This window comes from Prosopis cineraria, unplaced genomic scaffold (assembly GCF_029017545.1).
Source record: "Prosopis cineraria cultivar Desert tree isolate PC_DT_omini unplaced genomic scaffold, ASM2901754v1 PC301, whole genome shotgun sequence".
Lineage (NCBI taxonomy): Eukaryota > Viridiplantae > Streptophyta > Magnoliopsida > Fabales > Fabaceae > Prosopis > Prosopis cineraria.
The window spans coordinates 1-56,322 of NW_026555628.1; the positions used below are offsets into that span (position 1 = coordinate 1).

General features: G+C 32.1%; 4 protein-coding genes, 1 non-coding gene and 1 pseudogene across 9 annotated transcripts; 2 read left to right on the forward strand and 4 right to left on the reverse strand.

Annotated features, from left to right (window-relative positions):
* Positions 1-2,893: 2,893 nt before the first annotated feature.
* Positions 2,894-5,783, reverse strand: LOC129296302 (wall-associated receptor kinase-like 22). Its single transcript, XM_054934887.1, has 2 exons — positions 4,910-5,783; positions 2,894-4,332 (listed from the first exon to the last, which is right to left on the reverse strand). The coding sequence occupies exons 1-2, from the start codon at positions 5,757-5,759 to the stop codon at positions 3,134-3,136; spliced, it is 2,049 nt and encodes a 682-aa protein (XP_054790862.1). The 5' UTR covers positions 5,760-5,783; the 3' UTR covers positions 2,894-3,133.
* A 4,165-nt stretch (positions 5,784-9,948) lies between these two features.
* Positions 9,949-12,441, reverse strand: LOC129296303 (putative wall-associated receptor kinase-like 16; annotated as a pseudogene).
* A 2,239-nt stretch (positions 12,442-14,680) lies between these two features.
* Positions 14,681-14,752, forward strand: TRNAE-UUC (transfer RNA glutamic acid (anticodon UUC)). The gene has a single exon. It is a non-coding gene; the product is annotated as a tRNA-Glu (tRNA).
* Positions 14,753-16,555: 1,803 nt separating this feature from the next.
* LOC129296305 (uncharacterized) lies at positions 16,556-19,437 on the reverse strand. 2 transcript variants are annotated; one of them, XM_054934890.1, is made up of 3 exons: positions 18,997-19,437; positions 17,835-18,278; positions 16,556-17,410 (listed from the first exon to the last, which is right to left on the reverse strand). In XM_054934890.1, exons 1-3 carry the CDS (start codon positions 19,102-19,104, stop codon positions 16,727-16,729), a joined length of 1,236 nt encoding a protein of 411 aa, XP_054790865.1. In that variant the 5' UTR covers positions 19,105-19,437; the 3' UTR covers positions 16,556-16,726. The 2 variants fall into 2 exon arrangements, with proteins under 2 accessions (XP_054790865.1, XP_054790866.1); XM_054934891.1 differs by having other exon boundaries at positions 17,835-18,302.
* Positions 19,438-24,389: 4,952 nt separating this feature from the next.
* On the reverse strand, positions 24,390-28,729 carry LOC129296306 (BTB/POZ domain-containing protein At3g22104-like). 3 transcript variants are annotated; one of them, XM_054934894.1, is made up of 3 exons: positions 28,476-28,729; positions 26,730-27,763; positions 24,390-25,759 (listed from the first exon to the last, which is right to left on the reverse strand). In XM_054934894.1, the coding sequence occupies exons 2-3, from the start codon at positions 27,708-27,710 to the stop codon at positions 25,523-25,525; spliced, it is 1,218 nt and encodes a 405-aa protein (XP_054790869.1). In that variant the 5' UTR covers positions 27,711-27,763; positions 28,476-28,729; the 3' UTR covers positions 24,390-25,522. The 3 variants fall into 3 exon arrangements, with proteins under 3 accessions (XP_054790869.1, XP_054790867.1, XP_054790868.1); XM_054934892.1 differs by having other exon boundaries at positions 26,730-27,860; XM_054934893.1 differs by lacking the exon at positions 28,476-28,729 and adding an exon at positions 28,237-28,460 and having other exon boundaries at positions 26,730-27,860.
* A 16,612-nt stretch (positions 28,730-45,341) lies between these two features.
* Positions 45,342-51,267, forward strand: LOC129296304 (uncharacterized). Of its 2 annotated transcripts, none has more exons than XM_054934888.1 (3): positions 45,342-45,695; positions 47,297-47,459; positions 47,602-51,267. In XM_054934888.1, exons 1-3 carry the CDS (start codon positions 45,582-45,584, stop codon positions 51,042-51,044), a joined length of 3,720 nt encoding a protein of 1,239 aa, XP_054790863.1. In that variant the 5' UTR covers positions 45,342-45,581; the 3' UTR covers positions 51,045-51,267. The 2 variants fall into 2 exon arrangements, with proteins under 2 accessions (XP_054790863.1, XP_054790864.1); XM_054934889.1 differs by having other exon boundaries at positions 47,308-47,459.
* The last annotated feature ends 5,055 nt before the right edge of the window (positions 51,268-56,322 follow it).

The following is a 56,322-nucleotide window of genomic DNA, read 5'->3' on the forward strand; positions in this document are numbered from 1 at the left end:
AATAAAAAGGTAGAGTTGAAAGTGATACAGAAATTATCTTCGGGATAGTTATCCTCAAATAAATCCAATAGTGCTTAAATATGATACAATCAGATAGTCATACAAAAAAATTGAATTAATAGAAGAAATTCCTAGCAAATGAACTCAAGTAATGTCGGAAGAGTTTGGATATCATGTCAGTGTCTTCCTTGAAAAACACTTAACGTTTCACATTACACGACAACCATAGCCTAATATTTTTCTCCAAATTAAAGCCATGCTCATATAATTAGTCATAGAGCCGTCTCGATCACTTTGAAATAAGAAATACAATTTCTTGTGACTCAACCGAAATATCAATAGCAATTTTGTCATGCCATATATGTCTTCCAAAGAGATAGGATTGTATAAAGGATTGAACGAGACTGAACTTTTGTCTAATCTTAAGTCTTGTCTTTTCAAAAAAGGAGCAGATTAGGCAACTTATAGTTCTATCTGATCCAATGGTAACTCAAAAATTAACAGCACCAGACTTGATTCATAAGACTGGAAAACTAATCCTATTAGTTTAGTATTCACTTAGCTTTTTCTTTTTCCCTTTTCGTCTATGAAAAGCAATAATCTATTTTAATGTAATAAACTTAATTAAAATAATAAAGAAAACTTATAATCATAATAAATTCATAATAATTTTCAACAACAAAAAAAATATTTCAGTTACAGTTCAAGTGGTCTAAATTATTAAATTATTAGTCTGAGCATACTATCGTACAAGAAATTAGACTTATTAAATTATCAACTCTAACTTGGTTGGTTTAGAAAGGGAGAGGAAGGAAAATAAATTACCCAACTATAATACTTACTATTGTAATTAATTTTTATTGTTAAGATAACATTTCATTTCTATAATCACAAAATAACATATTTATTAGTAAAAAATTCTTGAAATGATATCACGTGCTAACAAAAAAGAATCAAAGATTTAAATATAGAGTTTCTTATTGAAAATGAAAAACATATTACATCATTGCATAGAATACAAGTAATATCTATTCAAAGCTTGCAACTTATCTAAAAAACCTTGATAAATCACATTCATAAAATTTTAGAGAAAGAAAGAGTAAATAGAATATAAAAAAAGTAAGAGTAGAATCTGATTGGAATGAAGGATTGAGCTAATAGCATGAACTGAGATCTCACACAATACTGATAATAAATTTTATAGTCAATCCCAATAGCTATAGCTAAGACAATTCTTATGAGATTTTCATTTTTCTTATGAGATTGTGTGATAGTAATTTAGTGAGAGCTTTTGTCACTTTTTTTTTATAAATTATTTTACGATCAAAGTTGAAATAACAAATTTTATAAAATTTATATAATTATATAACCTCTCCTTCAAATTTTCCCACTTTTAAAGTGGAAGGGAAAAGAAAGGAAAGGAAAAATTTATTAAAATTGCCCCTCCCCTCCCCCACTAAATCCCTTCAATTAAACTATATGCTTACCTTATTTTTTTTATTCATAAGATAAAATTTAGAGTAGATAAAAATCAAAAAACTTATTTTTAACATAAAAATACAAATTAATTAAAAAACAAATAAAATAATATTTAAAAATTTAAATATTTGAACTAGCTTGAATCCTGAAATATTTGAACCGCCCTTGGCTATATCATTTTTTTTTTTTTAATAATTTAATGTATAAGAGAAATTTAACGGAATGTACTCAAGTAAATAGAGCAAGGGAAATATTAAAAATTAACAAAAACAAACAAGGGATTAGATGCCACGCAAGCACGCCACATCCTCACATGGTCCCAGGCGGTAAAGCCCTGACGCAGCAGATGACTTCGAACGAGGCAGGTGGGAGGTGCGGCGGAGGCGAATGGGCGACGAGGCTTCAACGTGAGTGACGCCGTTGAACGACACAGAGGTTAGGTGCTATTTGATTTCGTTATCAGCCCGTTGGTGAAGAAGTTACTGACGTTGATCTCCAAAAAAAAAAAAAAAACCATCTTTCAAAAGTACCAAATGACCCCAGGTTAGGGTATTACGATTCCTTCTAAATACTCAATTGGTTGAAATCCTAGCCTCTTAGCTATTTCTGTGAGATTGTCGACTTGTGTCATATCCACCTGTCAAGCGAATCTATGATGAAAGTGGACGGTAGACCATTGATAAACTCGTGCATGATTTCTTGCTGGTTCGATTGGGGTTTTCCATTAGCGAGCACTGGAAAAAACTTGCCTAAATCATTGTGTATTCTAATTCATATTTAGTAGTTGGTTTTTTATTTTTTTATGTATAATATATAGACAACTAGATTCATAGTTTCATGCAGCTTTCCTTTTGGAGAGATGAAATTTGGTATACAGATGCTGCACCTTACTAGATTGACATTGTATTTGTCATGATAGTAATTAATACCATCTCAGCAAGTACTTTGCCTATTTTATGTTTCCCTTAACGCCACCATGTGGAGGAGTCAGGGATGAATTATTATAGTTTCTTAAATAATAGAGACTAACTAGCCAACTGGAGATAATTATAGAGACTAAATTATATGGTTTTGAATTATAAGGACCTGTTCCATAAAAGTTATACATTACACGGACCTATTAACTGATTTTCCCAGCTTATGTCATTAGGATGTCTTAATGCTTAACCACAATTTATAGTAACCATAGTTATGACAATGATCTAACCATGATTAACATGATTGTTGTTAGGACTCCGGGTAGGAGTTTTTTTCGTATAGTTGATGTAAAAGGGAAAATGAACCTTCCATTATGAATGCCAAATCACAAATTGGTCAAGAATAATGGAAGCAAATATTTGATCCACTAGTTAGTGAGATTGTTAGGAGATTTTTTTTCTTTTAGCTTACACACTGTTGAGTTTGTTAAGGGATGTTGGTGGTCAAGCATTGCAAAGCTAGAATTAGTTGAGACTGTTTACTAAATATCTGAGCATGTCTACATGAAAGCAATGAAATACAATCTTGCTTTTCACTCATCTCCTTTCAAAAAAAACAAAGAAAAGAAAACTTTCCTGTTTCTTCTTTCTTGCTGCACTTTCTTGAAGTTTGTCGGTGGCATGATCTACATGGAATGCTCAAGAAACTAAAACAAAGAGTGCTGTGGGAGTCTGCATCACTTTTGGATGGATGTTGACATTGTTGAGTCTGTTTCGAAAAACAACGGCATGCTTTCTTCTGTGGATTCTTGGTCAGACTCAGGAGTGGCATGCTTAGCCAATTTTCTATCGTGTGGAAACTCAAGAGAACATTCAGTGATCTTTAAGGTATTTTGTGTCTTCCTCAGTGCTTCTAGCTCTGTTGAAACCTCTCTCATTGTGGGTCTCTTCTTCCTATTGAGTTTCAAGCATCTCAATGCAAGATTTGCAATCCCAAGAAGATCTTCTTTCTTTCCTTCACGAACAACTCTAGCATCTAAAATCTCAAAAACTTGATCCTTCTTCATCAAAGAAATGAATTCTGCAACAAGGTTTTGACCCTGATTTTCTTCTGAGAAGGTAATGGGTTTCCTTCCGGTAATGAGCTCCACAAGCACAACCCCAAAGCTATATACATCGCTTTTATCTGTGAATTGACTAGATTGGAAGTATTCAGGATCAATGTACCCAAAAGTGCCTTGTACTACTGTGGTTAAGTGAGTTTGATCATTCGGGACTGATCTGGAAGTGCCAAAATCAGACACTTTCGCATTGAAATTATGATCTAGGAGTATGTTAGAAGTTTTGATGTCTCTATGGAAGATGGGAATAGAAGCTGCAGAATGCATATAGGCCACTGCCCCAGCAACCTCACAAGCAATTCTAAGGCGGGCTGCCCATGAAAGATATTTTTCAAGTTCATGGTTATGGATATGATGAGAAAGGGTTCTGTTCGGGATAAATTCATAAACTAATAGTGGGGCTTCAGTCTCCAGGCAGCAACCTAAAAGTTTGACGATGTTCCTATGGTTTATTTGGGATAAAATCACCACTTCATTAATGAAAGTCTCAATCTGGTTTCTCACAATTTCTTTTGATTTCTTAACTGCAACAATGCTACCATCTAGTAACATTCCTTTATAGACAGTTCCAAACCCACCTTGACCAAGAAACCTACTTTGATTGTAGTTATCTGTTGCTTTTTCCAGCTCTTCTGCGGTGAAATGTTTTTCTTTCTCTCTTCTTCCGTAACTTGATATCTTTTCCTGTAGTAAGAGACCACCATTTTGCCTGAACAGTTTTTCCTTTCGAACTCTTTCTCGCTTCTGTTTCAGCCATTGATGTAACTTGTAACCCAAAATAAATAGGGTTAAAAAACCAGCACCAGCACCAAGACCTGGAAGCATGTGTAAAGTGTTATGGACTAACTAGGTATTTCCCCACTTATATACTTGGGGATAAAATTCTTCAACCATGCACACAAATCAAGTGAAATATGAAATGTCCAATGCACCATGTTTCAAATATGTGCCCGCGTGCGTGCGTGTGTATTTGCAGACAATAGATATCATTAGCATAAATGGAGTTGTGCATTTGGTGATCTGCCCATAGTATCATCGACCATGGTTGAAAACAAAAGTTCATGAATTCTATTGCTCTGATCTGCTATTCGAACAAATAGGAGAGAACGTTGTATTGGAGAAACAAAAATTATTTTGGACAATTATGTACTTGGAACATGGTCTTAGTGGGAGTGTTGGATGCTTGGGATAATTACTGAAAGGTGATTTCTCATAAGCACGTACAACAACAAATTTCTTGGCGGGCTAGCCCGCTAGGTTGACCCCAAAAAAAAAAATTGCAGGATGAAAAATAACCATTAGGAGAATGTGATCTGTACAGTAACAAATATTTTTGTATGACAGTCATAACTATGCTGTCTAAGAACATACTGAGCTAGGGAGGATGATTACCTACGGAAGCAACCAATTTTACGGGGAAACGATGGGCATCATTTTGAAGATAATCACAATCAGGAGTGTTGAAACTTTCTGGACGGTATCTCTGGTAGAATGAACAAGTGCAGTAGAATAAATGTGGATTGAGTTTGCAAGCAGTGGGTTTGAGGGGAACTAAAATAGGGGTGAAGGCATAGATAGTGGCATTTGAAGGCAACTCATTAGCAGCTAGCAGACTCTGTTGATTCACACCATAGCCCTCTGCGACTGACTGTATTGTATCCCCATGTTCAAGGGTGTGAACTAGCAAGTGGGAGACCCCATCAGAGATTTGTTCATCAGTGGGACAAGCACATAACACTGGAATTGTAATCTGGGCACCCACAGCAAGATTTTCTGGGGTGTAATAATTTTGACGTAGTAACATCTGGCAACTAGCAAGGCCTTGAAAAGTGCTTCTGACCAAGTTACTGAAGGTGTCATTTGGTTGTATGGTGTAACTAGTGGCATCCTGGTAGATATTGCCTGAACATTGAGAACTTATAGGAACAATCACGGCTTGATTGGAAGGAATAATGTCGTGGGTACTGCTTGAGATGTTGTTGATGGATACTATGGAAAGTTCATCGGTGCCAAGAAGATTGGCAATGCTTAGAGGGGTGTTGTAAGGAGATCTTGATCTGAATGTTGCGAACGAGGCGCAAGAACTTCGTCGGCCGCCGCATTCATATCCGGCATTTTGTGTGAAGTTGGAAGATCTGCAGTCATAGATGGTGTTGTTAAGGTATTCTTGTTGGCAGCAACAATGGAGTAATTGAGAAAGCAGAGACGAGAGCAGAATGTAAAAGGAATAAGGATGCTTCATGTCTTCAGTTGAGAGATGAGCTTCTTTGGTATTTAATTCTGTTGTGTGCGTGTGTGTGGGCTGTTGGATGCTGTTGTTAAGGTATTTAATTCTGTTGATAGATGAGTTTCAAATTCAATGTTACAGGAATAAAATAAAAGGATTTAAATGTCAATGGCTTTGCAAATAAGACGGGTTAACCGATTTTATTGACAACTCAACTGACAGACCGGAGAGAAGTCACGTTGTGATGATAATTTCATTACGTCTGTCATTCCTTTGACTTTGTGGCTGCTTCAGTGTTTGTGGATTTTGTATTTTTCCGTGTCTGTTTGACTGGTCAATGTTGACCAGTTGCTGGTTAACAGCTGCTGGCCACCTGTCAATGCGGGCTGATCATTGATCAGTCAGTCAAAGCCATGCGGTTCGTATTAAATTATAAAACGTTTTAATAAAAATAAGAAATAATTAATAATATTTTTTTAATATTATTCTTGTCATTATATTTTTTTTTATGATATTCTTTTATAAATAGAGTATTAAATAAAGAATATTTTTAAAAATTTATTTTTTATTTTAAAAAATGGATGTAAAGTGTATTAGTGAGTTTTATTAATATGTGATTTTGATTAATATTATCTTATAAATAGGATGAAATAGTATTTGGATTTTTTTTTGACAAGAAAAGATAATTACAACCAAATCTTATGAAATTATAGAGTATTTTTTTTACAATCACGAGCTTTATTTATAAATAAATTTTTTGAAATTAAATGTAGTTTTTTCTTTATATTTTCCAGTATCTGTTTGTAATTTTCCTACGTATTTTCCACGATTTAGCAGCGGTGAAACTTATCATTAATATTATTATTACTTTCAGAGTGTGTAATTATTTGTAGGAGTTCATTTCATCACACTAGCAAGTCATTCTATATTGATTGTTGAAAAATTATCAATGTTAATTTTTTTAGTCACGAAAAAAATTAAGATATATGCTTCTTAAAATTGTTTCTCATTATATTTATACAACTTACAAATGAATTGTTACTTTAATAATATAATTTACAAGTTATTTTTGATTTTTTCTTAAAAGGTTAATGATAATTATGGATCCTAAATTATTACCCGAATAGAATTATGACCTTGAACTTTTAAAATGAACAAAAACTCTTCTCAATTTATAAATTCCAAGCAAATAAATTACCATCCATCATTTATCTGTACACGTTGATCATTATGCAGCCCAGTTGGCATGCTACATGTAAAGAGGGATTAGTGCCACATCAGTCTTAGATTGAGCCCCCAAAGTCAAAAGTAATGCAGTTATATGTAAATTAAAAGTAGGGGTAATTTGCTTAAAATTTACAAATTTAAAAATGTTTTTGCTCACTTTAAGAGTTTATAATTCAAGATACTATTCAAATAATACTTTAGGATTCAAGATGTTCATTAATGATTCTTAAAAAGATTTATGAGTATTTGTATATGTTTTTTAAAGCATATATGTTTTTACTGTTATAAAGCATCACTGTTATAATTTATGAGTATTTGTATATATTTTTACTACTAGAAGCTGAAATGTCATGGAAAAAGATTCTCCTTTACCCAAAAGAAATTGCAGGTAAGTTTATGATGGATCATGTGGACAACTTTATACAAAAAGAAATTGCAAGTAAGCTTTTGGAATGCCCTTTGATATTGATATTAATGTATATTGAACTATTTATATAATTTTTATTCAACATATTAAACTTTATATTTTTATCCTTATTATTTAACGCATAAAATTTTATGTTATTTAAATTGTTATCACATTCATTTTTTTAAACATTTCAAACATATTTAGGAGAGATATTCTTAATCAGGCTTGATTAGTCATATTATAAAAAGAATCAAAAGTAATTGAAGAAATTTCATACAAAATGAACGCATGTAATGTTGGAAGAATTTGGATTTCAAGCTAGTGTCTTCAAAACACTTGAAGTTTCACATGACACAGCAACAATAGCCAAGTAATTTTTTTCCCCCAAGTCATGCCATCTTATAGTTATAGAGCCGCCTTATTTTAAAAGGTAAGGATGATTCTATGCAACTACCTTAAATTTTAAAGGAGTTTTATATATGTTTAGCTAAAACAAAAGAGAAAACAATAATCCTGTGCGGCCGATGTAGGATGCACTTTTAATTACTGCCTCTTTCATATTCCCAATTAGGGAGTAGTATTCATGAGACTGATATGTGTTACTAACATGAAGTTAGTAACGATAAGGATTATAGAAATGATTGTTTCACTGCCTTATATTTTAGGTTTTTATTTTTAACATAAGAGATTTTCACAACTAATTCCCCCTAAGCCTTTGGGAATATATTAATTTGATTTGTACCTTGTGGACGACATGAAACTTTGCAAGCTCAATTAATATCTTCTTATTAGAATTGTTACAGTTCAAAAGCAAGCCAAATACAACCCCCCCCCCAAAAAAAATATTTCAGCTTTTTTTTTTTTCTAAACACAAGGCCACGATATAGCCATACAAAAGAGATAAAATCAAATCATGTTTAAAACCATAAGGTTTCTATAATCAGGCAGAGAATTATCAAGAATCCTAATGTCTAAGTTGTTCCAAGAAGATTGACGGTCCAGTAAATTGGCACATCTGTTAGCTTCTCTATAAACATGATCAAAAGTGATCACCCAATCCTTCATGATGATATTTCTAATATTCTTGATGATGTCAGAAAATGGGTGTCCTTAAAAAAAGTTGTGCTCAATTAGTGATATGGCTTTCATAGAAACCGAATAGACACTGACTTGTGAAGTTTAGCGTTCCAACAAAAATTGAGACCTTCAAGAATCCGCTTGAGTTCAATTGTCGTGTTAGGATAAAAACCCAAGTATTTGGAGAATCCCTTAATTCAATTACTTTTATCATCCCTAATGATACCTTTGCAGGTGGCAACACCATTGATCATATTTCAGCTTTTGAAGTGATAGTTCTGAGGATCATGATATGCAGTCATATTTTGTTTGACGTGTTTAATATTCATATCATGTAACACTTTGAATTATATTTAGAAGTGTTTTAAGTAGGAAAAAAAAATAAAGGACATTAAATAAATAGATGATTGTTTCTTCATATGACAGACAAAATGCCCATTTATTTGCTATTCTAACTCTGATTATAAATAAACTGTCATTAGGATGTCTTAAACACAATTATAATAACCATATTTATGACCTTGATATAACCATGATTAACAAAATAGACACAAGGACACTTTGGCTAGGCGTCTGTTTCGTAGTGTGGGCATGTAAAGTTAATGTTAGAAGTGCATGTGGTAATATATATATATACGTATATGCATATAGAAAGAGAGAGAGAGAGAGTCTCTTCAGTCCTAGTTATATATCAAAGTTTTAAAACTTTACTTGGTTCTAAATATAGAGCAAAGATGTGGTAGTTAAATTTTTTTCCCAACCTTACCCCTCATTAATCGCAACAAGCTGCTAACATACTTTTAATTTCTATACAACATTTTATTATGGTTATTGGCCAAAATTAGAAAATCACATGTTCTTCTACAAATTTAAGTTATCAACTACCATTTCTTAGAAATTATGAAATTAGTTAACCTTATCTTATAATCAGGACCTTAAAAAAAAAAAAAACACACACACACACACACGCTCTAGTTTTTGGAATCAAAATGGGAAGCCAATACCATTATCATCATCAAGCACCTTAGAGCAACAAAAGGGTCGATGATCATAGGCACATTAATCAAATTCATTTACATGAGTTAATCTAGTTAATCTATTTGCACATTCTATGGCATCTTTGAAAGCAAAATTAATAGAGCTAACAGACTCATTAAGAAAAAGCAACTTGTTTTCCTTGATTATTTCACTAAAAGGATGATCCCTGCAGATATGAATCCAGCTTTCAAGTCAGCAATGGTTGGTGGAACTTGATCAGTCTTAAAACAGAACCCCAGGACCCATTATTAATTACAGCCATAAATATCTAACCCAAGGCAATCACGTGGAATGAAAAATTAAATGGCCTTCCATAATGAATGCAAGCCACAAATTGGTGAAGATTAACGGAGGGAATTAGTTTATGCATGAGTTAGATAGGGATGTTAATGGTCAAACATTGTAAACCTAAAATTAGTTGGGACCATGAACTACGTATTTGAGCATGCACACTACATGAAAGCAATGATGTATAAATACAATCTTACATTTTTCTCATCTTCTATCTTTCTGTTCTGCATGTTTTTGTCCTGACATGGTATCAAAGCAACTGACTTTATCCCTGGATCTCATTTCTTGCTACATCTTCTTGAAGTTTGTGTTGTGGGCACAAGTCCAAAGGAAAAGTCTATCCTAAAAGACTAGCCTGTTAGGTGGGAAAGTCCCTAATCATACTTATAAACCTCACTCAACTTGTTGTGCTTCCCGACGTGTACAGTTTGTCCATGGCACAATCTCTCCTGCTAAGTATATGGACCTTATGTACACAAAGGAACAAAGAATATTGCAGGTGCCTGCTTCACTTTCAGATGGATGTGGAGTCCATCTGGAGAAATAATGACATGCTTTCTTCTGTGGATTCTTGGATTGTTTCAAAAGAAGAGGTCGTGTCATTATCATTTTGAAACCCAATAGAACATTCAGCAATCTCTAAGGAATCTTGTGTCTTTCTCAGTGCTTCTAGCTCTGCTGAAACCTCTCTCATTGTGGGTCTCTTCCTCCTATTGAGTCTCAAGCATCTCATTCCAAGATTTGCAATGCTAAGAATATCATCCTTCCTTCCTTCACTAACAACTCTAGCATCTAAAATCTTGAAAACTTGGTCATTATTCCTCATCAAAGAAATGAATTCTGCAACAAGGTTCTGTCCCTCAGCTTGTTCTGAGAAGGGTTTTCTTCCAGTAATGAGTTCTACAAGTACAACCCCAAAACTATATACATCGCTTTTATCTGTGAATTGGCTGGATTGGAAGTATACAGGATCAATGTACCCAAAAGTTCCTTGTACTGCTGTTGTTAAGTGAGTCCTATCTTGGAGAACTGATCTGGAAGTCCCAAAATCAGACACTTTGGCATTGTAATTATGATCCAAGAGTATGTTGGAAGTTTTTATGTCTCTATGGAAGATGGGAATGGAAGCTGCAAAATGCATATATGCAACTGCCCCGGCAACCTCGCAAGCGATTCTAAGCAGTTTTCCCATGAAAGGTTTGATTTAAATTCTCGGTCATGGATGTGGTAAGAAAGTGTTCCATTGGGAATAAATTCATAAACCAATAATGGAGCTTCAGTCTCAAGGCAACAACCCAAGAGTTTGACAATGTTCCTATGGTTTATTTGGAATAGAATCACCACTTCATTAACAAAAGTCTCAATCTGGTTTCTCACTATTTCTCTTGACTTCTTGACTGCAACAATGGTACCATCTGGTAACATTCCTTTGTAAACAGTTCCATACCCACCTTGACCAAGAAACCTACTTTGATTGTAATTATCTGTTGCTCGTTTCAGTTCTTCTGCTGTAAAAAGTTTTGCTTTGTCTCTGTTTCCATAATGTGACATCTTTTCTTGCAGCAATAGACCTCCATTTTGCCTAAACAATTTTTCCTTGAGAACTCTTTCTTTCTTTTTTTTTAGCCATTCATGTAACTTGTAACCCAAAAGAAATAAGCACAAAAAGCCTGCACCAGTACCAACACCTGCAAGTCCAAGAATTAAGTGTAACAGAGTTTTTCTATATTTGCAGACAAGAGATCATACATGCTTGAACGCATAAATTTATGAAATCTACTGATTTGATCAGCCATTCAAGTAAGGAGGATAATAGCTTGTTTGGACAACTAACTTGTGTACTTGGCACATATCTATTTATTATAGAAATAAAAAGGCTCATAGATTAGACAGATAATATACAGATAGAAATTATGTGCATGCAACACATCTCTTTTTGCATATTATGTTATTATCTTGATGTGAGTCATAATCATGTTTATCTAAGAACATATCTATCAAGGTAGGATTGACAAGAGAGATTTACCTATGGAAGCAACCAATCTGAGTGGAAAATGATGAGAATCAGGTTGAAGATGACCACAATTGAGAGCGTTGGAACTTGAATTTGGAAGGTAAATCTGAGAGAATGAACAGATACAGAAGAACATACTTGAGTTCAGTTTACAAGAGGAGGGTTTAAGGGGAACTAAAAGAGGGGTCAAAGGAGAGATAGTGGCATTTGAAGACAATTCATTAGCAATTATCAGACTGTGTTGATCCACACCATAAGTCTCTGCAACTGACTTAAGTGAATCTCCATAGTCAAGGGTATGAACCAGCAAGGAGGAGACCCCATCTGAGATCTGTTTCGCTGTGGGACAAGTACACAACATAGGAACTGTAACTTGAGCACCAACACTGATATTGACAGGAAGGTAATAATTCTGACGTACTAACATCTGACAATTGACAAGGCCTTGATAAGTCTTGTTGGCCAATTTGAAGTAGTAATCTCCTCTTTTCATGTCATAAGAAGTGGCATGCTGGTAGATATTGCCTGAACATGAACAATAGACCGGAACAATCACGGTTCGATTGGAAGCAATGTTGTTGCTGCTGCTTGAGATGTTGTTGATGGAGGCTATGGAAGATGCTTCAGAGCCAAGAAGATTGGCAATGCTTAGGAGGGTGTCATAAGGAGGCCTTGATCTGAAAGTTACAAAGGAAGTGCATGACTTTTGGAGGCCATTGCAGACATATCCTGCTGTTGTTGTGAGGTTGAAAGAGCAATCATAGACAGTGTTGTTAAGATATTCTTGTTGGCAGAAACAATGATGTGTTGCAGAAAGCACAGATAGTAGCAGAATGTAAAATGAATGAAGCTTCATGTCTTTAGACTTAGACGACAAATGAGTTTCATTGGTATTATACTGTAACGTGTGTGCGCGTCCGTGTAGCTTGGATATATACGTTTGAAATTCAATGTTAGAGGAAGAAAAGTCGAAGATAATAACGTGGAGGCATTTATGTTTGACTTTAAGGTGTTACTGTGAATGATTTTTCAATTTGATGGCTATAATAATTCAACTGTCAAACAGGAGAGTGACACTTGCAACTGTACTCAATGTACAATTCTACATTGACAGTGATAGCTAGATTAGTTATTTTAGATTTTTTTATTACCTTTAAAGAGTTTGAATTGTAACTCTGGATATATAAATTGTAATTTATTTGCATATTCCTATAAAATAACTTTATTATTATTATTATTATTGAGATTTTGTAGCATCAATATTGTAATTTATGGGTATTGAACATGTTTTACTGCCAAAAGCCAAAATACCATGGATGAGAATCCTTTAACTATTGGCCCTTGCAGCTTGTAAATAATATTGTAAATTATATAATTTTGGAAGCAATCAACAATAGTGAAGTCGAGTAAAAACAAAAAAATTAATTCTATTTAATCAAAGTTGAGAGTTTGAATCTTAGGAAGGAAAAAATGTGTTGAGACACGAGAGAGCTATTTCTAATTAGGAAACATAATTCTTCAATCTGTTATGACAATATTGGATTTCAGACAATTATTTAAACATATGCATGTAAAATTTTAATTTTTTATTATTGATATTAACACATTACTATCATGATTTTGTTTTTGTTTTTGTTTTTGTTTTTTTTTTTTTTTTGCCAGAAGAAGAAACTTGTATGTTCATTGAAGACACTTGGACACCTAGAATTCCTCGCCTGTCTTTTGTATCTGTTTCTATTCAAAACAATTCCTCAAACCCCAACAATCAAAATCAAGTCCAACTCCATCAGCCGTCTCATTTTGAATTTAACAAATAGTCAAGCCAATATATATATATATATATATATGTAACATAACATAACACAACATCCCATCCTAGTTTTATATGAAAAAATATTTTAAATATATAAATTTAATTATTTAATATTTTTTTTATTTTTTAAAAAAATTGGGATAATGGATTCTGTTTTTTTACGAACATACAAAAATTATTGTATTTTTTACAAATGGAAATTTTCATTAATTTAATAATTTTTCAAAGATGACAATTAATTTGACATTTGGAATATCTTAAATTTAAGACTAAATATATGTTGACAAAAAAGTTCAATATATATATATATATATATTGAAATATTAATAGATTTCTGAATCTATGTAAAAAGTACACATATGTACTTCTTCCGGCTTCTATTATAAGGAATCTTTAAAAAAAAAATTTGGTCCTTAATATAAAATAAAACACTTGATGAGGTATTAATTATATTTTTTAATATTACTCTTATTTAAACACATTAATTATAAAAGAGAACATAACACAAATTTAAAAGAGTTTCTTTTAAATAGGGGTCAAGCTAGAAGTTTGATTATTTTATTTGTAAATAAAGTTAATAATTTAATCACCTCATGTTGATTCAGTGAGATAGTTAAATTTGCTTCATAATAAAGACCAAAGGAATATAATATATATATATATATATATATATAAGCCCCGAAATGCAAGTGCTTATGAGAAGCACAAGATGAGCTGATAAATTAATATTCACAACATTTGTTGTTATTAATAACATAACAATTTACAAACCCAATGTTGTCACATTTAACTTCTCAATAATTAATTACTCCCCACTATCCTTATTATTGGACTATTTCATATGGTTGTTTCTATTTTCTACAATCGCTTTTGTTTAAAATATTATAATTTTAATCTAGATGTCATTTACTTCAATATTCCTTAGCTAATGAATCAAAATCCTATCAATTAAGAGTAGTTTTAAAATTTTAAAATTATTAATTAATATTTATTGAATTTTAAATTGTTAATAAATTGTCGTGATTGTACCATTAAGAAATGATTAACCACCAGAAACTGGCATATGATCCGTTGTCGTCCAGCGGTTAGGATATCTGGCTTTCACCCAGGAGACCCGTGTTCGATTCCCGGCAACGGAACTTTTTTAACTTTTTTGTTTCGTTTAAGTTCAATTTTAAATTATAACGCCCGTTGAAGTTTGACTTCTCTATCCATAATCCATGTCACGTTTTTTAAATATATATATATATATATATATCAATAGCTTCATAAAATTGATTTACAAATATGAACATAAAATTTTTCTAGAAAATTACGTATAACAAGAACGGAAGTTGTTTAAATTAAAAAGTTGAGAAGTCATAAAATATTCATGGCTAGATTTTTAGAAATCGTTTTGACCAAAACAGAGTTATACATAAAAATAGTAGCAAGATGTATACATTATAGAATATCATGGATCAAATGACGTACTCCAAATACAATATAAAATATAAAATCTATAGTAAATTATTAGGTTAAAGGTCATTTTTATCCTTGAATTGTATATAAAATGTCACAAATATTTCTAAGCTTAATTATGAGTCAATTATGTCTTTTAATTCTAAAGATTTTCTTCGTTATCACCCTAACATTAAAAATACTTAACATTCGTCACTTATTAGTAGGTCTCACTTTTTTTTTAATATTTTTTTATTAAATTAAGGGTCATTTTTGCCCTCGACTTCTATTTAAGTGGCCATTTTTACTTCTCAACTCAAATATGTTATAATAAAAAATATTAAAAAAAATATAATATAAAACTCACTAACTTCAAACTAACAGTGAGAAAATGACAAGATGATAAAAAAAAATTTTTTTAAGTTAAAAAATAAAATTGACATATAATTAATTTTAGGAACATTTATAACCTTTAGTGCATAGTTCAAGAATAAAAATAAGCATTAACCCTAAATTATTCTGTTATGTAAGAATAGTGTAACTCATTGTTATGGTGATTTTGTAAGATACATTTGTAAAAAGTTGTCATAAAATTTCTTTCATTAGGGAGGATAACTTCTCCATAGGATCCGAATCTTACACTAAAAATATGTGAGCGGTGAGCAATACAGCAATAGAATACTGTAAATTAAATGAAATATAGAATTCGTTCCATAACGTGAAAATGAATTCTCTTAACTTTTTTCTTGATAAAAATATAACTTCGTTTTAATAATTTTTTACTTTTTAATGGATGGATTATGTTCTAGTTCTTTTCATTGAAAAACAAAAGGTTAAATCATACACAACTACCCTAAACCTTAAAAACTTAATAATAATCCTCCTTAAACTTTCAGGTATATACAAATAATTCATAACCATTAATTATATATCCTCTTAAACTTTATTTTTTGTACATTTAAAACTCCAAATTTTGATTGACATATAGATAATCTCCTTAAATTTTAATTTATATGTAGATAATTAATATATAAAATTAATCATATTAAATTATGTGCATAAATATAAAAGTTTCAAGGAGTTTATTATAAAGTTTCAAACATTAATAAGGTTATGTATATATATAGTTCAAAATTCTGGGACGTAATATATAATTTAACCTAAAAATAATAATAAGTTATACAATTATTATTTTCTCTCTATATTCAAGAAATTCCTTCTTTCATTGCCCCACAATATAACGAATATTCCATAATTTACAAGCTACTATACACAAATTAACAGAATCTAATGTGTGGTTGTCTACTCTCATACAAACTAAAAATTCTGAGATCAAATAAACTGGTTAAAGAATTAAAAAAGCACTTGGTCAATATTAAGAAAACAGGGGGAGAATATGGGGGAGAATTCACCAATAACTGAATCCCAAGCTAAAACGCACATATTAGTATGCCATCTGCTAAGCGTATAATGAGAAGAATTATATTGTATAACTAACTTGATAAGTAAACTGTAGTTTTTTTAAAGAGAGAATTTGGATTTATAAGTACAGAACGATCAATAACCAAAAAAAAAAAAATTTGACATGGGTGATGTATGTAGAAGAAAAAAATAATGGGAACCTGAACAAAGCAAAAGGTTCATAACAATGTAACTGTGTAGAAGTTGAATGATCAGAAGGACCAACTGGAGCGAAGCAATAAACCAGCTATTTTAGAATTCCCAGCAGCCACATAAGCAAAGCCTGGCTTCAAGCAGAATTTATAACCCAAGTTAAATTTCAGATAGGATTCAGCCTGAAAGAGATCCCCAGTTGTTGAATCTCCAATAATCCCATTGAGGCTCATTCCCCAGCCAAATGAATCTTCAGAGACGTCAGACATGCTCACGCCCCACTTAAGATTCGATTCGTTCATCTCAACCCAACCTCCAATTTTTGTGATGTCATCAAGTTCTGACTCCAATGTCAGGGCACTTGATCGAGTGGAAAGACATGTCTTCGATTCCGACCATGGAAATGTTTCATAGATAGTTTCAGGTAGCTCTGGTCGTTTTGACGTGAGTATTGGAATTGTAAGAGCTCCAAGTTTTGATGCTTCAGTTGATGAAAGAGGAACTTGGTAGAGCCCCATAACAGACAGCTTCGTTCCTCTAGGAAGTTGACATGCCAGTTCAGCGAAGGTGCTGGACCAATTCTTAGGTGCATCATAACCTGATTGCATTCCTAGCCCGGGTACAAACTGAGCCAGTGAAGCAACAATATTTGATTTTCTCACCATCATGCTGATGGCACTACCGTTCTGCAGATTCAGCAGCGGTGGTCCGACAGAGGAAACGTCTGTAAGGCCCTTTCCGTGCTTGAAGCACAGAAACACATGATGCAATTAGGGCCCTATAAACAAGTGATAACCAAAACAAAATAAAATAAAAATGGAAGTATATGACGAGTCATATTTTGCATAAATATACTTTCACTCTAAGCAATTTTTCAGTATACATATGTATACAAACTTTTCAATATATATTGGGGTCAGAGAAGAAAAATCAGGAGAAAGAACGTATGATTTTACAGTCATGTCCATCAAAGAGGGCAATATATTTACAGCTCAGATGTTGATGGTTTCAGATTAAATTTAATCAAAAGGCAAGGCAAACCATCTATTTATCTAGATGCTCATATATCATATTTGGCACAATATAATGATTTTAGTTCCAGCAGTAACAAGATCTCAAAGTGAACATTACCAAATCATCAAAGAAACAAATAACATTCTGAAGTACCTGATGGAAAGATTTTGAAGTAATTGCAGCATCTTTGCATTGAGCTCCCATAGGGATAGCCATCACAGATAACCAATCACTAACTTTTGCAATATAACAAAGTTTTGCCAGAGAAAGTGTGCTTCCCAGGACATCAGTGTGATGTTCCATACCTTTCTGACTGGTCACAAACTCTGCAACAAGAGTATCCTTATCCCTGATGTTTGTTTCAAAAATTAACGTTGATTCAACTCCAGTCCTTAATCCAGCTCTACTTATTACATCTAAATTCTGCTCATTAATATCATTCATCAACAACAAAGCCCCCAAGAGATCCACTCGTCCTTTTACATGGGTGGTAGCTTCTTGAAATGGACCTCCAGTCGAGGGTTTATAGAAGGAAAGTACTCTCTCAACCTTGTCTTGTCTTTCCCTGAGTTTCATAAGATCCGAAAATGCTTCTCTCTGTAAACGTTTTAGGATTTCAATCTGAAATTATTATTGCGCACACATTTGTCAAACATACCATAAAGAAACCATTACCTAAGGAACACCTAGTTCATCGATCATATATACATCGGCAATGGGATAAAAATAAATCTTTATTGACAAACAAGTTAACAAACCAGGGGAACATAAAGCTCCAATGATTTGTCAAGTTGTGAGTTTGAAATCTTCATGTAATGAGCGTAAAAATGTGTACATTTTCTGAAATCGTAAGAAATACTATAAACGGCCTTGATTCGAACCTACAGCCAATCAAAGCTAATGAATGTACTCAGGAAAATAAACAGAACATCAGTAGACAGAGAAGATACAAACCAGTAAGGTGCATGGAAATCAATAAAACAGGGGTAAGATTGTTCAGCATCCATTCTAAGCTTGGCAGTAAACAAAAATGATGTCAAACATCAAATTGAGTGCGGGATAATTCTAACCGCTCTCACTAGTACCTTCCACTTTTGCAACGTACCCTAAATTTTCAAAAGGCGCTGAAATGGACTGCAGTTTTATTCCTCAATAGAACCAACAGAAAATCCTCTTATTGCAACAAATTAACATCTAAATATATAAGAATGGTCTATATTATTCAAAATGCGATAAACAGCGCCGCCGAGATCAACATTGCGTTCGATGAACAACATGCAGAATCAGACATGAAAGTTTGAAGCGGGAAACATACCGGATTGCGAGAAGCAGAGTTTCGGCCGTGGATGAGGCCGGTGAAGAATTCATGGCTTGATTTGGTAAAACCTTTCAATTTGTCAATGACAGAACCAAGAGGATCCATTGCTACCACAAAACCTAACAATGAAAGAACGCTGACTGGGACTACCCTTACAGATACTGAAACCTGTGGGAATTTCCAAGAGTTGATGCTAGTCTGGAGAAGTCTATCACGCCCTATGCCTTCACCTTGAAACCAGCATGCTCCAACACCGTCTTATCGTTTGTTCCAAGGACATCATCACACAAAACATACACGGGCAATACTGGAAGAGACGACGCTCAGGAGGTATAGCCGAACAGTTGCATGACTGTGGAGGACTGAGGGTGGAGGTGGAGATTAGGTCTGGCTTTCCACCATTCACTAACCGCACAGCATCACCGAAAGATTGGGAAAAACAGCGGAAACACGGAGGTCAAGCTAACAACTAATTTAAATTAAGTTTCAAATATCAAACCTTAAAAATTTATAAATTTAATTTTTAATTTTATAATTTTATTATAATAAATTTATAATTTATATTTTAAATTTTAATTAAAAAATAAATTTTTTTAACTACGTTAAAATTTAAAAAATAAGTAATAAATCATCTCAACAAATTCATAAAATTAAAAATTAAATTTATAAATATTTAAAGTTTGGTATTTAAAAGTTGATTTGAATTAATTAATTTTCTTAAGATTCATATGTTATTTTTACTCGGGAGAAACTTATGAAAAAATTCTTTGATTATTACATACATGGCTTTGATAGGATATTAACTAACCCCCCCCCCCAAAGTTAAAGTATATTTTTTATGTAGTTAACTAAGGCTTTGATAGGATATATTTTTATATTTTTTAATATTTAAAAGTTAAAAGTAAAAATTTCTTGGGATGAAACTAACAATATCAAGATTAAATGATTAAAAATATATTTTATAAAATTAAGAGATCAAAATAAAATCTCATACCAAATTAAAAGACTAAATGTGTATTTTAACTTTTTTTAATATTATCTCTATTTAAATTTATTAATTATGAATGAGAATGTAGTACAAATTTTTTTCATTTAAATAGATGTAAAATTAATATTTTATTTTATTTTTTAAAAAAGTTAATAATTTAACTATTTTTTATTGATTCTAGTGAGATAATTAAAGATGTCTTCTAATAGAAGCTAAAAAAAGTGTTTACTTATTGAAAACATTAATGGGTACTCATGTATCATTATTAGCTTAAATAATGGGTACCCATACATTATTTTAAACTTAAAGATATCATAAATTTTTAGAAAAAAAAATGTATATTTTTGTACTTTATATTTGCTTCCTTTTATTTAATGATCAACATCAACTAATGTTAGGCAAATTTAGTAGGATGGAGAATGATGTCCTTACTAAAAAAAATTCATGAATATTTATGAATCATAGTTGATTTAAGGATATTGGACTCTGACAATTTTTTTTTGTGAAATATTTATATCCTTTAACCTAATTTTTTTATTTTTTATTGTATGCTTTAAATTCAATGTTCTTTTGCCTATAAAACCGTTAATCATGTATGAAACTGTTAAGCGTGAGATGACAGACAATTGGGCAAAACTTATCGACATAGATTAGGCATCCAATTAGAAAATTAAAGCCACGTCTGAAAAAGAAACAGAGCTACAGAACTTACCAGCTCTTTCAAATTAAGCAATTATTTAAAAAAAAATTATAGCAGTGTTATGTTATATGGAAAAAAAATAACAATTTCTTAAATGGGCCAACTAAAATGCTGTCAAATATACGAATCCATGCGTGCTATCTAAACAACTCGATTTTACGTAACCCTGGGCGCCACACTTCTGAGGCAATAGAAACACATAAATCTACTTTGCATCTCAGAACAAAAATGGCAACAAATTTAAGATATGTTTGATTTTTGTTCTCATTTTTTAAAAAAAATGTTTTGAGATACAGTTTTCAAAATTAATTTTTTAAAATAAAATAAAATAAAAATTTGTTTAGTTATATTAAGTTAAAAATAATTTTAGAATTAAAAAATAGACTAATAATGATAGTTATAAATTTATAATCGATTCATAACAGTGATTTATGATAAAAACTGATTAAAATAATTATAGTTTTTAATTATTAAATGTAGTTAATTTTAAAAATGAGAAAAATAAAATAAAAATAATTTGATGTTGTTTCAATTTTTAAAAAAAAAACAAATAATTAAAAACAGTTTTTGAAAACAATGAAATTCAAAATACTTATCTAAATAAATTTTTAAATTTTTTTTAAAAATAAACAATAATTTTTAAAAACTAAAAATAAACAGCTTTTGGAACTGTTTGGTTTCTGTTCTCATTTTTATTTTTAAAAACTGTATTATAATGCAATTTTTAAAATTGTTTTTAAAACAAAATAAAATGAAAATTTATTTGATTATGTCAATTAAAAAACAGTTTTAGAATTAAAAAATAGATTGATAATAATGGTTATAGATAGTTAATGGTGGTGATTAATAATAAAAATTGATCAAGATAATTATAATTTTCAATAATCAAATTGAGTATATTTTATTTTTATTTTTAAAAATAAAAATAGATATAGTTTTAAAAGAAATTAAATAAAAATACTTATCCAAATAAATTTTTAAATTTTTCTAGTTTTAAAAAAAATAATTTTTAAAAATAGGAAACAAATAGACCTTTTACATTTCATTCTTCTAGTTTCGAATCATAAAATATTGGCAAAATTAAATCCATGAAAATTTGGATTCAAGCAAAGGAGGATCCTCCGGTAGTGACAAAATTAAGACGGCATGCAGGGTCATTGCCTCCCATTCTTTAAAAGGAAAATGACATTAAAAATGATCTTGAAGTACACAGATGATAATGAGATTATGTGAAATATGATAATTCTTGTAAAGCACTTTTGAAACCTTTTTGACATTAATATATTTTATGAAATGACAATAAAGTCTCCAATTCAAAATAAAAAATGAATAAATAGATCAGTGATTAAAAAAAATTGTAGAGAGAAACTTGTTATTTTCTATCTCGTTCCAATCATTGACAAAAAAAAAGGCCATTATTTAAATTAAAGTAATAAGTGATAGGGAAAATGTTATTCAAGGACCACTAAGAAGACTTAATATCAATTAATGTCCAAAATATTTTGATTTATAATTGCAGGACCAAGAGATTGAAATATAATTAAAATTTATGGTGAAAAGACAAAATTATTCCGAGGAGCTTCACTTCTAAAAGGACAATTAGTTTAAATTAATTTTTCAAAGCAATCAAGGGGAGATTTGATTTCATGACTCCCTGACCACCTAAAAAATTTAGTAGCCACCAAGTTACAAAACTCATTTAAACTTATATGGTGAAAAAATATATGTCTAGCAAACTAAACTTTTAAACCACTTTTATATTATAATATAATGATGTGTTATTAATATTTGAATGACATTTGTTATTTTACTAATGTTATTAGTTAGTATGATATGATTAATTACAAATTGAGAGTTTTAAAAATTCATGTATGTTGCAAGTTATCATTTGTTAATTGACACTTAAATGTCATTAAAATAACATGTTCACATAAGTAATAAATTTAGTCCCAAACTACTTGTTTCTTATAACATAGAGGTGTGTTATTAATTCCAAATTTATTTTTTTTATCTTGTTAAAACTTAAATGAGTTGTTGTCAAAACTCGAATAATACTTATTAATACATCAAACAACACTTGTTATTTTATTAATATTACTTCTGTTGTTATTTGTTGATCATGAATGGATTGTTGTCAAAACCTGAATAGCTTGTTGTTTATACAAGGTGCACACTTGTTCCATTAAACATGCGCTATCTGTCATCAATAACAATTATCTATTCAGGTTTCGAAAAAAAATTCGTTTGAAATTAAAAACAATCCATTTAGGCTTTAATAAGTTAAAAAAACTAATAAAATGGGCTTAATTGTATAAGTATTAGTCCTTTATCAATAAGTATTCATTCAGATTTTAATAACAATTCATTTAAAATTAACAACAATTTATTCAGGCCTTAACAAGTTAAAAAAATTGATAGCTTAGGTCTAATAAAATGAGTATTTACCTTGCATAAATAATAAACTTGGGTTACCACATTTTTTAGGGTTATATATGATTAAATGGGTTTAGTGGCTTCTGGCCGAAGCTCTAACTGCCATTGGTGGTGTTTTAGTGTATGGTGACAATGGTTTTTTTAATTTTAATTGCATTTTAGTCCCCTGGTTCTACATTAATATTTTATAATCTTTTAGTTCTTAATTGATATTAAATTTTCTCAATAGTTCTTGAATGATATTTTCTCTTATTGATATTTACAACACTTAAACTTAGTGATTAAAAAACTATAAATGAAAAGTTATAATTATTTATTCCATTTTAATCATTATTAGAAAAAAAGTAATAATCATTTAAACAAAAGTAGTCATTAGTATTTACAATACTTGAACTTTAATGATTACAAATTTTGTAGAGCAAAACTTGTCATTTGCTATCTCGTTTTAGTTATTACCAAAAATAGATAGTTATTACTTAAATTGATAACTAATATTTTAAATTAAGATTATTACAGTTATTTCACAAAAGAAATTAATATCACCAAGGTTTTAATAAACTTGAGAAGAATTATTACATTGGATAGGACCTTCTTGTTATTTACATATTTTATGAGAATTTTTCTTTCATTTTTCCTTTTTGAAGTATTCTTTAAAATATTTTTTTTTAAAAAAAAGAATGTTGAAATCAATTTTAGCCTCGACTTTTAAATTAATTTATAGTTCTGCCCCTCTGATGATTTTTGGATTGGGAGAATGACATTTAAAGTCCTTTTAAGGAAATTTATCCTAATAAAGACCCATCAGCTTTCGTAAGATAATATCTAATATTGGCGTTATTGCAATTTTTTTTTTTTTAGAGATCTTAAATATCATCCTCCCTTCTGGTCCCATTCATGATCCACCCAGAAATGCAAGTGAGTGCTCGCCGGACTGCTTTCAGCGTAGGCATGGAGCTGTCAGCCCAGCATTCACGACAGCGTTTAAGTTATTATCTAACATTTTTAAAATTGTTTTTCAAATACTTTATAATTACAAAAAAATTATTATATAACATTTTAAGGTTATAGAATTATTTTAAAAATATTAATTATGATACATATTAAAAAGATAAATTAATTATAAATATTATTTTTCAAAACGCCCCACACTTGATAAGCTCGTTACGCCCCTGCCCATATCCAGAGAGATAGAGCCTGCAAATTTCCCCTTTAAAAAAGGTGCATGGTGATTGGTGCACAGTTGTGACACTAAGCTACTGGCTTGTAAGAACTATGTTTGAAATCTTTGATAAATAATATCTATACAATGCAAAACTTTACATGTATTGGCCACCAAAAAGTACTTCCATAATTCTAGAAAATTGATCACTGAGGAAGACCAAGGCTGGATCCCTTAAGTGACTTTTACGTGAGGAAGGAGGACAGTGAAATGGTGGATCCTACTTCTAATCATGCAAGTCCCACAAAAACAGAGCTATCTCTTCATCAATTCTCTCTCTCTCTCACAACTTAAAGCATCACTTTATGAGATCCAAATCTGAGGAAAACCACACTGGACAAAAGAAATAAATCTCAGTATCACATTCCAAACCAATCATCTTGAACAGAGTTTTGGTAAGTATCTTGAGTTGTTCATGATATGACATCCAGACTTCATTACGCTTTGCATTACATGCAAATCCCCCTCAGGCTTCAACTCATCGCCATCGTCTGCAGTTCTTGTTTCAGAATCCTCTTTAGCATCTGTGTTCTTAAAGCTTTTACGAAACAGTGAGTCAAGAAAGTATTTCAGATGATCATTCTCTTGGAGCAAGTTTTTTATTCTGCTTTGTGTATGAGCATGACTTTGGTCAAGTGGAAAAGTTTAGATATTTGGTCAAGTGGAAAAGTTTAGATATTTGGGAGCCATTATCCAAAATGATGGCGAAATCAGTGGAGATATTTCACATAGAATTCAAGCTGGGTGGTTTAATTGGAGAAAAGCTAAAGGAGTTATTTGTGACCGTAAGGTGCCTAATAAACTTAAAGGAAAGTTTTATCGTACTGCTATCAGACCGGCAATGTTATATAGTAGTGAATGCTGGGCTCTAACGGGACAGCAAGAGCATAAAGTTGGAGTAGCAGAGATGAGAATGTTACGATGGATGTGCGGACATACACGTAAAGATAAAATTCGAAATGAGCACATACGTGAAAAAGTGAGGGTGGCACCTATTGAGGAAAAAATGGTAGAAAATCGGTTGAGATGGTTTGGGCATGTACAAAGAAGGCCAAGGGAGGCACCAGTGAGAAGAGTGGAACATATAACTTTGAGTCCGATTAAGAGAGGTAGAGGAAGGCCTAAGAGAACACTCTTGGAAGTTGTTGAACGTGATCTCTTAATTAATAATATTTCTAAAAGCTTAATAAATGATAGAGCACAATGGCGTCTTGCAATCCATGTAGCCGACCCCACCTAGTGGGATAAAGGCTTGTTGTTGTTGTTGTTGTTGTTGTGTATGAGCATGACTTCTGGGTTTTGCTTGTGCAGGAAATACCAAGTTTCTTGTAAGATTCCTCAAAAGTTCAGCTGACAGCTTCTCATGATTCAGTGCACAGCAGATACTAATCTTTTCCTTTTCAGTTAGCCCTGCGTGAACCTGTGGATATGCGCGCGTGTGTCAATGAAATCCTCAAATATGAAAGAAAATTGATAAACAACTAGAGTAACAAGGCAAGCTTTCCCATATACTGTGCGGAGTCTAAAATTAGGTCCCACTCAAGATAATTAATTACTCACAGCTCCATTGACAATTAAACTTAGAAGAATGACAATACAATGAACCTGGGGTTAATTAATTGTCTTAAGTAGGACTCATGCATAATTCTTCCAAAAATAAATTATATTATTCATGACTTATAAATAATACGACTTGATATAAATTTTATCATATATATTAATATTGATATCTAACGAATAGTTAGAGGCTTTAAAGCGCTCACTCCCTAAAAGAAATTTTCTAGCACGCTGGATTATTCATCAAATATAAAGGAAATCAAGTTGATCGAGAAGATACTTATTAGTTAGAAATGAGCTAACTATGTTGAAGAGTGCATGTCATATCTATATATTTCTTCAGTTTGATGTGATCTATTTGTCTTTGGTAGACTAAATCTACCTAAAATATTTTCAAATAGACAAGATTTAGGTTTAATTCCAAATGAATTTATCAAAAATTGTCCAATGAAAACATAACATATGACCAATCAACTAATTAAACATTAAACAAAATATTCACAAGTGATGATTCTATTGCAACTGGTTTCATTCCCATTATAGAAAACAGTATTGCAGAATGGAAATTAGTAAAGACAACAAAACAATTTTAAAAAAAAATTACCCCTAACCTAGCCCTTTCCTTAGGGAAGAGAGACACAAACACTCACGCATGCACACTAACCATGTCAACACCAGGTTTGAACTTAGGACCTCTTTCAAGAGAGGGAGGTAGTGTTGCCGCTAGGATAATTGACTGTTGACAAAACAATTTTTTTTTTTTAATATACATGGATGTATATATGGATAACATGTTGACTCTTTATAAACCAAGCAAATTAAAATAAGTTTACCTTCAGATAAATGTCCATGGCTAGGTATAACAGATCATGAGATTCTCTTGCAGCATCTGGGAGAACTGTAATTAATTCTGCAAATTCAGATGGCTGGAGATGGCAATCCGGAGAAACTTCAATCAGAAATGAGTCCATTGTTTTCGCCACTCTCTTAAGTCTAGCCAAAGATATCCCAAAATCGCCTTCGTTGACAAATACTTGTGCAAGCCTCAGTACAAAATCGACATCAAATGCATGCTTCCTCTCTTTTGGAGGTGGAAGAAGCAGATAATCAATTGCTACTTGATCCAGAAAGGGACCTATAAGACTTAATATTTTGTTTTTGCAGCATGAACTAATTATTCTCAATTTGACACCGACATGATAGAGACTGAACAAGTCTTTGAAAGAAAAGGACCTCTTATCAAGCAATGAAAGCAGATTGATCACAACCTCAGTTGTCTCAGCACTCTCCATCTTTGACTTTGATTTTACAGCACCAATACAACTTAATTTGTGGTAATGAAACAAAAACTTAGAGACTAGAGCATGATCAAAATCATGAGAAATCATTGACCTTACTATCTTGTCAATCAAATCAACCTTCAAGAATAGAAGATGTTCGAACCACCAAGAAGGCCCAGAGCAGTTATTTCTCCAGCTGTTGTTACTGCTAGTTTCACATGAAAACTGGAAACTAGATCTATTAGAAGAACATGTATATGGGCTTGAAGTGCTTGGCAAAATCACAAGCCTCTCTATAAGGTGATCTACAATTCTGTCCAGAATTGTGAAGTAACTTTTTGAAGAAATTGAGTACTCTTGGCACTGTCTTAATGCTTCAAGGAGCTCAAACCAAGTCCATAAATGAATCCCTTCTTCAAGGAATTTTTCAATTTGGGATATCACATTTGATGTTCCAGAAGGACCATCACAGTGCATTTCCATGAAATGAGCAGCACAATAAAGCAGGACTATGTTGGAAGGTGTAATCACCATTTTTGTGCCACTGTAGCAAAACCGTACAATGAGCTCAAAACCATGTGCTCCTCCTGGAAAGTCATTGAAGATAACTTTAAGGACTTCATTTTTACCCATGAAATTACCAAATAAGTTGCTACATAAACTGGAGAAGGAAGAAAGAATATTCTGCAAAGTGTTTCATATGAAGGTTAGATAGCCAGAAAAAGCACTCTACCAGCAAAAAACAAAAAACCAAAAAAAAACAAAAAAACAAAAAACAGAGTTTCTGTAACAAAGAAAGCAAGAAGAGCTTCGGAGTGTTAAAGAAACATGTGGCAGATAGCTTACTTCAACGGAATATTGAAATTAGCAATAAAACCATATCAAGAAAGAAGCAATCTAAGCAATCTTAAACTCTCTTCACCATAGAAATAGGTGCAAACAGGAAAAACGAATTCATCAAAATGGCTGTGCCAACAGATCTCACTGTCTAAAATACTAACTTCGATGAGATTCATTGGTTTTGTAATCTGTACACCTATTTCAGATGCAATGAACGTACCTAAGAATTTCTTCTGCAAGAAGACCTTGACAAAAAGGAACTAATAAGACTAACAAACTTTGGGTGGTCGTCAAGTTAGAAAGAAGAACAAGCAAGCAACGACAGTCAATTTCAGTAATCAATGTTGAAACTAAGTGAGAAAATGAACTATTTCATTAACTCGGAGAAAAGAACAAACACCCACAAGGCATTCTATTCAAGAAACGACGATGTCCATGAAAAAACAGAAGAATAATCACCTTGTTCACCATGAAAGTTGCTTCACCGTTGACGTCTACTTCGAGGTCGCAGCAAGCTCCCATTGGTTAAAATAGCACGAATGAGGCTATAGAAGCATGAAATCAGAATCAGAACTGAGAAGAAAAGAAGGCTTTGAAGCTTCGAAGAAAGTCTGTGACATGTGAATGACCGAACCAGAAGAGGAAAGTGGAGATATACATGAAAAAGGGGTCATCAATTACGAACGGAGCATGAGGAGAATGATGGAACTAGAAAGTTGAGTTTTTGGTCAGTCAACAAAATAAGCGTGATAGTTTCTAAAGAAAGAGAGAATTGCGGGTAATAAAACTAACATGGGATTTACATTTTTTTCAAATAAGATTGAAACACTAAAAAAAAAATATTTATTTGAAAGAATTAATTTCATAAATGTCATAAAGCCAATAGTAGAATTCACACACACACACAGTGGATAAGTAAATGATAAATTTTGTTTTTATGAATATAAGTTTTACATGTGAGCATCAAGCTTTCTAAGATATTTAATAGATAGATAAAAGCTAAATTAATAAAAATAAAGTATCATGTTAATTAGTCCATAAAAATATTGATATTGCCAATTTTTTGGCAATACTATTCCTATAATCATCAATTTTATATTTCAAAGGCTAGACTAATTATACCAATTGAAACTTTAAAACATTATATGTGTTAATTGTGTCTTGCACTACTATGTGTCAAAGATATAGTGGATTCATTTTAAGACAGGTTAATGTCTCTCTGTTTTTCACTATACAATATTTCTCTTTTAAATATCCAGCACTTATTGAAATAAAGTTAAATTAGAATCAATTTGCTTTTACTAGTTAAAAAGAATAGACTGTTTTTATTAATTAAAATTGGATCTAATAATAGGGATTAATCATTCACCACGCCATGAACTAATTCTCAAATTTCACTGAAAAATGCCTATAATTTGTACCTAACATGTCTTAAAATTTCTTTCAATATGAAGACATAAATGTACAATCGATAAAAACAAAAGAATGGACTACTTTTTGCAATGCAATGAATATTTAGAATTAAAACTTTTTAAAAGAGAAATAGAACTTAAAGTTAAGATACTTAATAAAATAAAAAAGTATTATCTAATATAAAATTTATAGTAGATAATATAAAGTTGTACTCCTTCTAGTTCTATTTAAAGGTAGAGAAAGAAAATTTTTTTATCCTATTTATAAGTTTTGTCATTAAATTTTTATCATATTTTTTTTTACCTTTCATTGAATGTTGGAGAGAGAAAATATATATTATTGAAGTGTGTATAGTTAATAGGGGTAAAGTTGAAAATTTATTAAATTTTAAGACAGAATTAATAAATTTTATAATTTTTCTTAATATTGATAAAACATGTTAGAAGTGATTTATAAATAGAACTAGAAAAATATTATTGATAAATAATATAGTGAAATTTAGTTCATTTTTATATTTTGTTTGTTGCATGGGAAACATGATTTTATATAATAAATTTTTTAATGAATGGATTATATCATTTATAAGTTGTGCATCATTTCTTAGATTTATTTTATTGAAATTCACAGGCAAGAGGTGTATAGAAACAATAAAATGTTAAATTTTAATAATTTTCCATTGTTCGACAGAAAGTAATTTATTAATGAAATATTAATTCAACTCTCGCCCTACCCCGGCGTTGGAAAACAACCCCTAGAAAAATAGAATAGAAAAAGAAAGAAAAGAAAAGGCAAATGTGAAAGTTAAGGAAAAAGAGGAGAGACTAACCCTGAAAGTGTGAACCAATATTTTGAGAACCAGAATCAACCGAAATAGTTGGACTAGTTGAACTGTCACGTGGTGAAGAAAATGGTTTAATTAAATTAGTAGTTAGTTTGGGTTAACTCACTATAACCTGAAAAACTTGGCAAAAATTCAGAATCTAAAATAGTTGAAATTTTTTTTCTTTTTACTCTTATTTTAATAATAAAATGTTTATTCAATTTAAGCATATTAATGTCAACTTACTTATTTCCTTTAACAGAACAAATAAGGTAAATTATATATATGTATGAAAAAAAGAAAAAATTAAAATTTAATATGTGACTAAATAACTTTCAATCGGGAATGATATTGTAAATATTTGAATTATTTTTTATATATATGTATAAATATTATTTTATTTAATTATTAGATCATTAATTTGATGACTAATTTAACCATAAAAACATAAAAATTATGACTCATTAATTTTTCTAGTTTATTATTTGGATTGGTTTTTAAAATAAAGAAAATTATTTTAAAATCTCACTCAGTATCATTAATTACTTCCAAATTTATTAATAATTAAATTTGAAAAAATGACAACATAATATATGTAATTAATTGTTTTAAACGGGATTTGTGTATACTTTTTCTTGTAAAATATTGGTGGGAACAGAGTCCAGCAAATCCGAGATGCGCAAAGCTCAAAATGGGATTAGGCTTAACTGAATTACCTTTTTCCCGTTACTCATGCCGCCATTTTCTACTGCTCCTTTTCCAACTTGTTTGACTCCTCATTCCACGCTTTAACGTAAACAATCCCAATAAAAATGAAAATGAATAAGTTTGCTTACTGAAAAGAAATATAATTAAATGAATTTAAAAAATAAAAGTAAAAATATGATAATTAAAGAGGATATGTAAACACATTTATAGAGTGAGGGGTAATTTAATTTATAAAATTAAGAATCATAATTCATGAAATTTTTTGAAGGAAGAAATGATTCTCATATTTATAGTATATATTAATGAATTTCATCATACATATTATGATAAAAAGGATGATTTAGTTTATATTTGTCTGGATTTTTTCAATCCATTTCATTCCATTAATCTTAAGTCTCGTTTGGTTATTAAAAAAAATGAAATAAAATGTATTAAAAAAATAAAAAATAATAATATGATCAAAAAGAATAGATGACCATGTTCATAAGCTAAATGAATAATTTAATTCATAAGATTGAAAAATTATATTTTATGAGATTTATGAAGAATGTGATGATTTTTATATTTATATATATATTGATGAACTTTATCATATTTATCATATTAAGAAAATGTAATTTAGTATATGTTTATTTTAATTTTTTTAATCAATTTCATTTTATTTTTTAATAATCAAATGAGGCTTTAGAGTAATCATGCAAAAAACTTTATTGAAGAAGAAATTCATAATAGAAAATTGATGAGATGAAACTAATACAAACGAAATTCAAATAAATTTAAAACTTTACCGGAGAAATTTAGATTTAAATAGAAATTAAAATGTGTGAGAAAATGATTGAAATAATTTTTTTAAGTTAAAAGATTTACTTTACATGTTAATTGAAGTAGCCCAAAATGTAAACACTCATCGAGAATCTCTTATAATTTCAGTTGAAGAAAAGTAAAAGTTTTAAGATGACCTTTATGATAAAAAAAAAAAAAAGAGAGAAGTAAATTGGTATCTTTGTGGACATGTGCTTGCGACTCGTGAAAATTGCAATGGGAAGTGATGATATCATTTTCCAGAACATTCGTGATGAAATCAAAAAATTGGTGGAAACATAATTTGTGTCTCTAAACTTTATTAATTTTTATAATGATAAATTGATCAATTTTATTTTTTAACATAAATTTCAATTAGAGAAAACATTTTAAAATGTTTAACTTAACAGAATATTCTTAATTTTTTATTTTTATATTTCTAAAATTAATTTTTAATATAAAATGATAAATGGCAGTGAACAAATCGGGGAAAAGAGATGACCAAAAAAGGGCCGGGGGGAAGAAAAGAGAGAAATGGACTTCGCCCAAGAGCAAGAAGAATCATTGAATGTCCCAAAAGAGAAAAAAAAAAAAAAAAGGGAAAGGCTGAGAAGCACGAGCGAAGAACAACTGAGAGCACAAGCTGAAGAGCAGGGCCGCCACAGGTGATCTTACCCTTCCTGTCGGCCACCTTTTTCGTGCTGTTCCGTTTGATCGCAGAAAGTTAAAGGTGTGGATGGTTCCGATTCTTATTCTTTCTGGTTAATCAAAGCTGTGTCCCCTTTAATATTATCATTTGGTTCTTGACTTCGGGTAACTTCCGTTGGGTTGGCTTGGAAGTTGCGTTTAATCTCTAGTGTGGGGTTTAAGTTAAAAATACTCGCATGTTCAATCTGGCTTTGCATTTGTTCCCCGCATCATCTGTTCCCTGCGTGGTTGTTCTTGCTTTGTTTGGAATTTTTCATTTTACTTTGGCTTTGAATTTGGTCGTGTAATCATTTGAATTTTGACGCTTTTGAATTTGGTATTATTTACAGATTGAGTTTAATTTCTGCCCTCTTCATTTTTATTCTGTGTTGGATTCGTTGTGTATTTGCATTCTGTTTATTAATCTCTTTATATTATCATCAATTTAGAAAATTCTCAAGGTATTTGTGATGTATGATCTTGTAAATGACTTGGCTTGAGTTGTTTCAAAGTATAAAGGGTATCATATCAACTATGCATATCTCAAAGATTTCAGTGGGCGCAGATGTCCCCACTGAGTGTAATATAGGTCTGCCTATGTTCTACATATAAGTAATGGTATTAAGAAGTGAGAAACTATATGTGAGTTTGTTTGATGTTAATAAATACTAGGGAGAATGGTAGTGAGGGCCCCAATAAGAGGGGGGGGAAACAGTGAGGCCCCGAACAATCGAAGGTTCATCTATACATAATTAAAAGTTTATCGATTGACTTGTATATATATATATATATGAGCTTTCAGTTGTTCAGGGCCTTCATTGCTTTTTTTCCTCCGCTGGGAGCCTCACTGCCATTCTCCTTAAATACTAAGTGCTGTATTTCATGTGTTAAATTTGAGGTTTTCTACATCTTCCCAGGACTTCTTTTAAAAATTCACAAAATCTTCCAGGAGGACGTAAGTGATATTTCTAGGGTCTCTGGCGAAAACACACCAGCCAACTTCTGAACTTAGTTTCTTTTTTGTTTTTTGTTTTTTATGGTTAACCTTGATTTCATTATTTCTTTTGCTGAACATATTATCCAAGTTCTGCACCCATTATAGATGAGGTGGCTAAGATTTCAGCTCTTTCTAATTTACCTTGTGATTGTACCTGGGTCTTGGGAGCAAAGCAGGACAATCAAGGTTTGGGTTAAATGGCTTAATGATTTTAGTGACATTTGACCATGAGCTTAGTAAAATTGGTGAAATACTATACACTAGAGTGCATGGTTGGTAGATGCAAAAAATGAACTATGATGCTTTTTGGTATAACTAGAAGTTGCCAAGCTACCTACCTAACAACTTTTTTCTTTTTAAATCAGAATGACTTAGCTAACGACAAGGGGAAATTATGATACCTTATCTTTGAATAAGTCATTCTAACATGATGAATTAGAATTCAATGATGCTGCATTAGCTACTCTCTCTATTAGATTAATTTTTTGGTATGGAACCGCTATCACAGTTGTATTTGTCAAGGGAACCATTTCCAATTGAAATGAATAGCTAACAATTTTCTAATATAACAAAGTTATCTTTGTTTTTCCCCCACCCAAAGAATCATTTCTTGTTGAAACATTTTTCTTTTGTTGAAGTGTCCGTGTGTTTCTGGTCTTCCTGGCGTCATCCCATCAATCCATTTTGCTTTCCTTTTATTTATGGCTGTAGTCCTGCAAGATGGAAAAGGGTTTGATATGGGCTACAACAAATGATTTGGCCCGAAATAGAGGAAGGGTTCTCTCACTGTATCGCCAAATACTAAGAAGCCTCAACTCTCCGAAGTTACCGCTTAATTTAGCTTCTAGAATGGCTAAGAAGGCAGAGGTACGTGCCATTTTTTTGTTGGGGTCTGAGGAACGATCACTGCACAACATTGATGACCTCATTGACACTGCGGAGTACTCTCTTTCCCTTTTAAGAAAAGGTGAAATCCCCAAGCACATTCAATGAGCAAGCTGATTTACTCCTCATGTACAGTGTTTTCAAATGTCTCTCCTTTTTGTTATTTGGGTTTATTCATAAAGTGTCAGCTGTACTGGATTCTATTCTTTTGGTACTGGACCTATAAATGGAGTGGTAGTTGCTTTGCCACGTCGTGATTAACAATTTTTTCTGTTTCAAAGGTAGAAAAATATATCTATTTTTCTCTAGGTATCTGATATTTCAGATTGCAGACCGATTTTTTTCTTAAAGAATTGGCCAGGCAATCCTGGCCATATTAGTAATACTATTCTAAGAGGGATAGGTTGTGCTGATCATTTTCATCATGTGTGTGTCCAAAACTTGTATCTAACGTCTGATCTAAATGATTGAGTGATCCTTATGATATAGAATCAAATGACATTTCATTTCTTCTACCAAAGAAAGAAAAGGGCATTTCATTTTCTGGATGCATAATTTTCTTTGGTTTGTGAGGGAATGGAATGGCAAGTACGTGTCATTCCATTGTTTGGGTGTATTAACGAGGGACGGGGGGAATTTCCTTTGCCATTATTTTAGAATCTTTTAACGTGATATTTATATGTTGTTAAAAGTCGGAAGTAAAATGTGTTTTTTTCCACAAAAGTAAATTATATGTTTTGAAAACATAGATGCTTTATATATTTTACTCTGAAAAAGAGTTGAGGGAGAGAATTAGACGACTCTCAGATATCTTTTTTGGGGAGATATTGGGATTCAATACCAACTAAAGAGTTTTTATAAAATTTACCTATCATCTCCACAATGGACAGACTAGACCGGACTTGAGTGTAACTCAGAATTTGGTCTATTTCATTGGACAAGTTGCATTAGACAATTCATAGTCTACTTTGATTTAAAAGGAATTTAAGAGCTAGCTAGATTAAACTTAGTTCTATAAGATTGGAGAATTATTTTATATAGTTCAATATCTTACTTTGCTTTTTATTTTTCTTTTTCTCTATGACAAACGTGGATTCAATTAAGTAAATTTAATTAAAACAAAAATGCACATAATCATATAAAATTTATTGCAAAACATTAAAATGTAATAAAATTTCATAATAAAGTTACAATCTATGATCATAAATCCATAACAACTTTTAACAAACTTTAATAAGTCTAAATTAAATTGCAACAAGTTGACAACAAAGGATTCAAATCTAATTTTAATAATAAATTACCAATGACAATAAATTAACAAAACCCATGGAAAATTTGAAGCCAATCACAATCCCGGTGATCTAAGGAGCAATCTGACGTCAATCCAAGCAGAACAAATTACAATTAAGCCAACGCCACATCACACTGGAACCTCCTCAAAAAGTCGTCTGATCATATACATCGAACCACAAGCTATTATTTAATGCTGATTCAAAGCCTATATAGATGGAGGTCTAATAAAGCTCTGTACATGTACATCCAATTAAAAATGAATAAAATGGGTCTCGGTCACGACATAAAGCAATACAATGAACAAATTACAAGGAATACAATAAACAATTATGCCAAATATAAACACCTCCAATTCTGGTGGAGATGAGTCCAACCCCGTATTACCAATCAACAATTGTCAGATCTTATGTATAAGAATAAATTTATACACTTAGCCTTAGATAATTATAATTAATGTATTTATTTTTAATTAAATCGAAAGATAGACACATGAATCTTTTATAAATTATTTATTCCATAACAAACTTTTGTTATTAATATTATTATGAATATAAAATCCATCTCAATTAACCACCGTGTGAAGATTTAAAAACCAAATTTAATCAACACAAGGCACTCGAAGGATGTTGAGTTGGATAAATTCCCAGTGTAAAAAAAGAGACGAAGATTGAAAATACTCAATGTATAAAGAAATACTTTGCCTCTCATCCCCTCCTTTAAACCAAACAGTATGTTAATGTTAAAAAATGGGGCAAAGAATAATAATGGGGAAGTGGGCAAAAATGTGTGTGTGTTTAAAATTGTAAATTATAAAATAATTATATATCATAATGTTGGCGCAACTTTTGAGGAAGGAATTAGAGCGTTGCTCCCCTTAAGGGTGTGCTAAGCATGCCAAATGAGCATATCCTCAAAAAGTGTAAGTCGGATAAAACAATTAAGCGGGTTTCTAAGGTCTTTATCACAATTTATTTGGAGAGTCAATTATTAGCAAGAAAATAAAGGTCGAGTGTAAGGTTCAATTATATTAATGATGAACTAATACAATGGGTGCTTTGTGAAAGCAATGATGAAAAGACAGAAACAAGGTAGCTTAGGAAGCCGAGCTTGCATAAAAGAAGTAGTTCACACCGGGCGAAGTTGGTTAATGCAAGGTCAGGATTGATGTTTCACACTAGGAAAGTCTTGTGTAAGTTCAGTAGAGTATCAAGGGTCTTTTAGTCACATACTCATTGTCTATTTATAGAAAAATGACAACATGGCACTCCTTTTGAATTTAAGTGTGGCACCAAAAGGAGCAAGTAATTGTTTGTAGTATGGAGTAGGGAGAGTGAGTGTACTAAAATAGTCAGGAAGTAGGGTAAGTGGGCAAGACTGTGTCTCTGACTATCTAAATGCACTGTTCCACTTGCCCATGTGAAATCAGCATGCCATTAGGCTGAGTCTTTTTAGAAATTGGATTGAATTGGGCTTTAGCCAATTTCTTTTTGGGCTACTCTATTTTCAATCTAAACAATTACCCCTCAATCGTAAAATTTTAATGTTAAGGAAGGGAAATGGTTGCACATGCTTCAGCTATAATGTATTGTGCAATCCACATGTTAAGCTTGGATATAGGCAATGGTTACTTTATGCACACTCTTAGAGTACTATCATCATTTCCTTAAGTGCTTCGTTTGCTTAAGGTTGTAAAACCCCATTTTAACCCTTGCCTCCTACTCGAGCTTCTTTTGCCATGATAAGCTCTTAAAGGGTTAGGACTGCGGCTACTTGACCTTCTAAAAGGTTGAGGCTCGGGGGTCAAAGTATCATAGTTAGATCTACACCTTTTGAGATTCAAGATAGATCCTTCGAGGATGGGGAATCTATTACTTAGTGTTTATAGCATTATTGCAGGATGGTTGGTTCCTTAATCTTGCCAGAAGGAGCCGAGTATATACTTGTGACTATGACTTAACATGTCATAGGCACTCCTTGATTATCTTCAAGCATCGATTCTCCTATAACCACAAGCACCCGCTTACTTTGAGAATTATTCAATTGTTTCATAAATATAAATAATTAATTAACACACAAATGTAAAAAATAAATTTTTTTCGATTATCTCAACCTTTGAGAGGTTAAATGTTATCCCTCAAATCAATACTTCCAAAGCTTGAATAGTGTCAAATGAAAATCAATCTACCATTAATCATATCTCAATGTGTCAATAATATTATTAACTTAATTTTCACTCATATTCCAACACCTAAGAGTGTGTGTGTGTGTGTGTAAGATCTTAGCCTTGGCCTCTTGAATTTTAAAATTTAATTTCATATATTTGAATCTGTCCACTTAGTTCAATAACTTTCTTCACTATAGTTTTATTGAAATTTGGTTAAAATTATCATTCAAACAATTTTCTAATATTAATTTCTTTATTTCATAAATTCACACCTAACAACATCTAAAAATTACAAACATAGTCTCAAACATAGAATTATCATTTTATAACCATAATAATATATTTTTTATTCCAAGTAATCATCTAAACATTAATATATCAATTTATATTTTTAAATTTAACTAAAAATTTACTTATAGAGGTTTAAGATTTAACTCATAAGCCTCAAATTCAAATCTCATCAACAAATTAATACTCTAAAATTTTTATTATACTACTAAGAATCTCAATAATCATATCTATTCATAAAAAATTCATCCCTCTTTCAAGTTTTAGGTTTTTCATAATCTCAAAATCAAAAACTCAAGAAAAAATATAAATAAAAAATATTGAAAATACTTATATTATTTTAAAATACTTGAAATCTCATCTAAAATATTCTATTAATAAATCTTATTTTTTAATTCAGCTTTATTGTTGCCGACGAAGTCGTGCTATCCCATTCTTTCTGTCGTGCATGAGGAAATGAAAACAATGGAAGGTAAATGAAAATGAAGTGGGGCTGTGTTGTTTTTTTAAAAAAATGTGGGTCCCATGTGATAATTCACACCTCTCTCCCCCCCTCACTCTTGTTTTCTTTTTCTTTTTTTGAGTTACAAAGGCAAGCCAATGCTTGAATTACAAAAGCAAAGAGAAACTAAGCATTCCTCTTATCCAACAACAAGATGTCTAAGCAACCTAAAGGACAGTTCCAAAGTAAAACAGTGTTCGCTCCAGCAGTGTAAGCAGTCTTGGCTAAGTAATCAGCACAACTCAAATTCTCTCTGGACGTTTGTTTTATGACAAGGTCCCAATTGCTGTAAACAAGATCACAAATTGCCGTTACTTCATTAAATGAAGAATTAGAACGACAATCCTTAAAAAGCATGTTGATGGCTTCCAATGAATCAGAGAACAGTTTGATTTTTTGAAATTTTTGTTGGTTACAAATCTCCAATCCTGTTCTTATAGCAAGAAGTTCTTTAATATGTACACACACCTTACACACGCACAAACGGAAATGATCCGCACCCCCTTCTTCATTTTTTTAATTTTATATTCCTTTTCCTTCTTCTTCTTCTTTTTAATAATATTATTATTTTTATTTTCTAAAAAAATCATAACCTAGGATTTTATTCTAAACTAAATCTAATAATAATCCTTTAAGGCCTCGTTTGGTATGATGGAAAGGTTTTTGATGGAATCAAAATTAAAATTAAAATTGAAATCAGAATTAAAATTAAATTAAATTTTAAAAGTGTGTTTGGTATGAAGATAAAATTCTAATATAATTTTAATAAATAAATATATTTAAAATAACAAAAAGACCATAGTGCCCTTCTCAAAAGTTAAAAAAAAAATCATCTCCAGCTATTTCATTTCCTATTGCATCTTCTTCAATCTTGAATTGTTGCATCTTCTTTGATGGGTCCTTCATCATCAGCGAGAATGCACGGTGATGGGTCCTTCAATGCTAGCGAGAACGTAGGGTGATGGTTCCTTCACCATCGATGGTTGTCCTCAAATTGTGTTGAACTGTCACTATTAGATTAGAGCAACGTCGTCTTTTTTTTTTATCAGTGTTACCACCGCAATCTCTGTGATGGAGTTGTCGCACGCAACAAGGAAGATGATGCCACCTTGCATTGACTATCGAAGATAAGGAGTAGTGGTGGAGGAGTTGCTTGGGGAACAAAAGTGTGACAAGAATACAGAAGTGTGTGACATCAAGATTAGATCATCGAAATAGAGGGTATTGAGGATTGAAGGGATAAATTCCATGGAATTCACCTGATTCTATAGAGTTTGTGAAAGAATTGAATTCCATCATTTTTGCCAAAATTGGATTCCTTATGAATCACAACTCTTGCCAATCAAACGTATTTGCATTAGGATTCCATTTTCGATTCCATTTCTTTCTTCCTAATTCAATGATACTAAACAGGGCCTAACTAAAATTATTTATTTCTAAATATTCCTCCAAAATTACTAATTTGCCCATAATTAGCTTAATCTTATGTTAAATTTTAGGATGTTAAATCCAATAATAATGGCACTCTTCTCATTTGAAATCTTGGTTTTGTTTTAGTTTTAGCAAATTCAAGAACTCCTTGGTTTTTTTTTCGGCTAGGTTGAAGATAAATCTTCTAAGGTAATTAACCCGTCCTAGGAATTGTTGAAGTTCTGTCATGTTAGAGGCAGCCTGCACTTATAACACTGCCTTGGCTTTGTTATGATATACTTCTATCCCTTGTTAGTGTACTAGGAATCTTAGGAAGTTCTCAGCTTGTACCCTGAAGGCACACTTTAATGGATTTAATTTGAGTCTCATGTCTCAAGCAGGCTCTTTGCAAGCAAGCTTTAATGTGTCTCATGTGGAGCTCTTTCTTTTTAAATTTGACCATAATGTCATCTATATTGACTTCCACAAATTCGCCTATCATATCGTGAAAGATGACATTCCTGAATTTTTGATAAGTAGCTCTAGTGTTTTTCAAATCAAAAGGCATGACAGCCCATTCGAAAGTGCCAATGGAACCAAGGCACCGGAAGGCTATTTTGTGGATGTCTTCTTGTGAGAAAAAAATATTATTATATCCGAAAAAGTAATCCAAGAAAGAGAAGAGTTTGTTACCAACTCTAGAATCTATAAAGAAGTATGTTATAGGCAAGGAGTACACATCTTTAAGAGTAGCCATGTTAAAGTTTTTGAAATCCACACACACCTTGATCTTCCTGTTCTTCTTCATGATAAAGACTATTTTGGATAGCCAGGGAAAGTATCGATAAGGGTGAATGAAACCAACCTCCAGTAGCTTCTTAATCTCTTCTTTTAGTTGGAGATTTATTTGGGTGGACATTCTTTGGGCTGGCTGTTATAATGGCTTAAAGTTTGTTTTGATCAGCAAGTGGTACTCTACTTACTTCCTACCTAATTTAGGTAGAGTCGGTAATTTAGGTGGACCAGACTTAAAGTATCCTACTCTTTTTAAAAAGCTCATATAGCCAAGCTCGGCCCTAACACCTTTAGATTTATTCGGGTCGACTCGAATACCTAATTTTTTTATTTTTTTCTTTATTTTTTGAACCAATTTTAATTTTTAAATAATTTTATTAAGCATAAAATATTATTTTAACTTTAAAAGGATAAATAAAAAAAAATTACTTATCAATTTTGTACTTAAGTAGCTTTATTATTATTTTATTGTATTATGTGTAATTTATTCATGAATGTTTGCTGTACTTATAAATTAATGTCTTAGTTGTTTAAATATTATTCTTATCATGTTCACATATAAATATTTTATATATTTTAATTAAATTATATTTTATAATTATGATCAAGTTAATTTCAATTTAATTATAGTTAGACTACAAACTTAAAATCATTATCTCAATTAGTTCAAAATTTTTAATAACTTTTGAGTAAATTATACTTTTTATTTTTAAAAATATGAAAAAATAGTCATTATTATATTATATGAAATAAAATTATTTGATTATGAGTAAAATATTTTTTTTAATTGTTTTTCCTTTTACTTTTTATATTATTTAATCATTATATATAAGGGGTTTTTACTCTAGTTTATTTTTAATTTTTAACCAAATTTGAAGTAGACGATATCCAAGAATATTCTATTTATTATGCTTTTTAATAGTAGAGCCATAAATTCATATATGCCCAAATTTTATTTTTAAAATTATTTTTAATTTTATTTTTACTTTAAAATTAATTATATTATTTTATAAAAAATATAAAATATATTTTTGGATACACAAATGATATGTAGGACTCAAATTTTTTTTAAAAAAATTGGGTCTTAAAATATAAAAATCAAGATTAAAATGTATTTTAAATATTATTTTTAGATATTTTATTGATTAAAATAATAAAAATATGAAAATATAACTGTTTTTATTTTTTTAAAAAAATAACTATAGTAATACACTTAAATATATAGTATTTTGATATAAAATAATATAAAACTTAAATAATTAATTAATATTTATTATATTTTATATTTTTTTTTAAAAAATTATGTTTTAATTTGAGTATTTGGGCCAAGCCTGAACCCAATTGGGCTTGGCCTGAATTTTTCTCGGGCTTATTCGGGTAGCCTGAATAGGCTTAAGTATTAAAAAATTATATTTTTTGGCTCGATCTTAAATTTTTCGGGTGTGTTTGAGCTAGTTTGTTGGGTTTAGTCCAAGTTATCGGCTCTAGATCTAGGTATATGCTTGTATTCCTAAGTGAAGAAATTTTTGTACTCTTGAAGTACCTAAACTAAGTCATTCCTTAAGACAGCTTCAAGGAGGCTGCTTATGTCAATTGACAAGGGGACCTTAGTGTTCCTTAAAGTAACGTTTGAGAGGTTTTTTTTTTTTTTTGTTTTTTAAGATGGAATGAAATGGAATAGCTAGAAGCCTTGCACCATTTTTTGGGAGAATTTTTTAGAAGAGAGTGGAATGGCTTGATGTGGATTTCCAAACTATCCCTTGCCATCCTAAATTCATTTTTCTTAACCCCTTAATTTAAGGGGTCAAGGATTGTATAATATAAATAATATTAATACAAAATTACCCTCATCCTTCTTACCCCTTCCCTCTTTCACTCCTCTCACTATTATCTAATTTAAATATATTAATTTTATAATTATATTTTAAATAATGATTAAATAAAATATTTATTAATAAAATTTTCAATTAACAAAATATTCCATTTCATTCAACTCCATCTCATTACATTTCATTAATGACCATTCCTTTTAATTCTATCAAATGCTCTTAAACATACCCTAAGTTCATCTCCTTTAAGGGGTCTTTAACCTCTAGAGGAATGTCTTCTATGTTTCGTGGGGTAGCTTGCAAGTCTTCTCACTATATGGGCTCTAGATCGTCCTATAAGTCTTTGTAAACTAGCTTGGCCTTTGCAAACATAAGATTCTTCTAGTGTTGTTAAGCTTTCTAAAGTTTATTGTACTTTACATTTTTGGATGGCCATGCCAACTATAGCCTGGAACTCCTTAGGTTCCACATTCTACTAATTCTATGATAAGCTCCATGGATGGCACCTTTTTGCAATCAAGGCCATACTCGTGGCTTCTTGATGTCTTTGTGAAGGTAAGTCCTTCTTGGCATTGGTGAGATTGTTAGGATGTCAATCTTGGCCAAACCATTTAACTCGAATGACCTTATGTCTAGATCATCGTACCTAGCATTGATAGAATCCACCATAGCACGAAAGGGTCAATTATTCACCCAAACAACTTTCACCTCATTTTGTTTCCACATGATCAAGCATTGGTGTATATATAAGGGGATACATTCATTGGTATGGATTCAATTCCATCCAAGAAAGCTTGATACTGAGCGGTGGAGTCAATGATGAAGAATGTGGACATCACACTCTTAGTACCTATAGTGATCTATAGGAATAACTCATACCATTTAGGATTCCTCTCTGTTGAAGGAAGCCACTCATATTGGTGGGAATCAAGTTGTGTTTAATCTTCCCTACCTTTCATAATGACTTTACAAGTAAGACATTCACAATAGAGCCATTATTAACTAGGATGTGTCATATAGCTACCCCATCTAGGTGCACTCTTATGTAAAGAGGGTAAGTGCTATATCATGTGAAAGATAGGTTTCTCCATCATTATCTTCTTTGGCTATCCTAGTTTCTAGATAATAGAAACTTAGGAAACTTGCTCAGTGGTCAGGGTGATGGAGTTTTTAAGTTCTAGGCTAGGTACATTCTCTTTAGCAAAAGGCTTTTGCTTTTGATTGGTTAGCTCTACAGCCTCTTTAGGGTTCTTAGACATTATTTTGCCTAGGGCACACTGGTCCTCTACTTCCTTATCACTTTTCCAATCTTTCATTGTCACATGATCTTTCACACCCCCTAGTAGGTTCTTTGTTACATTTGATTGGAAAGCAGCAAGTAACATTAATGTAATAGTAGAACGTATAGGGAAGGAGAACCTATCGATACTGATCGTCAATGAAGCAAGTTGGTTTTTCAAGAAAGTATCTAGATCATTGCCTCCCAATAATTCATTGGAATCATAATCTTTTGTGGCTCTTCTTTTGATTTTTCCTTTTGAGAGTCTTGGCGAGAGCTCCCCTCCTTGCAGCTTGAACTAACTCCTATACCTAGCTGTGGCTTTCCTTTGTTAGAGGTCTTGGTTTTGCATCTTTGTTAATAGGATACATGATCCAGGGTGCTGCACCATACTCCACTACAAGTTTAGGACTTGTCTTAGAGGAACTACCATCCTCTTGTGTTTTGTTTGGTTAGGTTTTTGGGCAAGCTTGGGAACAAGTAACATTTCTTTTTAAGGGCCCTAGGAGGGTTTGAGTCGTGCCATCCTATTGTTTTTCCTATGAACAGTTATTCTGCACCAGGGGGAGCCAAGTACCTCACATAGTAGTCAAACTTTCCTAACGACTCACCTAAGGTATTCTAAACGTTTTGTCTTTGTTAGATGGTTGGCTTGTTGGGCTCTTTGAAATTCCCGACCTTCCTCACCCACACGTTTTCGCCGGTAGGGTTGCTCGTACAATTTTCTTTGAGCACTCTCTTTTCCTTCTTGGTGTCGTGTTGTGAGGAGCTCCTTGTCTCCGGCCTCAACCTTTGACTCGCAATTGCATCATATTAATAGTAGCCATTAGAGAGAACAAGTTTCCATCTATCACCATGGTCTCCTTCTTGTCATTTGGGAATTTGAAAATCCCTCAATTTATGTGTTTTTGGATGCCATTTTTACAAGCCCGACACATTAGAAACTTCTTAAATTATATTATTATTTTATGTGACTTTTTTATAATTTTATTTTGTTTTTTAAATAAGTTTTTAAATATATTATTATTTATCTTTCTTATTTAAAATAATTGATATATATTTATTTATATTTATATTTAAAAGTATATTCATTTGATTAGGATCATTTGATTAAATCATTAACCTTAATTAACCTTAATGCATTATCTTATCTGGTAGTTCATTTTCAATTACTTCTTGTGAGTATTCCTTCCATCCGATTTTACAAGATGTTTTTAAAAATGATTTGGTACTAGTATTTCAAAGTACAAAATATTTTAAAAAAATAAAATTTTATTAATTATAATTATTCTCATGTTACACTTCATTATTTTACTTCTTAAATAAATTTCATTCCATCTTTTTTTTTATTAACGAAGAGTATTTTTAAAAAATTAAATAAAAAAATAACTTAGAAATTAAGATAAGACGAGAGAAATATTAGTTTATCCGAAGCTGTCCGCGTAGAGACCGAGTTGGCGTGCACGAACCGGAGTTGTTGACTCGGCTATCAACCCATGGTTGCTTTTCTCGTTCTCTTTCTGAGTTTTTGCTGCGCAGAAAGGGAACAAAATGAATCCTACTTATTACTATCAATTTATCGATTGTATAAGTACAGCGGACGAAGCTAGCAAGCAAACCAGTTAGGGGAATAGAATTTTGTCGATCGCTTCATTGATTCTGAATATTTGGTGTTTGAGGAGAAAACCATCAAGATGTTAGAGAAGATCGGGTTGCCGCCCAAGCCATCATTGCGAGGGAATACTTGGGTGGTGGATGCCTCTCACTGTCAGGGTTGCTCATCTCAGTTTACCTTCATCAATCGCAAGGTTCCTTTCTTACAATTCCATGATCGCTATTTTTTTTCCCCTTTTCATGTATGATAAATTAAATTGGTCGGAGTTCTCTTTTGATTTACCCACGATCCCGTTGTTTTTTTTTCCTGTTTTCATTTTCTTGGATTGATTCATAAACATTTGTGAATTAGAAAGGAAACCCATGGTTTTCTCTTTCCTTATGGGCTTTAGAATTTATGTGGGACGTAGGATTACCGATACCGTTTGTAGGACACAACTAATCTACTTTACTTCAAGGTTTCACTTATTTATCCGGGAAAGTCTGCGCAATTGGCAAAGTTGTCGTTTATATGCATCCGATACCCTGGTTATGCTAACTAACTTCAATATTATTATTCAGAGTTGATTATATATTAGATGTAACGTATGTTTCATAATCCAGAATCCTTTTTTATGGTACCGGTTAAGTCTATACTCGATTATTCGAGGGGCAGGTGGAATGGTGTCGCCGATTAGTTTGGCCATCTGTGGGAGTGGTATGCAAGTTGATTTTCTTTAATAGAGTAGTCAACTTGATGTAATTGAAATAGTAGTAAGGGAGGCTTGTATTTAATAATGAAGCACTCCTATGCTGACTTGAATATGACTATATGCTAATTCATTGTTTTTGGACTTCAAGAGTTGTTATCTGTCTATATACATACAATGTACGAATTCTCTTCTCTCTTTCAAGCCATGTCTAATACCTCTGCGATTACTGCTTGCTTTGCACTAGGAGTGTTAGATTTCACTTTTTGTTGACTAATGAATTCTTAGAGAGAATCAGTTCTTATATTCGAGAAGCCTAGACTTTTGATTTCACTTTGTTGTGCATTTCACTCCTTAGTTTCCTGATGATAAGATATCTCATTGGGTCTCTAGGTTACCTTCCTCTTACCCTTTTAAATTATGAGACACAATGTTGATTCTTGAGGATCCAGAGAGGTAATGTAAAGGAACCCTTTGAGGAGGGAAATATGTAACTGATTTGTGGAGGTTCTGGGATGGGCATGAGTGTAATTCTGTTATGGTTTGGGAATGGATGGGCTAAATTCTTGAGGAAGCCGAGAGGAGATAGCTAGAGTCTTGAAAGTCTAGGAGCTGGTTTTCCTTACTGCTTTATGCTATTTTCTGTGGTTTTGGCATTTTGCCAGATTCAACTGTGCTGTTAAGTTTTCTTGCTTGGTGTATGGTACTATGGTTACTAAACTTCCTAATTCCATAAAGAATCAATTCACTGCTTTATTGAAATTAGAAATAAAACTACAGAAGCGTGCCTAAATTTCCTGGACTTTTATCAAATTAGGATTGTAATCTGAAGTTTCATGGAATCAGTGTTTATAATAATATGCTTGCCAATTTCATGATTTTTTTGAATCACTGGCTGATTGTTTACTTGTTTGTCAATTGATTGCCTTTAAAGGATGTTGCAAAGGAAAGCCAATTGAAGCATTATAGCAGTAAATAATTTCTTGTTAATATATTAAATTTTTTATTTAGTTAGATTTTGATGGAACATGAAATCAATTCTGTGTTTGGAATTTAATTTTCTCATGTGTGTGTGTGTGTGTGTTTTTTTTTTTAAATCCTTTTAGCACCACTGTAGACACTGTGGAGGATTGTTCTGCAACAGTTGTACCCAACAAAGAATGGTTTTACGTGGACAAGGGGATTCGCCTGTGCGTATTTGCGAACCTTGTAAGAAGCTAGAAGAGGCAGCACGATTTGAGCTGCGACAGGGACGCAGAGCTGGGAGAGGTGGCTCCAATTTTTTTTTTTTTTTTTGGTTTTGAAATTGTGCCTTGTTTACATTAAAGTATCAGTGTAACTTCCCTTTTACTTGCTTTATAACTTCATCGTTCCATCCTTTTGAATGCTTACTTCTATTTTTTTTTTTTAGGGAGCTCAAAATCAACGCCTAGATATGAAGATGAAATTTTGAGCCAGATTCTTGGTCATAATGGAGAACAATCTTTTTCATCAGGAAATCATTCAGCCAGTAGCACAATTCCTGACGGTCAAAGATCAGTCAGCAGTGCATCTTCTTCAAGTACTGTGGGACATGCCAATCAGGTTGTCAGTGACATACAAAAAACTATCTCAAATGATGATTTCAATAATTTGGAGGTTGATGTGGGATCCACTAGTCCTGATGATTTGCGCCAAAAAGCTTTGGAGGAAAAGAAGAAATATAAAATTCTGAAAGGGGATGGAAAATCTGAGGAGGCCCTTAGGGCTTTTAAGAGAAGTAAGGAGTTTGAAAGGCAGGCTGATGCCTTGGAAGTTCATTTGAGAAAGATTCGAAAGAAAAATTTATCCTCTGTTAACATGTCTAATATGTTGAACAGAGATATTTCTTTAGAACCTGGGAAAAAAACTAAGTCACTTCCACACATGCATAAAGAGAAGCATGATATTGCTGCTGAACTTAGAGAGCTTGGATGGTCTGATTTGGATCTTCCGGATGAAGATAGGAAGCCAGCAAACTTGAGTTTGGAGGGTGAACTATCAGCTATTATTGGAAATGTCCTTCCAAAAACCAGTGAAGAAAAGGGCAGTAGAATTGACAAGACCCAGGTTGTTGCTCTTAAGAAAAAGGCTCTTGCATTAAAGAGAGAGGGGAAGGTAGCAGAGGCCAAGGAAGAATTAAAGAGGGCTAAAGTTTTAGAAAAGCATCTGGAAGAACAGGAACTGCTGGCAGAAGCTGAAGATTCTGATGATGAACTATCAGCACTAATTCATGGCATGGACAATAATGAGGAAGGATCTTTAAATTTTCATGACCATGGGCATAACCTTGATTTTGATAACCTGCTGAGCATGTCTGATAATCTCGACAGCAATTTTGAAGTGACTGATGATGATATGTTGGACCCTGAAATAGCTGTTGCTTTGAAATCAATAGGTTGGACTGAGGATTCTAATAATTCTGAAAATATAGTATCTGAGACTCAGCCCCTTGGTGCAGAGGAATTGCTTAGTGAAATTCAATCTTTGAAAGGAGAGGCTCTTAAACAAAAGCGGGAAGGTAATAATGAAGAAGCAATGGCATACTTGAAAAAGGCAAAGTTATTAGAGAGGGATCTTAACAGTTCTGGGTCTCAAGAGAACAATACTATGGCACAAAAATCCACTGCTGCTGGTAGAGGTCGTAGTTCTCAAATTTCTGGTAAAGGATCAGAATTTATTGAAGTGGGTCTGGGAAATATTAATGGCATAAACGTTGATGAGGCACCAAAAAGCCGATTAATGATTCAGAAAGAACTTTTGAGTTTGAAGAAGAAGGCTCTTGCATTGAGAAGGCAAGGGAAACTGAATGAGGCAGAAGAAGAATTAAGAAAGGGTGTAGCTCTTGAGCATCAGCTAGAGAAGATGGATAATGCTAAAGATCTTAAGGGATCTCAGTTGAAAATTGGTGATGTTCCACATTCGACACACAAACTTCCTGATATTCATAAAGATTTGCCTCTTGAGGAAGGAGGAGAGGAACAAGTAACTGACCGTGATTTGTCTGATCCAACATATCTTTCGCTTCTTAGGGACTTGGGTTGGAATGATGACGATGACAGGCCTCCTAATTCTTCTACCAAGCCATCAAAGAAAGATGGTGTTCATTCTGTGCTGATCAATGACGTTTCTCTAATACAGCATTCTACAAATATGTTGGCAGGAGTACCAAAAAGAAGTAAATTTGAAATTCAGAGGGAACTCTTGGGCTTAAAAAGGAAGGCTCTTGCTCTCAGGCGCGAAGGGAAAGTGGAGGAAGCTGAGGAAGTGCTGAAAATGGCGAAAGAACAAGAAAGCAAGTTAGCTGAAATGGAGGCTCCAAAGAAAGAACTGCAAGTTGATGCTCTTAGTAAAGACAAAGTCTTTAATCCTCCGGATGGAAGTGCAGTTGTAGAAGCAAGTCTTGAAGTAGTTACTGAAGATGATATGTATGACCCAGGATTGAATTCAATGCTTAACACTCTTGGGTGGAAGGATGAAGAGTCTGAAGCAGGATCCACAAAAGAAGAGGCAGTTAAGAAAGGTACCAGTAGTTTTACCAATACAGACCTGTCTATACTTGATTCTTCTTCTGGTATTTCTAGTGAAGCTTCAAGGAGTAAGAGAGAGATTCAAAAAGAACTCTTAGCATTGAAAAGGAAGGCTCTTGCTCTTAAACGCAAAGGAGAAGTGGAAGAGGCAGATGAAGTTTTGAGGATGGCAAAGAGTTTGGAAGCCCAGATGGAAGATATGGGGAACCAGAACAAGGAGTTTCTCCTTAATGTTGCCAACGTTGAAAAACCTGTTTTTTCTGCATCAACTGACTTGCATGAAAAGCGTGGGAGTCGAGGAACTGCAACAGAAGTTGATAATGATTCTGCTTCATTAGTGCTCGGTTCATCATGTAAGGAGGCAAGTCCTTCAAATGAAACCTTTGCTCAAAAACATAGAGAAGGTTCTAAGATTGGGTCAGCAAATTTGCCTCAAGCAGTCCCTCCTATTTGTTTGGAATCCTCATCTCTCAATCAACAAAAGGGATCCAAAAGTAATGTTACGATTAATAAAAGAGCAGAATTGGCTGTCGCAAATGAAAAGCCAAGCACAAGTGAGGCTGCTGCTGATCAGGATGCTTTTGCTAAGAATAATGTTTCCTATAATCAGGAAATTTTGGCTCTTAAAAGGAAGGCAGTTGCTTTGAAGAGAGAAGGAAAACTAGCAGAAGCTCGGGATGAACTACGTCAGGCAAAACTATTGGAGAAGAGCTTGGAGAACAATATGCAGCCCAATGCTATTTCTAACATATCCTCCAATGTATCTAATGTTGAACAGAAAAAGGATCCATCGAATGTTGCTATGAAACCGTTGTCTAGTCGAGATCGTTTTAAGTTGCAGCAGGAGTCTTTGGGGCACAAACGTCAAGCCCTGAAGTTACGGAGAGAAGGTCGGATGGAGGAAGCAGAAGCTGAGTTTGAACGGGCAAAGGCACTTGAAATCCAGTTGGATGAGTTGGGAGCTCATGATTCTGGTAAATCTTCCAGTTTGTCAGATGCTGTAGACGATGTGGCTGTTGAGGATTTTCTCGATCCTCAACTGTTATCTGCTCTGAAGGCAGTTGGAGTTGGACTTGAAGATGTTAGTGTTGTATCAAAAGGTCCAGAAAAACGGGAGACCAATAAACCCAATGTTGCTAAGACTGAAAACATCAACGACGAGAGAATTCAGCTAGAAGAAAGAATCAGAGCAGAAAAAGTGAAGGCCTTAAATTTGAAGCGTTCAGGAAAACAAGCTGAGGCCTTAGATGCTCTTCGACAAGCTAAGTTGTATGAAAAGAAGCTTAATTCCCTGACGTCCAGGTAAGATGGAAGCCCTCCAACTTCTGGGCTGGAAGTTCTTGTTCTAGTTGTTAGCTCTTTATAATGGAAATTGATTTGTCAAAATTGCTTTGAAGAGAAACTAGGAGTTGTACAAGAGATTGCTCCTTCAATAAAATCCATTTAGAGTTCACTGTGTTTAACGAGAGCATAGAAAATGTATAACCATTCACGAAATAATTATAGATGTTGCTAGCAACATTAAGAGATATGATGGTCTCTTAGGCGTATCTATTTGGTTTTAAAACTTGCTCGGCACATACGACTTAAATTCCAAATTATCACTTGGTTTATGTTATAATCTATTTCATATGCTGCATTGGTCTGATCATGACAATTGAAATGCTGAAATTTTTTAGACTTGGCCCGGAGAAACTGCTTTTCTGGAAAATGTTATATAGAGGAATGGATGTACATAGGATTGTTTCACTGCCCCAAGCTCATGGATTTTGGAAGCCGTTGTCTGGAGCAATCGAATCCATTGTCCATATCCATCTGATTTTATGCGTGGGCCTGTTTGCTTTTTTTTTTTTTAAATAATAAATCATCATCTTCTACCAAAGAGAGAAAAAAACAAAACAAAACAAAACAAAAGCAGCATCATCATCATTATATAAATGTTTACTGTGTTTTTGATTATATGTTAGACATAATCTTTTAAGGTTTGATACCTTGAATCTGTCCCTCTCCATCTTATTCTTTCTATTATTCGCTTTCATTGGATCTGGAAATTGTTACTTGCACTCTTTACCCACTATTCTCTTTCTTTTACTCCTCACTAGCATTTACGTCTATGCGATGCACAAGAAGATTATGCTTAAATGTTTCATATACAATGATTAATTTTTGTGGATTATCTCTTGATTGCAAAATTTGCTTGCGTTGTCTTCTTCCATGTACTATATTGATGGTTTCTGATGCCATTAATATTTCCGAGCAATCATGTATGAGTTGCGCAGATTTTTAAATCACATTTACCAACGCAATACATGCTACGTACACTATGTTGATTAGAAAATCTGAAGTGTCACATAACAATAAACGAAGTAAATAAATTTAAAACGATGTTTCGCGATCCAAAATATTAATGATAGATTATCGACATCATATAAGTGAATGACTACATGGAAGAAACTACTTAGAAAAAAAAATAGTGAGATTTTATATGTACATGAATTTAAAAGAAATAAGAAAATCATATACCCCCTTCATCATGCATTTCATTCACCTTCGACTACTAGTTACATGTATGTACTACAATATGATTAGAATTTTTGAGTAATTAAAATGAATTATTAAAACTATTTAAATCAATATCTAGTGTTTATATATATATATATATATATACTTTAAGAAATTTCCCCCTCCTCAAAGTCTCATTGCTTGGAATTTATAACCCTGTTACTTAGAAATCTTTTACAAGCTACAGATTCCAACAATTGAATATTATAATCAACTGAGGTAATTCTCACATGATACAGTTAATAGCAATATTTTATGTTATAATATAATTAATTATAATTAAAATATATTATATTAATTAATTTTTTATAATTAATTATATTCAACTGAAATTTAATTGTATTTATGAAAATTGATTTTGTCTCGTAAACTGTGTTTTTATATAAGCTGATCAGCTTTCAATTTTCAATTATAACTTTTGGTGTCATTATTATTTTGTCAGAATGGTTAAAATTTCAAATATGCCCCTGGTGGCGTTGCTTGGCTTGTGAATGTCACTCAAAAAACTGAAAAAAGTTTCCTCACAGTGACATCGCATCTTCCCATCTGTATACTTGAGAGCCTTTATTTAATTAGAGTGAAGATATTGCAGATTTTTACCAACTTTATTCTTGAGTTATACCTAGCCATATCTCCACAATGATATGGTACCCATGGGTGAATATGAGGGAAAAAAATGAATAGCTCGAGATTATTATAAGAACCCGTAAAAAGTTAAATCTAAATTAAATTGGAACAAAATTTGAATGTTTGCATTGTAAAACTGATATTTAATATTTAAGGATCATACTTTTTTATTAAATTTATTTAAACTTGGTTATTTTGATTTATTTAAAAAGAAATGTCATTTATTGTAATTCGTAACTCTAAAATTGATTTTGATTAAATCATTCAAACACTTTTAATTTTATTAAAATTTATTTTAAAAAATAACATTCAAACATCATCATATTCTAACATAATTAATTATAGTCAAAATTAATTATAGTAATTAATTTTTTTACAATCAATTTTATTAAATTAAGATCCAAATAGGCACTACATATAACATGCCGTTATTGTGGCCCACCATAATGACAAGCCCAAGAATACCCCAAACCCCACTGAGATCCTCAATCAGCGGGAAAAATCTTCTCTTCATCTGACAAATTGAAGAGAATAGTGAGCCCAAGCCTCCTGGTAGCAAGCATAACAAATGGCTTTAAATTGGCAGCCCAAAGTACAATTGTCAAAAACCCAAATTGAAAGACGAAAGAAACACGAGATTCTCAAGTCATTAAACAATGATGAAAGCTCATCCCAAAACAAAACAAAAAAAAAAAAAAAAAAAAAGAAAAAAAAAGAAAAAGAAAAAGAAAAAGATGAATGAAGTCTTCGATGACACAACGTACGGATACACACCGAGCCATGATGAAAATGAAGAGGAGCATATTTTTGCCCATGCTAACATATCTGAGATAGACGCCAAGCAATCTGATATGGAGTCTCAACCCTATTCTTCATTTATGGATCCAAGCATTCTCTCTCATGTTATATGTATGATAAAACCCAATATTACAAATATAAGGATCATCACACTTTTATAGATCTCATAAGTTAAATTATGCATGTCTGTACATCATAGTCATTTAGTATCCTTGTATTATATTTATTTTTAATATGTAATTTGAATTAAATTTTTTATTTTAATTGATCAATTAATTTGAGTTTTAAATTCGTTGATAAAATCATCAACTTTTACATCCATCGTCTATAAAATCTTCTTGTACTTAAATTTCTTTTCAAATAAAATTTTAAATTTTTACTATTAAATAAATAAACATTATTCAAAAGAAGACTAAATTAGGGATATAGATCATAGGAAACATGATGTACCAATTGTTTAGAAGACATTCTGAAAAGAGGGCAAAAAAGTCATTTTACAAAATTATGGATCATTCACCGAGGCTAACGATGCGTTCATCGCAATGAATCATGCTGAGGCTAATTTAGTCTACATAATAATTAATGTTTTATACATAAAAGGTAGGGATAATTTGCTCAAAATTTTAAATTTTAGAGTTTAGAATACTACTTGTGCAATAGTTTAAGATATATGATGCTCATTAACGAATGACACATCAGCAAAGGATTATTATGTCAGCATTTGATTGGGTTGCACTGTAAATAGTAATGGCATTAAGCAAGAGTTAACAGTGGGGGATAATTTGCTATAAGTTTAAAATTTCAAAGTCTATTTTGCACATTTTAACAGTTTAGGATTTAGGTTGCTTTTTGTGTAATACTTCAGGATTTGGAAGGCTCATTAACCCTAATCAATATTAGTTTTCTTAAAAGGTACTTATTTGTAATTTTGAGATCATTTAATTTTCTATCATTTTCTGGGTCAATCATCATTCATAATTAATTTTTATTAAAAAAATATTACAACATTTTTAAATGTTAAAAGAAAATATTATAAAAAAATAAAATATGTTCTTGCGTGAACAGTTAAAGAACAAAAATCTTTCAATACTATAAATATATTTGTAAGCGACAAGCCCACATTTACGTGGTTTTGGCACTTAATTGATTAATTGTGGCTTAGACCTCGAAGCAAAGAAGGTACATTGCCTCACTTAAAACCTTTTTGCAAGTTTCAAGAAAAAGGAGAAGATATGACAAAAAATGGGCTAAAAGTGGTGAAATGCGGATACCAAGCCAAAAATAGGGCCACCAAGGCACTACCAGACTCCGATGTGCTTCAGAGTCTCATGATCGGCCATAAGCAATGATGTAGAGAAGTACCTGTCACTTCTGTTTGAAACAGATCATGGACAAGTCCTATTCATTTCATGACAGTTCGCAGATGAAGCAAAGTCATAAGAAACTTAAGGGCTCAGGTCCAAATTGTTCGCAAAGGTGCCTAGTGCAATTCAAGACTGCTCATAGATGAGGGAACCTGAACAAAGTCTTGTGCTCTCGGATCCTATCCACATCGGATGAAGATAACGCACAAGTCCACTGGTCGTGGACGTGAGACAGAAAGAGGGGTTTGCCTGCCCACAGAAGAAGGCAACGACAAGAGTTTGTCCATGCTTTGCCCGCGCACGGACGATATATAACGTAAGCTCGACCATGGGCGGACACCACCTTTTACACGTGGCTGAAGATGATTTAAAATTAAATTGAAGGATTAATCATTTGATAAATGTGATAAGACATATTTCTAAAGAGAGGAGAGCGTAATAGGATGTGAAAACTTATAAATAAAGCCCTATGGTGGCTCATTTAATCATCCACCCTCTCTTTTTTTTATTTTTTATTTGGGACTCTTATTAGCTATGATGCTTTCTAGTTTCTAAGTTCCTAGTTACAATATGGAGTAGTTTGACTGAGATGAACTTGCTCTCTATTTGCTTTTTTTTAATAATCCTTGTTGAACTTGGTTTTTATATTTTATAAGTATTTTGGCTCGGATTATATCTATTTCCCTTGATCTTGATGCCAATTGTATGGCTAACCACCTTATTATCCATTTGTGGGTTTGCTTGATGAATTGGAAGGAGAAGAGTGAACCTAGACCTAAGGAAAATGACATAAATAAATGAATTAGGAATAATATAGGAATTTATAGTAATTTTAATAGTCTCGTAATGGTTTAGTTGGATGTTATAAGATTAAGTGGAAGCTAATTCGACTCTAATTGAATATGACCTATTTAACTAGAAGATAATTAGGGGACTTTAGCAACAATTGTCGTAGGACATCCCAACAAGTAAATCATGATCCTTAGTGCTTTGTGATTGATTGACAACCATGTTTATACATTGCTCTTTGTTTTTACTTGTTTTAATGCTTTAATTAATTTAATCTACCTCCTGATACATGTTTGCTTGTGAGATCAGACAACAAAGATCATTATTTTTCTTTGTGTTCAACTCCATAATACTCCAAGAGTTTTTTACTACTCCAATTTCATACACTTACGGAAGCAATCAATAGGTTTTCTTTATAGTGCAGGTTCAGCAAAGTAAGGTTTG

Excerpts from the sequence above, each read along its gene's own strand:
- LOC129296306 (XM_054934892.1), bottom strand. The coding sequence starts at position 28,538 with ATGGGAGCTTGCTGCGACCTCGAAGTAGACGTCAACGGTGAAGCAACT. Across the intron at positions 27,861-28,475 it reads CAACTTTCATGGTGAACAAG|AATATTCTTTCTTCCTTCTC; the intron begins GTGATTATTCTT and ends AACACTTTGCAG. Across the intron at positions 25,760-26,729 it reads CCATGGACATTTATCTGAAG|GTTCACGCAGGGCTAACTGA; the intron begins GTAAACTTATTT and ends GCATATCCACAG.
- LOC129296304 (XM_054934888.1), top strand. The coding sequence starts at position 45,582 with ATGTTAGAGAAGATCGGGTTGCCGCCCAAGCCATCATTGCGAGGGAAT. Across the intron at positions 45,696-47,296 it reads TTACCTTCATCAATCGCAAG|CACCACTGTAGACACTGTGG; the intron begins GTTCCTTTCTTA and ends AAATCCTTTTAG. Across the intron at positions 47,460-47,601 it reads GGGACGCAGAGCTGGGAGAG|GGAGCTCAAAATCAACGCCT; the intron begins GTGGCTCCAATT and ends TTTTTTTTTTAG.
- LOC129296305 (XM_054934891.1), bottom strand. The coding sequence starts at position 19,104 with ATGGATCCTCTTGGTTCTGTCATTGACAAATTGAAAGGTTTTACCAAA. Across the intron at positions 18,303-18,996 it reads ACTCTGCTTCTCGCAATCCG|ATTGAAATCCTAAAACGTTT; the intron begins GTATGTTTCCCG and ends TAATAATTTCAG. Across the intron at positions 17,411-17,834 it reads CTTCAAAATCTTTCCATCAG|CACGGAAAGGGCCTTACAGA; the intron begins GTACTTCAGAAT and ends CTGTGCTTCAAG.
- LOC129296302 (XM_054934887.1), bottom strand. The coding sequence starts at position 5,759 with ATGAAGCATCCTTATTCCTTTTACATTCTGCTCTCGTCTCTGCTTTCT. Across the intron at positions 4,333-4,909 it reads AAAATTGGTTGCTTCCGTAG|GTCTTGGTGCTGGTGCTGGT; the intron begins GTAATCATCCTC and ends ACATGCTTCCAG.